This window comes from Cryptomeria japonica, chromosome 9 (assembly GCF_030272615.1).
Source record: "Cryptomeria japonica chromosome 9, Sugi_1.0, whole genome shotgun sequence".
Taxonomy (NCBI): Eukaryota; Viridiplantae; Streptophyta; class Pinopsida; order Cupressales; family Cupressaceae; genus Cryptomeria; species Cryptomeria japonica.
In genome coordinates this window covers 58,878,188-58,950,276 of record NC_081413.1, presented here as the reverse complement: position 1 = coordinate 58,950,276, position 72,089 = coordinate 58,878,188, and the positions used below count along the sequence as shown (strand labels likewise).

Sequence of the window (72,089 nt, the reverse complement as noted above, 5' to 3'; positions counted from 1 at the left end):
TTTCTTGAGGCTCACCATATCATTGCCAAAATTTTGCATAGTCTACTGAATTTGGTGAGTTTCCTCAAAAAAATTTATTAACATCTCCTTTAAATCTTGTATTTTCTTTGAGGTGTTTGAAAAAGCACTATTTTGAGCATAATTTTGAAAACCTAGTGATGGAACAATGGGTATTACAGCTATAGAGGGTACTTGTAAAGGCATTAAAGGCTGAATATCATGAAAAAGAGGCATAGGAGGCCTAGGGGAAATTTTACCAGCTTGTATAAGGCTATTTTCTGCAATAATTTCTATATCATAAGTTGTTGGTAATGTAACCCTACTCATAGACTGAATCATAATAGAAATATCATTGTCTAAAGCTCTCAAATAGTATAAAAATGCATGTTTAGGAGAGGGTTTTACCGTTTTAGGAATTCTATTCCAGGTTTGCTCAAAACAATAATTGAATTTAGTCATCTACTCTTAGGGATCCCTCTAGATAGTGGTCATCAACTCAACCAATGATAGGTGATCTGACTTATCTGCATACTGCTTTGTCAGCTTATCACCCAGATCATCTCAATCACTAACTGAATTAATTAGCAAACCCCTGAACCATTCGAGTGATTTTCCTTTGAATGATGTTGCCAGTAGTCTGAGTGTCATGTTCTCTTGGGTTATATGGTGAACTGTACAGAGAGATGCAACATCTCTTATGTGCTCAATAGGCATGACATGGTCTTCACTAGTGAAATTAGGTAGACTTTTTAGAGGTGCTCCTTGTATAGGATCATGTTGGGTTAGATTCAGAGGGCTAACTCCATTGAAGGGTATAAAAGAATGTGCTCTTGGTATGACCATTGGAAATACTGGAGGGTTTACTAGTGGATTAACTAGTAGATTTTGGGTAACAAATGGTTGAACTAGGGTTGTTGCAAAAAGAGGATTTATGTGGGTGGAAAAATTAGTCTGAGAATTAGGTAGAGGAGAAGAATTAGACAAAAAATCAGAATTTTGGATTTCAAGAAAAACTTCAATTGATGAATCTACTCTAAATTCAACTGCTGAATTTGTTGTTTTCTCTATCTTTTTCGTTATCCTCAACCTTCTTTGTGATGGTGGTAGCTCAATATGCTCAACCAGATCCTCACTCTATCTAGTTTGATACTTTGTCATATGTTGTTAAAACCTTTTCTACACATAAAGCTAGTCACCAAATGCTTAGAAAAATAACCTCAATAGGTTGTACTACCATTGTCAATAACAAAACAACCAGAAAAATCAAGGTTTTTGAGCTGTAATAGCTCAAATGTGCCCCACCGAGCGTGCCAAAAACTGTTGTCATGAAGGATTTGACCTACGATGCTAAGTGTCAAACAAAGCAATCCTGTGAAACATGGAAACACCTTCGAGCTTGTACATTGCTCAAAGTGAAGGTGAATCTCCATTTTATGGATCAACTTCCCTTGAATCCCTCCTAAAAATAAATGACTGATGTGCAAAAGAGAGAAATAATCTAAAAATACTAAAAGTTGCAACTAAACTATGAGGTGATACACCGAAATTATAATGATAATAGCCTAAGAACCCACAAAAATATTCTAGAAAACTTCACCCACACAAAATAATTGTCCTCTTCAACCACATAAATATTTCCTAGAAAGGTTAAGGGAATCATAAACTTGGAATGAAAAATAATTTCACAATCAAATTAGCAATTAATCCTCTGACACAACCTAAAACCTTTGATTATACAAAAAACAAAAAAATACGTGCACATAAAATAGACAGAAATTCAAAGATTTCTGGATCCAAATACAGCAAATCTCTGTCAAATCTACAAATGAACATTTATAATTACCAAGGAATACATATGAAACTTTGTAATATCAAAGGGATGCTTCTAGATAAAACTAAAAAAAGCTAAAGCGCTAAGATACAATGTTTTTTTGCAAAAATATATATTCAAAAAAGAAAGAATCAGATGGAAAAAATGAGGAGAAATGAATATATAGAACCCATGAAGTTCATCTCCATCAAAAACCCTAATAGAAAAAACTGCATGAGAAAAAGGCTTGTGCAAATTTGTCCAAAAAAGCTAAAAAAACTCATGCCAAAATATGTCGAAAATAGCCTCTAATGCTCAAAATAGGACCCCAACTGATGCTGCATGAAATAGAACCCCTGTGCTAAAAATAGAACTGCCAAATCTAATGCCAAAAATAGGTCCACTAATAAAAAAAGGCTCACTATCCAAAATTGCACACCTTTGCCAAATATAGCCACTAAGAAGAAAATACTTCTCCCTCTACATGACTCACTAAACTGCAAAAAAAAAAAGCTTCCCAAAAAAAGAACTTATGCCTCTGAGATTTGTATGCTGAGCACAACCAAATATAGCCTCATAAAAGAAAACCAACTCCATCTCTAACACTTTGCATGTTCCCCTTTTTATATCTTTCAAAAATAACTTTATTTTAACAATTAAAATAAAATAATTTGTTTTATTTTAAAAGCTAAACTAAACTATTTTATTTCCATTTAATATTTAATAGTTAATATTTTATTATAAATTTATTAAGATTTTATAAAATAAATCTTTTAATAAATTTATATAAAAATATAAAATTTACAATTTATAATTTAAAGGAAGATATATGGCCTTTATTAGAATTTAATATATATTAATTAAAGGTTTTATATTTTAAGCTTTAATTAGTATATATTAAATATAATTTATAAAATAAAAGAACTCTAGGTTCTTTTGGCCCTATAAACATGGCCTACAATAATTAAGCCTAGGTTTAATGACATAAGGTCATTACCAGGGTAGTCATTAACACATGCAATTTGTTTCTTTAAATATTAAAACTAAAAATAAAGCCCATTTGAGAAGAGTTAGGGCACGTGAAAAGAAGCTTTTGAAACCCTAAATCTTTTATTTCACTTTTCACTTTTGTTGAATAAGTTCTACATTGATGTCACAGCCACTATACACTCTATGGGAACATAAAGCAGGATCTTCTCATGGCATGTGTTGAACTTGAAGACTTGGTAGCATTTTCCTAAATGATAACAACGCGGTATTTATCTTATTCCCTATTCACCACTGCTTCTTATGCATTTGAGAAATGGAAGTTTTATTTTTCAGCTGCATGTATCTAGGGTTTTTTAGTTTATTTTCTTCATGCATGATTTCCTGAAAGTGTAGATGCATTATTTTCATGCTTTGATGTTTATATTATTTATAATGCTTAGGGTTTTGATAGTTCTCATACCTCTTTGTCCATTTTATGACATTCATGACTGCCCATTTCTATATTCACTGCCCTATTCCACTTCCCTAGTACTGTGAATATTTTTATAGCTTATTCACATCATATGTTATAGGATTTGTCTTTAAAGATTCTAGGTGCTACCATTTGTTGATGTCAGAAATATTCTTAAACTATCACAACCGTATAACCCTTGATATATTGTTCTCTATCATTTCCTATAGATTACATGTGGATTATCTTATTTATATTGCAATATGATCATGCTTTTGGGTTGTCTGTTGAACTTATCTATGGATGACTGTATTCTACCTTATAAATATTGTCTCGGTCTAAATGACTTTGATTTCTGCATTCAAGGTGTCTCAGACCTTCTTTGGAGTAATCTCAAAATGGATATCGATGATATGAACCCTTGGAACTTAATACATTTGGGTTTGTTTTAAGACAAAGATTATATGTGCAAATCTCTGCTCTATCACTTTATATTTTTGTTTTGTTATGAAGCTTTTAAATGGTTGTGACTGAGATTAGTTATTATTTTTCTTAAAATGAACATTTAGACTGTTGTTACCATTTGATATATGACTACCATAGTGCATATTTATGTACTATATATCCACTAGTATACTCCCTCAATGGTTCAAATTATTATCATCATTTTTTCCCTAGAAGTTTATGACCAAACTAATTATGGAGGTCAGTGCTTTTTGACTCTATCATACCGCTCTTTATACTCTGTTTTGGGCTGTCACCACTATTTTGACTGTTAAAGATCATTTATGTGGACTGAATGTGCATAAAGGGCTAGTTATGTGAAAAAGAATAATGTTCTTTATCTTATAAAGCTTACATCTCTTCACTGGAAAAAGTAATATCTTCAATGGACTGCTATAGATGTACTTAGTCTTGAATAGTATTCAGTGCCTTTATTTAGCAATAAAGGTTGAAGTCTACAAATAATCTCCATTGTGTTTGGTGTCTTTGTATTTCTTTCCCATGACCATAAAATAAAGAATTGTGGTTATGGTTTGAAATGCTCCCATGGTTTTGACAGTCACTTCTAACTACGACTTTTCATTGTAGCTTTTTAACATAGGAAAAGGATTGTTCTTATGCTTAAGTTGCTTGATGGTCTTCAAAATAGCATTGAGCCTTTTCACTACTGATGTGATCTCTTTACAAGACTATTGACTCTATTTTGACAGTGACTGTAACCTATTAAGGTTTGATATGACTGTCTTTTACTTTTATGACTCCAATATACTGTCGTAATAATATGGATGCCTCTCATACTATGTATTCATTGTTACTATCATGATCTTTTTTTAAAATATGGGTTGTGCTTTCTATCATTTGGAGCCGTACTTGTGCATCATGAGGCTTAATAGTGATCTCTTTTGATATTTGGAGTGCTCATAAGATTTCCTCTAAATACCAATACACTTGTCTTCATTGTTGGGTTCTCTTTGGATTATTTAAAAAGATCATTGTTATTGTCCTTTCACTTACAAATTGTTTCTTCCTCATCATATTCCTATGCTTTGAATAGATGAAGAATGTAGAGAAACTACAAATTGGGTTTCCGTAAAATTTAATGGGTATTTTTTTTTTTTAGTTTCTAATTTATGTGCAAAATTTGCAGAAATTGGGATTTGGGTTTCTTAGAACTTCGATGAAAAAAATATGATTGTATTTTTTACTGCACTCTTGGGACAACATATTCATTGTGAAATGCTTACTCATTTGGTACTTTGTTGTTATGTGTTTTTTACTTCATGTGGCTGATATAAATATTTGTGACTTCCATTATTGTCTGCAACCTTCTATAACTGATCCACCATTAACTCTATCTCACTTACACTTCTTCATGGTTGCAGATTGTTCTCTAGACTGTGTATGATTATAATCAAGATATTTTAATTTTTTGACCATGGTCTTTAATTATTTGACAGGTATACATAATCTTCCTTATACTCTGTCTGCACTATTTAAAGGTGATCACCTTAAGTTGTGACTACTATTGTGTCCTTCTTAAGATGCTCTATCAATTTATAGTGACTGTGCCTTCAGATATGCACTGCACTTTGGCATTGGATGTAAATAATATCACTATTAATATCATGAACTTAGTTATATTCTTGGATCTTTATATCTCTAACTTTGCATTCTTGGGACAACATAGTCATTGTTTTTTGAAGTTCTGGAGATTATCTCATATGAGACTCTATCTTATGTCATTTTTTGATAATACATATGTTATAGTTCCCCATGCTCCTATGTACTACAAACAACCTTATCATAATGGCATTCCATAGTAGGATTTGTTCTTTTTTTTGAGTTTGACCTTACCCATGGATACCCTATTCTTATTGTCTCATTTGTCAAATGTTTGATTTCTTCTCACTGAAATGATTTCTTCTCACTAAAATATTTATTGCCACCTAATGTCACTGTCAAAAATATTCTGAGACTGTAACAATCCTAGAACCCTTGGTATATTGCTCTCTTTCGTTTGGATTAACCATCAACGTACAGTTCTGAGATTTTAATATATTTGTGAATGACTACTTTTGACATCATAGAGATGACTTTTTTTTCATGTATATACTGTCATAGCATAGTAGACTAGGTATTCTAGATTATTTGATCTTTGATTGTTCTATGGCCATGTGACTGCTGCAACTCCTCTTTGACTGCACTGTGAGGTTTAAGATGCATGTTGTTTTGGTGGTCTCTGACTAGCACCAAACTCTTGTGAATGATCCCTTAGGATGTCAACGAACCCTATGACTGTCTTTTGAAAGTTATTGACTATTTTCAGATTTTGAGTTATGAATGTACTGACCATTATTGATTGCTCCCAAATGTGATAATAATTATATTTACAGTCTAGCTGATAAAGGAATCATAAGCTTGCCTACTAGTACGGTGACTACTATGATTGAATGTCCCATATTTTCCATACTTATAGGTGTAATATTATGACTCATCTCACTGCCCTTAAAGATATTAATGGTGACTTTTTGACATTGCCTTTGTTATGTGACTATCATTAAGGACTTCTCTTTACTCTTATTCGAGACTGCAAGGTGGTACTTAGGAATGAAGATTACTATCTTTATGATTAAGTAATCTAAAAAACTTGACTGTAAATTTATATTATTCCTTTCAACTAGTTCATGACAAACTTATTCTTCTTGAGGTTATGACTATCATAAAATAATTGGATTGTATCCTATCTATAGTGTGTACACAATATTTATTAGTTTCTACATGGTGTCCTTTAAACACTCTCTTTCTCAGTACTGTGAGACTCCTTTATTCCAGAGGTCGAAAGGGCTTCTTTATATTTGAAACTATGAGTTTTCTTACTACTCATTCAAATCTATCTTTAAAAGTTGATCTTGGTACTTCTCTTTTATGTTTGCACTCTTGAAAATGACTGATACATTTTTCTTAACACTCAAAATAGATACCTTTACGTTTCCTCCTTATTTTATACTTTGTTTATTGCACCTGAACACAGGAAAATTTTGTTACTTTGAGACCTCACTAGGGCCATCTGGCCATTTTATCCTGTCAACATGTCTTTACTTGAGCTGTGACGTGTCATTTATAATAGTGATCTTAAGGACTCATTGTTATGATTGATGGGTCACTGTTTGATGAAGATATGCTAACATGTTAGCATGTTGGGCTCAACCCCTGTGGGAGCCTCATTCAACCCCACATGCTTGATATGAAATCTGTATCTACACATGAAACAAACAAGTTACATAAAAATATGGTTCTCGCTGATATCTCATGGCTTCTTTTCTACTTTGATCTGATCTGATTTCTCTGAGTCTGATGTAGCACTATAAGTATATTAAAAATGATAGTGTGTATGTTAGGACAAGGTAAGTAACCCTAAGCTCTTACAGATATTTTCTTCTCTCACATTTCAAGCGATTCTTTGGAGTGGACAATGAAGAACTTGGATTCCAGGAGATGTTGATCAACTATCCAAAGGAACTTATCAACATTTTCAAGCAATGACGGGTTCCTTATCTCTTCTTCACATACCCCTCTTATTTATTATATATTTAAAGTTCTATGTTGGTGTACTTATCTCAGATATTCCAACAGCTTGTGTGGGATCTTGTGAATAGTTTATTCTTTATAAATAAAAATGTATTACATGCAGATATTTTATTAATGTATATTTTTCTTGCTTCAAACATTGCATACTTGGAAATAAGATACTTGTATGGCATACATGTTTATTTTATAAAGATAGCAAACTTGGAAAAATTTTGTGTACCTTTTATCTGCAATACATACAACCTATAATAAGTCACCAAAATTTTAAGTGTGATAAAATTTTGGGAACAGATACATGTCACTAAGTCATCGTGTCTTTCACCTAATGTATTAATTTATATACTGGGTAGAAGAAGTACCACTTGGGTAGTGTTGTCTCACTCATCCTTATGGGCTACCCAGGAGATAGGCCCTCCTACCTAAAATGAAAAGCATAACAATTTATCTTACACACAAGGTCCAATGGAAGGTGATGGGAGAGGATACTTTTGGTATCATCTCTAGGGTTGTAAACATAAAGCGTGTAAAACACACCAAACACTTCAAACAATTTCTTTAACCTCAAATGAAAAAATGACCCTAATTAGACTAAAAATCAAAACACACACTGTGATTACCCCTATAACAAATTATTAGTAGTTTTGATAAATTACCCCCACCTGCAAGCACACTAGTTAGGTAAATTTTAGAAATCCAAATACAAATGTGAAAAAGGGTGCCTTCAACATTATATTTTCTTCTTTTAAAGATAGTTGTGCCACTTGTTAGTCCAAGCAAGGGGTTAGGCCAAAAACCAAATCCGAAAACTCTAAAGTCAAAAACCAAAAAAATAATGAAAATTTAAAAAAATGCGATTATACCAGACATAGATGCACTTTTTGATCACAAATGCGGAAACCCTAAACATACACGCAGAAAGACAGATGTGAACCTACAAAAAACAAATAGAAAAGAGAAACGCGGAAGAAATAAATGTAGACGCGATTTCCTGTCAAAGACACAGAAAAATAAAATGTAGATGTGGAAACAGGATCTCAGACCTGCAAAATACAAAAAAAATTGAAAACACAGAAACAATGAACATATACGCGATTTATGAATAAAAGCATAGAAATATGCAACCTAGACGCGATTCCAAAAATCTGAACCTGTAGAAAAATAACCGAAAGCATAGATGTTGAAACAATCAACCTAGACATGGGATCTAGACTCAGACGCTAAAATAAGTGTCATAGACACACAATAATTTGAAATCATTACTGATCTGACCTGCAACTCGACAAAAAAGAAAAAAACAACCAACAAAAGTTAGAAACAAAGGGACAGGAGTCCCACCAGGCATGCCAAAATATATAGGGTGAAAAGTGATGATGAAAAACTATTGCAAAACCACAAAGATCCAACCACCATAAAGTCTAGTCCCATAATAAAATATTCACCATAGACCAATGAAGATACCTAACCACATGCAAATCAACAAATTGAACAATAATACCATTCACATGCCAATTAGGGTTTCAATCTCCATTGTCTCTTATGTCCATTGATCTTCTTTGATATATTTGCTCTTAGATTTTGTATATGCACAAGAGCTCAACAAAGAATGAATTGTGGTTGTGAAGGCACTTGATTGCAATAAGATTGATTTCATAAAGTATTGATTAGGTAGATGCATTAGGTGTTAGAGAGAGAGAAAGAATCTTCTTATATAAAAGACACATTAGACAATGGAGGGATAAGATTAAGAGGTGAAAGAAATAAATGGTCGGCTAGGATTAAAGGGTAGGTAGAGGAAAATTAAGAGATGAATGACATGTGTCATAGAGGGAAAAGATAAATGAATTAATGAAATAAATAAATATTTATTTAATTAATAGAGGAAGTGAGACCAATTAAATAAATAAAATATTTATTTAATTTAAGAAAGATCATTTAAATAAATTAAAATATTTATTTAAATGAGAAAAGAACTAGAAGAGGATAAATGAATTAATTACATAAATAAGAATTTATTTAATTAATAGACGACAGGATCAAATAAATAAATAAAATATTTATTTAATTAAACAAGACAATTTTAGGTGTCTACAGTACTAACTTATAATTTTAACTTCAAAATTATTCTAATTTAATATTAAATAGATGTCATACCTTATAAATGGCTCAATAAGTATATATTTTCCAAGAGAGTTCCATGTTTTTGGTTAGTGTGTTACATGTAAGGGAGCCATACCCCATAAAATTAACTAGAAAATATAATTGATAAATTGCATACCTAAAAAATAGGGGTTCTTAACAATAACTACTTTTCTCAAACCTTGAAAAATCTTTGTTAACTTTTGGTTATTTCTTGTTTGAGGCCTATTATGTTAGAGGTCTAATTTTATGGTTTTTGTTGTTGGTTGGTTGGTTGTGGATTCGCTATGTGTTTCCTATTGGAATCTCCTTGTAATAAAGGTTTTCGGCTCCCTTGAAAACCTATTTTTTCCTTAATCATAAACAATAACTAATTTGATCAAACCTGTAGTGATATATATTCCAAATACTATTATCATTGTGGTACTTGGTCATTTTGTTTCAATAGAATTATTTAAATGGTATAAGAGACCAAGGGAAAATAAAGAGAGGATGAATATCCTACATCTATACTCAACTATCTAAAAAAATCTCTTCGGCATTGATAGAATAAAATATTATTAAAAAAATCTACAAAAAAGGGTAAATCTCTATCTTACCCTCAACCAAGGCAGACAAATTATTATAAAGACAATGATTTAGATTAAGGACAGAAGACAGCATTTTATAAATATACAGATAAAATTGTACTAATAATATAGGAAAGACAGTGATTTTTCCCTTCTATCATTTAAGAAAATTTTGGGTAAAAATCACAACTTAGAAAGAAGACATGGAGGAAGAGGTTTTTATTCATCCCTATGCGAATAGTTTCTTTCTCATTTAGATTGATTCTCTTAAAGAAAAAGAGAATATGGTTATTAATGGCCCATGGGTTTTCTAGGGTAATTTTACGCCCTGCATTGATAAATTGTACAGATGGGAAATTGCTAAGGGCTAACTAGACCATTTGAAGAATTCTGGAGAAGGGGAATTTTATGTCCTACATTGAGAAATTGCACAGATGGGATCCAAAAGTGACTAAAATATTTTTTAGAGGATGGAATGATGGTAAAATTAATCTATTTGAGAGGATTATGGTGGTGGAAGAGAACTTAATTGTAAAAATCACTGGTCTCCCCACTCAGGGTCTCAAGTTTTACAAAGACAGAAAATACTCTAAATTGGCAGTGAAGAAATTCCCTAAAACCGACAAAGAGAGGAAATTACTAACTATAAAGAAAAATAAATTTTGTTATGATGTGGATATGATCAATCTGATATGGAAGGAGGTATTGAAGGTGATTATGGAATATGTTATGATGGATGGTCAATTCTCGAGGGTTTTTGGACACCACTTTGTTTTGCTAAATCATTTCAGAAACTAGGTTAGGGTTTCCTTCCCCTTATATCTCTTTTCTTCCCTCAATGTAAGTATTTCTGAGCATAAAAATAACCCTACGCTAAATCCTATTCTTCATGAGGGTTTTTTAGTTTTAATCCATGAGCATTTTAAAGCTAAATCTGCCAAGTCCAACTCCCCCCTCATTTCCATCTCAGAGGATGTGGAGTCGGATACCTATAGTTCCAATGATGTTGATTGGAACACGAACATGGAGGATGATTTCTTTGTCCCTTTGCAGAAAAATAAACTCATAGATAAGTCAGTTAATCCCTCTCATGTTGGGAAGGGGAAGGTTAAAGACCTAGAGATTATCCTTCTATCCTTGGAACTAAGGAAGTTAAAAAGAAGTCTAAGGTCACCCTTTGTCAAAGGGTAAATCTCTTGACTCTAACACTCCCTCGCTGGATAATGCTAACCAAATTTCCCAGTCTCTCCTACACTCATTAAATTATTACCCATCCACAAATAGGGACAATTGGCCTTGTTTTTCCCATCACCTGAACCCAAATTATCCCCTTTTGAACTTGGATGAGGACTACCCCAATGATATTTTAGCAATTGCAAGAGATGGGGTGGTGGACACTTTCTGCATCATGAAGTGGGCATTTCATGAGATAAAGAACATCAATATAAAATAGAGGGCTATTAGCAACAAAGTGTAAATGTTGGACACTGGCGGTAAGGGCTATCATGGCAGACATGGTACTAAAGGCAATGCTCACTGGACTGAGGAACAAAAAAAATTAGTTATTAAGTGCCTCACTAGAACTGTTGAAGCTCTAGATACTCTAAAAAAATACTATGAGAATAAGATTGCGGCCTTTGACAAGAAAATTAAAAGCATAAAATATTATCTCCATTCGATCATGTCTCATAGTTATAGTGTTCTCAAGACCACAACTGAGAGTATGAACACCATGGTTATGAATATGGAAAAAGGTTACCAAGTCAGCTTGGTGGTGGAGCTCGACCTTGACAAGGAAAAAGACATTGAAGAGATGTTGAGTCCTAGCAAGATAACTCAAGCTAATATGAAGAGGAAGGCGAAAACACCCCTGCAAGAGATCTAGGATTTCAAGAAAGTTGCTTATAATATCAATCAATTAGAGGCAAATGTTGGTGATACTTTAAAGACTTTGGCTTAATCTTCTTCGATCCTTGTCTGGCTTTTTGCAGGGTTTTTACTAGCATTGGGCTGCCTTGTTCTCTGTTTTTATCCTTTGGTAGCATTTTTCCTTTTTCTCTAATGGTCTTCATCATTTATCTTGGTTATGACCACTTGTAAAGGGTTTTGAGTCCCTTCAAAACTTGTTTTTACCATAATCAAAAACATTTCCTAAAAGGGTGCTTTCAATTTTTTTTATTTTTTCCCCCTTTCTTAGATGATCTTAGTATCATTTGATGCATGGGAATTAGAAGATGTAACTTCTTCCTCTTAACTTCTATGCATTATTTTTTTAGTAGATGATGTATCTCTATGTTTTTCTCAAATTTTCCTATTGTGTTGTCACCACCATTCATTGAGAATACCGTAGACACAAAATATATAATTGATTAGTTGCATTATTCTTTCTCCTATGATATTTGTGAATCCTTTGAAGTGTCTTATAAATCAAGAGAAGAGAAAGTCTTTGGTTTCGTATTGGCCAAGAAAAAACCCTAAGAGATATTTGATTCCTAAGCATAGACTAGAATAAAAAAATCGTAGGACTCAAACCCAATCCACTAGGTGGGTATAACAAACATGGCATGATTTCTTCCATCATGAGATTTTTTTTTGAACATTTAAGGGTAGAATGGCTTGTTGAGAAGCAGTTCCTAAATAAATAAAAAAAATTTCATAATCAATTGGTTGCTCTAGAATTTCTTTCCCACTTTTAAAATAATATCAATAAGAAAACTTTGGGAAAGATCCATTTCAATGCCTAAATATGCATAAGTGGAGCTTGCATAATTAAATATTCCCTATGAATTACAATAATACTTAGACCATTTTGAATAGGTTGCAAAGTCTCTAATTCTTGGAATTGAAATGAGAGGTTAGGTAAACAAACCTAGATGTACACAAAAGAAAAATTCTACGTGAGGATCAAGAGATGGAAATCAAAGTTTCATGCATAGGAAATTCCCCTAGAAAATACATGGGCCATTAATAATCACCTTATATTTTTCTTTGAGAGAATCAATCTAAATGAGAAAGAAACCATTCACATAGGGATAAATAAAAAACCTCTTCCTCCATGTCTTCTTTCTAAGTTGTGATTTTCACCCAAAAGTTTCTTACATGATAGAATGAAAAAATCATTGTGTCTTTCCTATGCTATTACTACGATTTGATTTGTATATTTATAAAATTTGTCTTCTCTCCTTAATCTAAATCATTGTCTTTCTAATAATTTGTCTGCCTTGGTTGAGGGTAAGATAGAGATTTACCCTTTTTTTAGATTTTTTTTATATTATTTTATTCTATCAATGATAGAGAGGTTTGTTAGATAGTTGAGTATAGATATAGGATATTCATCCTCTCTTGATTTTCCCTTGGTATCTTATAACATTTAAATAATTCTATTGATTTAATGCTTGTTTGGGTAATATTTCCCTATCTTAGTCAATTCTTTAGGATGGACATAGCCTTTAAGAATATAATCAAATCTCATTTGCATACATTTTTGTGAAATAGATCTATCAAAAGATTTACTTGTAATATTATTTTACAAGTTAATGATCAATATTAGTATCACTTGGTTGATATGAAGGTATACCTTTTACCTATGTAGGCATTCCTTTGCTATTGGGAACTTGGATTCTTTTTATTCTCATGCTTCATCTAATATTTCTTCTTCAAATTAGTAGAAAAATGATCTGAACTATCTTAAGACATTTCTTGATGATTTAATTATTGATTTTAGGGACTTGGAAACACTCTCATCCATTCCAAAATATTATCCCTTTGGAACTAGAGATTTCGGATCATTGATTTAATATTCTTGAATCTCAACAACTTATTTTTTATGTTCCTATTCTACCTTTATTTTCTAATGAATATATTGTTAGCAAATGCTGCTCATATTACATTATTTTGTATCCACATCTAGTTATGAGTTAGCTACTGTAGTGGTTATGTTGTTGGCACAACTGCATTTCCCTTGATGCAACTACATATTTCCTTTATAAGCATGTATTATGTTCATCGAAATGTAATGAAAATATTTACCTTTCCCTTTCATATGGTATTAAAGTTACGTGATGTAGAAAATGAATAATGTCTTTATTGAGGCCGAGGACGAATTGATATTTTTATTAATCAAATAGGTGTGTTGGACCTATGATGAGGCGCATATCACTAGACTCATAGGTGTGAAGGTGGCATTCTGATCTTGATGTCCAAGGCAACTAGGTTTTGTGCAATAACCATCTATCTCCAACATTTTGGTATGCTCACAAATACCATTCACTTTCGTCCTATGCTTCTTCCTTGAATATCCAAAAGAGACGCTCTCAGGGGATTTGCATTCAATAGAATAAATGGACATGTGCTTGAATGTGTGATTTGAATCCGTTCCTATACCTCGGATCATATTTTTTTGTCATTAACTTCAGTGTATCAAAATATATTGGCATGAAAGATTCTTATCTAGAAAGAGATTGTCTAATTTAATGCAAATTTTTGTGCTTTGGTCCTCTTTTCATTTATTTGACAAATTCCATGATTCTCTTTAGGTGGAGGCAGTAGTTAAGTCTAGGCGATTTTAAGATTAATCATTCCATTATTGACAAGCCTTTGAAAAATAGCTTTCTCCGTCGCTTAAGTTGTGTTTGGTGACATTTAAAATCTATAGTTTAAGAGATGAAGATATATGGGTGTTGGAATAATGCATTGGGTGTTGTGACAAAATTTGGAAAGAAGGGAGCATAAGAATAAGGTAGTTGTTGGTGGTTGCACAAGTATCAAAAGTTGCAGCCTAGTTCGTTGCGTTGGTTATTTTAATCTTTTTTGTTCTATATTCCATTTTGGTTTATTTTACTACTAATTTAGTTGTGGCTGCACAGCTATTGTTATTTTTTTATTTTTCTTTCTTTCTACTGTAGCCTCCATTTGATGGTGTCGGGGTCTTTAGAAGAGAGAAAACTTATGTGGATGAGTCATTGGTACTAGGTGGTTAATAAATTATATGGTCTTGAGTTGTATCTCAAGGTATTCTATTTACTGAATGGGATGAAGACACCACACTATTTTTTTTTCAATGTTTGTGGTATTGAGGTTGATTAAAAACTACAAGATGAATTAGATGAATGATTCCACCGTTTTAATATTTGTGGTATTGAGGTATATTAGATTATTGAACCTAAGGAACATGTTATTTGGGCATTATTGGGTGTTGAACTTTTCTATTTGTACAGACTATCAAAGATATATTTGTTACACTTGTGAAAAGATCAGTAAGGTGGTGACAAATTTATCATGAATGCGATAATTTTTTCCATGTGAGAACCAATAGAAACATCACATAGCATAGACTAGTTAAAATAACAACTTCTTCCTTGAATATTTTCAAACTCTTTTATCAAGTAAAATTCAAATCACTTTATAGATCACTCATTTACTTAGATATTCTCTTTACTATATGCATGTTATTTTTATCAATTGACGACTGAAATAGACCACCACATTCTAAGAGGAACAATATCTAAAATGTACTTTAGGGAGGTCGAGATTGAGGATTATTATATTTTAAATGTATAATGATTTATGAGACACAAAAAATGCTATCTCTTTAGGAACTTAGTGCATTTTTCAAAAAAATCTTCAATATAAAGATTTTAGATGCGCTTCAATATGAAGAAATAAACAAGTTCAATTGCTAATCGCTATACATAAATACCTTAAAAAGGAGACATGAAGCATAAGGTCTAAAAATGTAAGAAGAATATATTATAACATATATATTCTAATAAAAATATATATTTTTTAAAAATACAACTAGCATGACCTTAAATTCTCAATTTTCAAATATATGTATAGACTTTAGCATCAAAGCTACTATTTTTATTCTTAATTATAAATACTTAAAAAAAAAAATGATTTTCAAATGCAATTGCAATTTTACATTCACATGTTTCCCTATATTAACAATATATGTTATATTAAAAGCCCTTGAGAAGTATTGTATTGAACAATAATTGAATCAGACTGGTTATAAATTCTACTTCCAATGTGGAAGAGACTCATAACTCCGAAAAGAGCAACAACCGCCTCTAATACAATTACTAAATTAGAGATGAGTAGCGAAGGGGATTCAGAAATGGAAACACCAGTGGGAGATCTGGGAGAGTATACCAGCTTCGCAACCATGCGTTTCACTATTTCTTTAATCAATAAGTCGGAATTCTTGTTGACTAGAGCTGGATCTCTTCGTGGCAATTTGAAAGGCGGATTGTTATTTTGTGGAAGCCCATCCACTAAGTGGAGATAAACTTCTAAATTGTGAAAGCTAGAAGGATTATAAGTTTTCTTCAGCACTTGTGAGTTGCTGCTATCCAAAGTAATCTCGATTCCCAAATGAACATATGTCCATGGAAACCAATACATAATCCTCGCAAGCCAACACATTTTCTCATTCACGAAAACTCCAGGAACTGTAGGAACCAAATCCTTTTTGTTTACCAGCCGCAACACTTTGACTCCAATCTCCTCAACGTGTTGAGCAAATGATAAGTTTCCCACAAGTGGAGAGGCAAAGGCAAAGACCGTGACAGGTATTGACCTAATGTAATTTTCATTCATCACCATCTGTTTTATGTCATATGCACTTATGGTCGCCAGCGTAGCTCCCAAGCTGTGTCCAGTGAACTTTATAATCACATCTTCATCTTTGAAATTATTCAATAACCTTTTTATTTCAGCCACAACAATCTCTCTTGCGCTGAGCCTAGATCTTCCGGATCCTTCGTCTATTGAGGTATAACATGTTAAAAAACCCTTCTCTATCCGAACATCAGGTTTGAAAGTAGCTTCGATGTTGGATTCTCCATCCACGCAACAACTATGTCACGCCTACCCAATCTTTTTTATCTCATTTGGGTCTTTGCAAACAGCAATATATCCCATCCATTTTTCGTGGAAATAGGATTCCGGTATTGGCGTATATATATTCGGTGACTTGATAACCACGCCCACATTTCACAGATTCCAATCTCTGTCCGAGTGAGCTTTTGGAGCGCTTGCAACTCCCATAGTATTGAGAAGACCGAGTATTATCATATGCGTCGTAGCAGTGCTGTGCAAAATCACATATCTGGGTATCTCTGCTTTAAGGAGCGGATGAATGGGATCGAGAAAGCCCTCCCATTTATTTGCACCCTGGATATCTTGCCACATATCCCCAATTTGCAGTTGGTCTCTGCATATTCCACCCTCATTCAGTTCTTCACTTTTAAGAGAGCCATTCCCAAGACCTAATTCAGAATTTGCCATAGATTATTAGATCTGATACTTTTATATGTAATTGAGTTTACAGAGATCTCAACTCTTGAGACGGTGGTCAATAGACGTTTAGATTAGCTCATACAAACGCAGAATGGTGTGAAGTATATATATTGAGTATTTTGAATATTAAAACCTACCATTCTTAAACATACTCTTCAACGTACAGCTGGATTCAAACCTTCCGTTCTCAATGCATATAAACATCCATCTCGCTGACCTTTCATGTTTTTAAGAGACTACGCACACGTCTTTAAAAGTATAACCGTGAATGTTTCTACACTATTTTCCAAACGATATAAAACTAGAACATTTTATTTAAAAAATATAATAGACAAATAGATTAAAACAATCTAATAGATGATTGACCTTCAAAGCTATTATATTTAATATTAAACAAATGGGGTTGTAAGGGTAATTTTTGTATATTAATTAGAAATTTTGTTTGATGGTCATTGGGTAAGTCTTTGTTATTAGTACTTGACGTTAGGCTACTACTATTGCAATCGTTGCACCCAATTTTCATTAACTCTATTATTCAATTGTTTTTCCACCAATCTATGAATTTTTTCCGCAATTTTCATTAACTCGATATTATTCAATTATTTTTCCACCAATCTATGAATTTTTCCAGTCTTTATTTTTTGATTTTTAAATAGTTAGATGCATGATTTTCAAGTTTTCAAATTACAGAAAGTGTTTTTCTTCAATCTAATTGGCTCAAATAATTTGCTTCTTATTACCGAATTTTTAGGATCCACTTTCTACATGAGTTTTTTTTTGGCAAATTGTTAGGTCATTAAAATAATATTTAGTATGTTTTAGTTTTGTTTTCAAATCTGTATATAAATCTTAAATTTTTTAGAACTTAATTTTAATTATCTTCATACAATTATAATATAAAAATTTCATAAATTTGATATATCTTACTACCATGACAAATATTTTTTTTTATTATTATTGAAACTATAAAACTAATTATTATACTAATCGAATGTTAATTTAAACAATGGATTCTCTAATACACAATAAGATTACACAGATTTATAGATAATATAGTTAAGATTAAATGAACTAACTTAAAAAATAAATTAAAACTAATTCAAGTTACATAATCTATACATAATATTTTCCCTATCACTAATGCTCATTGAACCTAAACCTTATACTAAATCAAATTGACATGGAACCCTAAAACAATACAAAATTAAATGCTAACTTTAAACATAATTTAAAACCAAGTGAGTTTAAATACTAACTCTTAATGCAATTTAAGACTAAACCAAACTAAATACTAAAATTAAAATAACCCTAACCCTAATGCTAAACAAAATTGAATCCCAATGTTAAATATAAGTAAACACTAGACCAAATTTTACAGCAACTCTAAACATAATTAAACACTATACAAAATTGAATCCCAATGTTAAATATAATTAAACACTAAACTTAAATAAAGAAAGCAAAATATAAAGAGGCTTTCATTTTTTTATTATTAAACATAAATAAAATATTTTTATTAAATTAAAAAATGAAAGCCTCCATAGCTCTCTCTTTATATATATTTATAATACTAATTGAAAGTTAATTTTAAAAATGGATTCTCTAATACTCAATAAGATTAAACATATTTACACATATTATAGTTAACATTAAATGAACTAACTTAAAATTATTATTCAATTATAATTATATTTAGGGTTGGGATTATAATTCAATTAGTTTAGTGTTAGGGTTTAATTAGGAGTAGGGTTAAATTAGGGTTAGGACTGTGATTCAATTAGTGTTTAGTTAAAGTTATAAAAGAAATTTTTGAGTTAGGGTTAAGTTATGATTATAGTTCAAACATAATTAGGGGAAGGGTTTAATTAGGGTAAGGGTTAGGTATAAAGTTAAATTTGAGTAAGAATTAAGGATCAAATAGTCTTCTAGGAAAAACTTTTGATTTGTAGTTAGGGTTAAATTATGGTTATGATTCAAAGAGGTTAGGAGTACAATTCAATAAATGAAATTTCATATAGTAAAATAATATTTAGAATGTGTCCAAGGGGTTGAGCTTAACTGGTTAAAACACTGGGTTCTCACTGTGGAGATCCAAGTTCAATTCCCATTAGGGACATCTAAAGTGGAATTCTAAGTTGTGACTCCTGGCCTTCCATAGGATGGGGAAGGTCTTGGGTCAATCTAATCAAACATTATAATAATAATAATAATAATAATTCAAAATATTGCGGCTACGGCAGTGACTACTAACAGTTCTGCATGCACATAATAAACAACACAATCCTATACATAGCCTATTCTACGATGTGTCCAAGAGAAAAGAGTATACATAGATAATGTTCATGTTCGAACAAAAAGAACCAAACAACATCTCAACACTCATGAAGATGATTCTAATAGGGCTCCATCCAAGTTGTCCACCCCAAAAGGGCCTTCCATCCTTATTGTCTTCCTTCCCTCATGCGTTTGAGTCAATATCTAGATTTGTTCCATTGTTGGGTTTCTGAATCTTAGCACCAAGATTCTCCATTGCAATGGCAAAAGAGGTATGGTGTCCTGCAACTCGCGTCCATTCAAATCCATTATTTGGCTCATATTTAAACAAAGTAGCATGACCATCCTTGAGAAACCACATAAATTTGTTCTTCTTTATCCTCATAGTTATAGAGATCTGCAAAATAGTGTAATTAAGAGTGAGTCCACAAAATTACTCAGTAAGGGCCCTAATTTTACCTTGGAATTTATCTTAATTTCTAATTTCCCAAATGTACCATAAGATATTAGTAGAAAGAATATGTCAAAATAGATTAGTATCTTTTTTCAAACTATGGATGCAACCAGTAAGATCTTCCATAATATTAACCTGGTTAGGAATAAAAATACCAAATACCAACCAGATTTCTTTAGCACTAATGCACTCAAAGAAGAAGTGTCTAATAGATTCAGGCACTCTACATATATTGCACATGTCAATATTGGATTGATCTTTCCTAAAAGGAAGCCTGTTAATTAACATCAACCATTTAAAAAAAATTCTTAAGAGCAATATGACTACTCCATAATCTTGTGAATACTTTTTGCCATAGCTTTAAAGATAAATTTGCATACCACAAATTATTAGTATGATTGATAATAGACTCATCATAAGAGAGAGTATTATAAATAATGATAAATTTAACATTAGAAATAAGGATATCATTATTTCACTTATAAACAGTAAATCTGTTATTATCCACATTACAAGTTTTAGGCAACTGAAGAACATCACAAGCATTTTTAACCATATTGTAAGTTCTTTTTTGGGAAGCCGAAAGATAATACTTAGAACCAAGTGCTTCCCAACTCATAAGCATATCAATATAAATAATATCTTTAAAGCAACAAATACCTTTGTTAGCCCATGTTCACACAAAACAACCTTGTGTAAGCGCAAGAGGTTTGGAAGAGTGGAAAAGGTTCCACCAGATCGATCTCTCTCCATGAATGTGATCAATTTTGTTGGCCCTAGTGTTGGTGATGAATGGTCTAACTATTTCCCATGCTCTTCAGATAGATTTAAAGACACACAAACTGTGTACTAAGACTAGGAAACCTCTAGCCACCAGGTCACAAAAGGGTAAAAGATTTCCAATATTTAGCCCCCTCAGGTACAACCCTCATAATATTTCTTCTGAGTAAGACTTTCCATGGTTCACTATCTTCAAATGCCTGAAAGATCCATTTTGCAGCAAGTGCAATTCCTTGGAGTCTCGGATCATTTAGTCTGAGCCCTCCCAATCTCTTCTCAATATGACACCAACCCCATTTAACTAAATGTACCTTATTGTTTCATTTCCAAACAGACCATAAGAACTTCTTTATAACTTTCTAGATTTCAAGGATCTGATAGTTACAAAAAATCTAGACAGATGACTAGTAAATGTTGTATGAGGATAGAATCTTTTGACAAAATTGCATTCTACCAGCAAGCGACATATATCTATTGTTCCACTTATTTAATTTATCTTCTACTTTACCTCTAACCCATATCCATATTTCCTTGAAAGAAGGGGAGATAGAGAAGGGTATACCCAGGCATCTGACAATCTTGTTAGGAACCCCCCAAACTGGATCCCAAATTGTTGTAACCAATCCGAAGGGTCCTCTCTCCAGCAAGGTGGATTTAGTTTTAGATATTTTGGCCCCTGAAATCTCACCGAGGAACTTGATTTTCCTTTCAATGTCTTCCATGTCCTGCTTGGTGAGTTCTACAAATAATGCACTATCATCTACAAACTGAATATTAACCAAATCTGACCCATCAGGAAGCACAATACCTTTGATTTTATGGGAAATGGTGTAGTCTCTCAATATGTAGTATAATTAATTAGAGGAAATGGCAAACAAGGTTGGGGAAAGGGGTCATCCTTGCCTGATGGACCTTCCAAGTTCAATAACCTTAGTGAGTGAGCCATTAACCTCCAACATGTGTGGAAGCATCTTTGAGAAGAACCTTCACAAATTGACATAATTTTATAGAAAATTTGAAAGCATCTAACATCATCAATATAAAATCCCATTCAACCCTATCATTAGCTTTCTCAAAATATAAGAGGAACATGGCAACATTTTTTTGGAAGCATTAGCCCAGTCCATCGCTTCCCAACTGGGTATTAGGTTTCCCAGAATGAATCTTCCCTTAATGTCACATGTTTGAGTAGGATAGATAAACTTAGGCAACATATTTATAATTTAAGAGCAATAACTTTTGCCAAGATCTTATATGACACATTGAGAAGCGTAATAGGTCTCTAGTTTTTTATAAGTGTCTTATCCCCCTCTTTGGGTAACAACTTGATAATCCATTTATTGTTGATGTCCCCTATTTATCGTTTCTCAAGAGCCTCAAAATAAAACTCATGGAGATCTTGGCTAATCCATTCCTCATTAGCTTTATAAAACTCAATAGGAAATCCATCTGGTCCTGGTGTTTTGTCATTATTAAGGACTCTAATGACATTTTTCACTTCCTCCATAGATATAGCTTGTTTCAAGGAATGAGAGTCTTAATCAGTTATTCTACTGGGAATAAGTGTTCTGCATCTTTCTCTAGCTCTTTGCGAATTTGGAGAGTCTTCAGAGGAGAAGAGCTCCTTGTAGAATAGGGAAAAGGACTCTTTATTATCTTCTACCTCAACTACCTCCTTGTTATCAACCCATAGTCTATTAATTTTTTCTTTGTTCTTCTTCTATCTAAGAAAATTAAAAGAGAACTTAGACCCTTTGTCACCAAATTGCATCCACTTACTTTGGGTCCTAATCATTGCACCTCTAATCTTAACCTGTTGGTGCCTCCTCAAAAAATCCCTAACCTATGCAACTATGTTGGATAACTCAAGGTTACTAGGATTGCTCTGAATATCCTCTTCAATCCAGTGCAACTCATTAGCAAGTGCTCTTTCCTGAAATCTACTATCCTTAGTTCTTTTTTGCCCAATAGTCTGAAGAAATTTTTGCCAACTCTTAACATTTTTATTCCATCTGCTGATATGAGATTCCATGTTCTTATTTCTTTTATTGAGAAACATAATAATCTTAATGGCATCCAACACATCCTAATCCTTAAGGAAATCGGTGTTGAGGATGAATTTGTCTCAACCTTTCCCCTTCTAGGTCTATGTGTCTCCAAGCCTAATGAGAGAAACAACAGGGTGATGATCAGAGAGGGAAACCGACGACACTGTTACTGCATTGCCCTGGTCTATTAGCCATTTGGAGGAATTGATTATGTGTTGCATTGATGTTTTGTCATTGATGTCAACACTAGCTATTTTGGCTACTTTACTGGTATCCTTTTGGTCTCGGTAGCTTGTTGTTGGCATTTTTGATGATTATGTTGTGATTGTCATTGGTGGACACACACTTGTATTGGGATCATTTTTGTATGTATAAGTTAAATCTCAACTGGTACATGTTCCAACTGGTATGATGCATTATAGTCCTTACTATTGGTGTTTTGCAGAAAGTTATTACCGATCTGAAGCGGTATGTTGACCCCAAGCAGTTCGAGGATCTCAAGCAGAATGAAGGATCAAAGCGACGGAACACATATTTCCTAGTCTTCATTTTGTCAAACCGGCAACCGGTATTTTGTATGAACTAGTAATACTCTGTGATGAGTTACCAACCGGCATTTTGTGATGAGTTACCATCCACCGATTGTTTGACGGTGCCGACACTTTAGCAATGCTTTTTGTGTCATGTTACAAGATATGTCTAGATACATTGAACCTAGGAAATTATATTGTAATCCTATTAGACCAACACGAAATCAAATTCCTTTATAAGGACATCATGTCTAGGGTTGTAAGTAGTTGTTGTGATAGTTGATGTTGTTGCTAGGGTTTAAGGTGGTTGAGGAGTTAGAGAGAGTATGAATGTGTAGAAGACTGAAGTAATGCTAGAATGCATTAGTAATGAGCTATCAAGGATCTAATCAAGCAATTTGTGCTATTTGCTAGATCACTCACTTGTTGATTACTCACATCCTCGACAAGTCTGTAGCCCTTAACCGAGTAGGCCCAAAAGCCCCTTGTAAATCCTCTAACAAAGTTGTTCACATCTGTGGATCTAAAATCCTCTAGCAAGGTAGTCTTTAATCGGACTTATCTCCTAACAGAGATTGAGATTCCTAATACGATCTATTCTGGTAAAGAACATTGTAAGACCTTAACTGGTCTGACCTTAACTAGTCTGGTTCTTATTCTGCAGATAGTTACTTGTGAGTTCCATCTCACCGTGGTTTTTCCCATTTGGGTTTCCACGTCAAAATATCTTGTGTTATGGTGTTTGTGCTTCTGTGGGTGAATGTATTATTTGCTATTTGGTTTGCATGTATGTTAATCGGTCTGTCTGCTAAACTGTTTTACTGGTTTACTATTTGTCTAGCAAAGTGTTTAAGTGTAAAGATTTCTGGCATACTAATTCACCCCCCCTCTTAGTATTAATCAATTGGTATAAGAGCCTACCTTTCTATAAGTTTAACCACTTGGAAAGAGATATGGGGGAATACACATTGAGGGAACTTACTCATTGGCTCACTCAATCTGAGCAAGCCTATGATGATCTTATGGTCAAATATAAGGCATCTCAAGCAAAAAGGAGAGAACATGCTGAAAAGTTTATTGAGCTATCTAAAAATAGTTCCTCTAATGAAGCGGACATGGAAGCCCTGATTCAAGAAGTAGAAAAGCTAAATGAATCCAATTCCAACTTGAGAAAAGAATTGGAAGGACTAACTATTTGAATGTGTCAAGAGCTTGAGAACCGGAGGAAAGATGAAGATCTTGTCAAAGACAAGGATCATGAAAACTCCAAGCTGAAGCAAGAGATCAGTGCCCTAACTGGTCAACTCCATGCAAGCAAAGTGGAAAAGGAAGACATACAAGGAGAACTGAACATTGCCATCTCTGAGAATGAAAACCTGATGGAAACAAATGCTGCTATTTCCAAAAAGCTCTCTGAGTCAAAGGAAATACTTGCTAAGTTCAACAAGAGTAGTGTCAAGCTAGAGCAAAAGCTTGAATCTGCCAAAACTGTCAAGAATACTGATGGACTTGGTTATTTTGGTCATGAGGAAGGTGAGACCTCTGGTACAAATGCTAGAGCATCAAAGAATCAACCGACATCAAAGGATAAAGGTAAGCAAAAGTTTAAACCTGTTTGCTTTAACTGTCTTAAAGAAGGACATACTGCCAATGTGTGTAGGAGTAAGGCTTACAATAATTTTCCTTATTTTCTAAATGATAAGCCTAGATCCTATATATTCAATGGTAGTGGTTATGCATGCAACAAGTTTGGGCATAGTGCATCTGAATGCAGGTCTGTTACGAATAACACTGGAAGATATCCTCAGAGGACCGAAGGAGTTGGTCTAGAACCTTTTGTGAACTGGAATCACAACCGGTTTAATGCCTTCAATCATCAGTCAAGAAGCGGTGGCTATCAAGCGGAAACTAGATGGAGAGAAAACTATATGGTCTGTCATGGTCATGGTCACACTGCTGCAACATGTAGGAGGAAGAACGGCAACATGAATAATAGACCTTGGAGAGCACCTGGATTGGTCTGCTATCATTGCAACAAACTAGGTCACATTGCTAGATTTTGTAGATCAAGAAAGAACATATCTGATGATATACCGATCACTCTGGAAGGAAAGATTGATGTTGACACTGTTCAAGCAGATATGAACAAAACCTAGAAGAAGAAAGCAGCGGTGTTACAAGAAGAATCAGTTTCTACACCTAGTGTGGAAATATCAGAACCGACAAACTAAGCATCAGAAAAGCTTAGGGGGAGCAAACGGCAAAATGTTTCAAACCCCTAGTTTACACCGATAAAAGACCTTAACCGGTATGCGATACCTGTCATTTAACGGAAGATCGCAAATGGTAAAAGGCAAATTAGGGTTTATGCCCTAATGGTGGAGCATTAATTACGGTAGGTGAGGAATATGTTTAAAAGGAATTTTCAAATCATTTCTCACTATCATTTTTTTGAAGCGAAGAAGGTTTTCAGTGCAGAGCGATGAAAAAGTGATTTGTGTTGCGATTCAAAGAAATTTTAGACACCTTGAAGGAGATTCAAAAGCAAATTGCAAATGATCAAGAGAAGAACTCAAACCAGTGATTCAGCAACCGACGAAGTGGAAGGCGAAGTGGAATTTGCAATGCCCTAAATTCTCAACTTTCGAAAGGTATTTCTCGAGCTTTCTATTTTGTCATGGCTTCCGCCTTGCATGATAGGTCTAGTGCAACTGTCGATTCTATGGATTTTATTAAAAGAAAATCAAAATATAATGCTTTGTCACAAGTACCATCTGGGGTTATAGTACAAGAAGGGATTTCAGATTATATAGACTACAAAATCAAAGACCTAGGGTCTCTTGTGATCCATTTTTAGCTAGGTCTGTTATGTGGGAAGGATAAGAAGATCAAACCGGAGTATAACATTTTGGAGAAGAAGAAACTTCACAATGCGGTTTACTTCCTAGAGGATTTCATAGATGATCATATTAGAATCATTCTGAGCAGAGTTCATGGTGACAAGATGTACCTAGAGAGAACGCATGATATCACTCCACAAGCTATTCATGTCGTCACCAGTTTCTGCAATACAGGGGAAGTGCCAGCCCTAAGGAAGGTCAGCAAGACGGAAATGTCCAAGCTCACCAGTTCAGTGAGTGACTCACGAGGAATGACTGTTAATTCCATCAAGGATGACCTCGTGAAATATGCATGTATGGTGATTGGATACCGGACGTTCTCAGCCAGCAGAATTAACTCTATATCTACTACAGCAGTAAATGCCGCTTACCGGATGATCAAGGAAGATGCATCATTCAACCTCTGCACTAGTATGCAAAGGCAACTCCTGTTGAATCTGAAATCAATCAAACAGGATAATGCATTGAAGTTCAAGTTTGGTCAGCTACTGGTCGGATTATTCTTTTATTTCCAAGGATACTTCCCAGGAGTGGGAGACATTCAGTGGTCTGTGGACTAATCGGTTACCAAGCAGATCAAAGAAAGTCTGCAAGCAGTCGAAACAGGCTACCTTGATGTTCTGAACAAGTACTTTGATGAGTTCAGAAGAAAGATGAGCCTAAGGATGAGGAAATTCGACGACATAGTCAAGAAGTATGAAGATGATATTTGCTTTATCATCAAAGTTGATCAATGCATAATGGAGGTTGTTGAGCCCAGACAGGAAGAGGTAGAGCCTATGGGCTATGAGGTGATGTGTGATATACTAGATGGGTATGCCTCTACCCTAATTGGCTCACCCCTAGATCCCAAGGCAAAGAGAACCGGCACCTATCTGGAAAGGGTTGCACCAGTTGAAGAACCTCCTGAAAGGAAAGGAAAGGCAATGCCTTCGGCATCGGCACCGGTTACTACAGCAAGTCCCAAAGTGACCAAGCGGTCACCTGCAAAGAAGAAACCAGTAGCAACACCTGCCAAAGTCTTCGAGAGAAAGAGGAAGACAAGGAATGCCTCACCGGACTCAGAAGAAACTATGTCTGAGGAAAAACCTAAGAAGACAAGGCAAGCAAAGAAAAAGACAAAGAATAAACCAAAATCATTGGCACTGGTAAATATTGACATCTCCTCCTATAAACCTTTGACACATTGTCAAAGAACTATCAAAAATATTAGGACAAAAGTGTTGAATGATTTGATTGATTGTTTTGATGATTTCAATGATGATGAAAAAGAAGCAGTTGAAAAAGAAATCATTAAGTATTTATGTGTTAATGACCAGTCACCCTCAAAAATTAGATCTGAGACACCGGATTCTTTGTATAAATCCCTAGATAATAAATGGCACATTGCCATAGAGAAAGAATAGGAATCAGAGAGAAAGTTTTTGCTCAATACTTTCCTGACCTGTCAAATTCAGAGTTATTTGATGTCATCAACCAAAATAAAGGACTCTTCTTCACCAGAAGAAAAAGACTCTGATTGTTGGAAGAAAGAATTGATGATGTTGAAAAAGACACTCATCTGCATATGACAACAACGGTTCATACGCATAAAGTGCTTCAAGATAACAAGAAGGCTGAACAAGAACCGATAGTGACAAAACCGGATGAAGTGTTTGATGATGAAGGAAATCCGATTGTTGAACCTATCGACACTATTGGTGTCGATGCTCTGGATGGAGAGGATGTTGCTCAGGGTACACCATCGGAAGCAATAGGACAGGAGAAGTAGGCAAAACAGGAAGTAAAGCAAAAGGAAACTGAGGACAAAAAGGAGGAAGCAAAGAAGCAAGCAGAGAAGAAGAAGAAGGATGAAGAGGAGAAGAAGAAGAAGGATGAAGAGAAGAAGAAGAAGGATGAAGAGGAGAAGAAGAAGAAGGATGAAGAGGAGAAGAAGAAGAAGAAGAAGGATGAAGAGGAGAAGAAGAAAAAGGAAGAGGACAACAAGAAGAAGGAAAAAGATGATGAGAAACAGAAATAGGAAGAAAAGAGAAAAGATGAAGAGAAGAAGAGAAGAAAAGAAAAGAAGAGGAAGAAGAGAAAAAGAAACAAGAAGATACAAGGAAGAAGAAAGAGGAAGAGTATGAGAAGAAGAGAAAGGAAGAGGAGAAGTGGAAGGAAGAAGAAAAGAAGAAGGAAGAGGAAGATAAGGCAAAGGAGAAGAGGAAGGAAGCAGAGAAGAAGAAGGCAGAGAAAGAAAAGGAAGTAGAACCGGCAAAGAGCACACAGATGGAGACTCCTAAGGCAACCGGTAGTCAAGCCAAACCGGCTGACCTCACCAGTCCCATTGACCTCCAGTCTGCAAGTGAAATGGAGCTACTGCAGAGAATCAAGGTTGGTCAAGAATGCCTTGAAGTGATACGGAGGAAAAAGGATCAAGATGTGATCCAAGCGGCGGTGGACACTCTTACTGGTTTGTTACTCGGCACAACCCTCCCCAGCACTGACTCATCATTGGCCCAATTGAAGCTCCTATGCACAGTAGTGGATGATCAAGTGCAGAGCTTAGAGGAGGTAGCAAAGGCAAATGCCAAGAAAGAGAATCAAAAGGCTCTCAACATTGCCCTGGTGAAGAAGCTTAATGAGCTCCGGTCTGAACTGCAAAAAGCACAGAAGGATATAAGGAATGCTCTAGATGAGGGGAATCTTCTACTCAGCAAGATTTGCCAACCCCATCTATTCTATGATGATGTGATTGCACAGAAGCAAAAGCTTCAATCTGAATTACAGTCATATATGAGCACCTTCAAGCCGCCATATGACTTCTTTACAACTTATGGGAAAACTGTTCACCGGTATCATATCCAGTCTACTAAAATAGAGCATGAGATTAGCACCCGGTCACAAGATTTGCAGGAGCTACAACTGGTTCTATTCCCACATCTGCAAATACTTCGAAGTGCTATCTTAATCTGGATGCCTTAGCGGTGACACAGGAGATGAGCACAATATACGCCATGGAAGAATAGGTCTCCCAGATGCAGATAGAGAAAGAAGTAGTCACCTCCCTACTTGAGTCCTGGTCTTTATCTATGAAACAATTCCTGCGGGACTTTAAATCTATTTTTGACAAGTTTTATTCTTTACTGTCATAAACACTTATTATTTTACTAATGACACGGGTGTTAGTCTGTAATATTATTTTTTGTCATTGTTGGCAAAGAGGGAGAAGTATAAATTTTGAAGGTTTTGATGTATACTTTTATGTTATTTCTATTAAGAAGTAGTACACATTGTATTTTCTGTAAATGGGATAGTGTATATGCTCAGGGGGAGTAATTTTGATTCTGGTGTATTTTTGTTGTAAAACACTTAGATGTCAAAATTTCCCAAGTGTTTCCATCAATGCCAAAGGGGGAGATTGTTGTCATTTTTTATGATTATGTTGTGATTGTCATTGATGGACACACACTTGTATTGAGATCATTTTTGTATGTATAAGTTAAAGCTCAACCGGCACATGTTCCAACTGGTATGATGCATTATAGTCCTTAGACTATTGGTGTTTTTCAGAAAGTGATTACCGATCTGAAGTGGTATGTTGACCCCAAGCGGTTTGAGGATCTCAAGCGGTACGAAGGATCAAAGCGGCGGAACACATATTTCCCAGTCTTCATTTTGTCAAACCGGTAACCAGTATTTTGTATGAACCAGTAATACTCTGTGATGAGTTACCAACCGGTATTTTGTGATGAGTTACCATCCACCGATTGTTTGACGGTGTCGACACTTTAGCGGTGCTTTTTGTGTCATGTTACAGGATACGTCTAGATACATTGAACCTAGGAAATTATATTGTAATCCTATTGGACCGACATGAAATCAGATTCCTTTATAGTGACATCATGTCTAGGGTTTTAAGTAGTTGTTGCGATAGTTGATGTTGTTGCTAGGGTTTAAGGTGGTTGAGGAGTTAGAGAGAGTATGAATGTGTAGAAGACTGAAGTAATGCTGGAATGCATTAGGAACGAGCTATCAAGGATCTAATCAAGCAATCTGTGCTATTTGCTAGATCACTCACTTGTTTATTACTCACATCCTCGACAAGTTTGTAGCCCTTAACCGGGTAGGCCCAAAAGCCTCTTGTAAATCCTCTAACAAAGTGGTTCACATCTATGGAACTACAATCCTCTAGCAAGGTAGTCTTTAATCGGACTTATCTCCTAATAGAGATTGAGATTCCTAATAGGATCTGTTCTGGTAAAGAACATTGTATGACCTTAACCGGTCTAACCTTAACTGGTCTGGTTCCTATTTTGCAGATAGTTACTTGTGAGTTCCATCTCATCGTGGTTTTTCCCATTTGAGTTTCCATGTCAAAATCTCTTGTGTTATGGTGTTTGTGCTTCTGTGGGTGATTGCATTATTTTCTATTTGGTTTGCATGTATGTTAACCGATCTATCTGCTAAACTGTTTTACCGGTTTACTGTTTGTCTAGCAAAGTGTTTAAGTGCAAAGATTTTTGGCATACTAATTCACCCCCCCTCTTAGTATTCATCACTTGTTTGGTTTCTGGTTGGATTAGATCATGATTGAATCTAGTATACTTCAATATGTTTTGGCTTATGGAATTGGCTTAGATATGGTATTCATGCTAGTCAGATTCATGTTAAGTCAATTGATTTTGATTTGGTGATCAGATGCTATCCCATATGCTGGTAAGCTTGGTTTGTTGATCCGGTGAAGGTTTCACCAGCAGAGATTTGTTGAAGATATTTTGATATTATGCATAAGTGGTGTCGATGCGGCTTCTAAGAGAGATTTAGGATATTGATGGTGATCATATTTGTGACTTGGCTGATTGGGATCATTGCTTTAGCGTGTGTGGACCTAAATTGGGTCAGGTTCTATCTAGGTTATGGACCGACTTAATGTAATGTGTTGTTTGGTCTTCTTGATGTATTTCTGGGATGTCTTATTGGTTGGATATTTTTTGTTTGATCTTAGGCCTACATGTTTTGTAATTATGTAACTATTTTATTATCTGGTGGCCAACCTTATTGTTTATGGTCGAGGGTCTAGGATGTCTATATATGATGTAAGATCTCATTGTAGATCATATGAAAGGATACTATGAGAATGGTATGCAAGCGAATAATGTAATAATCACTCATGCAGAAGATTTGGTGATCGAGTTGGATTTGTGTAAGAGGATTAAGTCCTCCAGTATTGAGCATAACCAAAACTGTACTAAAGCATAGGAGATGCTATCATTGCAGTTCATTCTTCCTTCCAGATTGTACTTTGGATTTTTATGTAGTCAGTGAGACTCCTTTTGTAATGAGCAGTGTGCTCTAGGCTATTGGCCTTCCTGCAAGTGCAGGCCCCTAAATTTGTAATCACATACTTACTGCAGAAGTATTATCTGATAATGGGTAGGCTTCTCACCGTCATTTTTCCCTTTACCGGGTTTTCCACATACAAATCTTGGTGGCATGTGGATGGTATTTATTCTCTAATTATTGTTTGTGCTTAATTGGTATATCTCCTATTTCTATAATTGGTTTATGTATTCCAGTATTGAAATTTGGGGTTCTGGTATTAAAGTTTTAATTGCTTAAGGTTCTGGTAATCTGGTGACAACTGATTCACCCCCCCCCCCCCCCCCCCTCAGTTTTCTTTCAGTTATTTGAACTATCTAACATGGTCATCCGGTGTAAAGGAGAAATGATCTTCATCTGCATAAAATTTATCCAACCTACAATATATTATGTGTTTTCCTTTCTAGTAATTGCACCAAGTGTACCATATCCCTCTCGTAGATTGCTTATTACCAAGTAAGGGGTCAAAGAGCTTCTTGCAGTTCTTTATCCTTTCCCAATGCAGTTTCTCAGCCCCTTTCCACTTCATAGAAACACCTTCAAACTTTTCCTCATGTTTTTCAATCATTTTGAAGTCTCCCCCAATAATCCAAGGAATGTCAGAAAGAGAGGCAATCTAGTCCCATAGTTCAGTCCTCTCTCTATAATCATTGGCTGCATAAATTGAGCAAACACCTATGATAGAATTATTCAAGCTGAATGAATCCCAAATTTCTCTATTAAATGGAGAATGTCCCTGACTAATAATGTGATCTTTCTACTTACGGTTGATGAGTAGCCCAACTCCCCCTCTCCTTTTATCGTGATCCGAGCAGATCTTAATAGAGCCTCTCCAGATGAAATCAAGATTGACCTCCAAAGTAAATTTAATTGCCTTCAATTCTTGTAGCATCACAAAATCTAAATCTCTATGTTGGTTAAGAAACCTCTTAACAATCTACTTCTTGTCTAGTGACTCTAGTCCTCTAATATTCCATGAAATGCACTTCATCATATCTAGGATATTTGTTGTAACTCTTTGGCAGTCTTAAAACTGCTGAAGGATTTGGGGAGTTCTTTTTTCTCTTCTACTTAATTTCCTTCTATTGGAAGATCCTTTATTTTTGGACCATAAGGGTCTACCTCTCATTCTTTTCGGTTTATGATCAGTTTTCTCACTATAAACCATCTCATCACCTTCTTTGATAGAGTCTTCATCATACTGGGAGTCATCCCCAAAGTTTGAATCCTTGTTGGGACTAGGTTGATTGGGGTCCACCTCATCCCCTATACAGGGTCCATATGTGTTTAAACTATCACTATTTCCTATTACATCAAAACCATCTACTGATGACTCACTAGGGTTGGGATCACATCTATTAGGGTCAGCAACAATGACCTCTATAGCGCAATTATCTGCAATCTCAACAAACTTCTTAGGGGAAAGGGCTATAGACGACTCAGTAGTGAATTTTGTAAGAGGGAGGGCTCCCTCGGCTAATCCAGGGTCACTAGACAGAGAGATCTCATATGATGCATCTATATCTGCAGAGTCCCTATAAGCAGTAGGCTTGATGAGTGCCCCACTAGAGCTTCCTCCCTTACCTGATTCATCATTATTTTTGTCTCCCCCTTTAAAATTCTTAACCCAAGATTCGACAAGGGAATAATTTGCATTCGTACTTGAGAATATCCTCTCGGGGGACATCTCCTATGCATCATCTTCCATAGAAGAAGAAGAATTGTTTGCCCCAATAGTATTATCTTTACTATGCTCATTTCTATTGGGGATAGTCACTCTAATTTTTTCGAGTGCCAACTGCTCTGCATTTTTCATTATCCACCACCTCCATTTTATCAATAATCGATGGTTCTCCTCTCGGATTGTTCTCCATGAAGATGCATTAATATTTGCACACACCTGCATAGATAAGGACGGATAAGCAATGAGGCAAGCAAGAAGGGAAATAAATGAAGCTCAAAGAATAAAATAAATCAAAAGAAAATCAAACTCGTGTGGAGGAAGATTGCCACCTCCTCCATAGTCGAGGGGTCGACCCCTCAAAAAAACTTTTACCCCAGTCACGTCAGCATTGCAGAGCATTCCTCTCAAATATCCCTATAACTAGGGTTTTTGTGCAGGCCGTTGGTTATCAGAACAATATCAAGTTTCAGATTGGTCTCCAACATCTCGGGCTTTAAAATCCGTCAGAATACTAGATTGGGGTTTTTCATTTTCCAGTCGTTCAAAGACGGCTCCGAAGTTCAAACCCTCGACCTTGTTGACCATAATCTGTACGAGATGGAAATGGAAGAAAGTAAGGGCTTTGTCGTTTCTCTTGGTGATCTCTTTCTAGGACGATTCCCTTACTGCTCTGTGCACACGTTTTAGGACTTCATTCAGAAAATTTGTTCTGATATCAGACGATGGCCCGACCAATGGCTCTCATTTCTATGAGAGAGGTTTTATTAATCTCACATCAATAAAATAATATTATCAATAATATAGTATATTATAATAAAAAATTTATATAATAATATTCTATTATAACTATAATAAATTGATAACAATATAATAATGAAAATATAATATTAATATTGTGGAAATGTTTTGATTCAACTACTTGATGAATAATGAAATTTTTTGTCTTATAAATCTAAAAAAAAATGATTTGATATATGTTAAGGGTAACTAACATGACAAATGAGTTTTGCCTTGATTATTAAAACTAGGTGAAAATATTTTGATACAAATTAATTAATTCATTAATTGTGAAAATATTGGTAGTTAGCATTACAAGGTAACTACCATGACAAGTCAGTGAAGGGATAATATTAATTTAATAATAAAGAATATATTATCTAGCATTATTGATATTATATTATTGAATAATAATTCAATAAAAATGTATATTCTAATATTCAACTAAGATTACACATATTTACAAATATTATTGTTAAGATTGAATGATCTAACTTAAAAAATGCAAAGATTATCAAATACATTCATTATAATTAAATAATTTTTGTTCTATTATGACAAAGGTTTGAATTATCAATACATTACAATTGTGAAATACCCTTTCAAGATAGGTGTGAAAATTTGATGTCTATAACATAATATTTCTTAAAATAAAATAAATTAGAATATGTGAAATTAAAGGATATCAACAATTCCATCTTAATTTAGTGATAACTATGAATATTCTTAATACTATTTATTGCTTGCATAAATTTATAAAATTAATAGATTTACTAAGCCTCTCATTTATTTACTACATTTATATGTTTTAGTTTGATTGGATTCTTAGATTAAACCCATTCATTCATTATAATTAATACAATATAAATTATTAATCTCTTCTATTTGGTAATTGTTTGAAAAAAAAAATTGGATTACTATTATAAATATGCACGACAAGTACTCGCCACTACATGGCACTTGTTTTGGATGAAATTGTGTTTGATTGATTTTCTAATTGATTATTTTAATTAGTATATCTTTCTGTTATGAAAATATTAAACCCAGAGAGGCTTGAAACTTTACATATCCACAACAAAAGGCGACAAAACCAACAGCTTGCGAGCAATGAGAACCCATGAACAAAAATCCTACTGCCTAAAAAAGGAATCCAGCAGTAACCACTAACACTAGCAAAGGGGTTGTTGGGCTTCCTTTTGGTGATTGATCTGGTTGTGGTGGGTCAAGTTCTTTTCCCATCTTTTGTTCCCATTCTTGATATCTACAGAGGGAGTGGCGGTCTTGGTTTCTTGACTGCTTGTGTGGATTTATGGCTGGCTTTGCCTCTGAGTGTCATTTTTTCTTTGGGGATGGTGTGTGGTTCCTTGATTCTCTTGGCTTTTCTGGGTTCTTTATCAGAAAAGGTTTTTTCGAGGCAAATCATCTAGTTTTTCGGTGTTCTTTGGATGATGAGTTTCTCTCCTATTGAGTTGGAGAGGCTTTTTCTGTGTAGAATGAAGATAGGTCTTTCTTGGCTTTTGGTTTGCCTTCCTCCCAGTTTTATAGACGTGACCCAGTTTCCTTTTGAGGTGGATATTTGGAGTGGAGGGGTGGTTCGAGTTCTGCTTGCAACGAATGGACTTCATTGGCTATTGGCTTGCTTCCTTCCTTATCCTTTTGAGGTGGATATCTCTTCTATTGAGGCAAGGAGAAGGAGTGAAGGAGTTCTTTTACTTTTGTCTATAGTGTTGCTGGTGGAGTTGGTCTTTTTTCTCTCTCTTTCATTCTCTCACAAATTGGTCTAGGTTCCTTGTCGGTTCCCAATTTCCCTCTCTATTTTATGGGTTGTGGGAGCCCTTGAAAACCCTCATGCTCTCTTTTGGGAAAGGTTTTGGTTGCCTTTCTTTTTTTGTTGTGCCCTGATGGTTCTATTTAGTTGTCATTCTTTGATCTGGGTTGCTAGTGGGTGTGGAAACCTTTGGTTTTCCACTATTTTTGGTTGTGGAAGCTTTGTTTTTTCCACTGGTTGGCAGGTGGTCCTTGGGCCCAGCCTATTCTTTAGTTTTTGGATAAGGGTTGTTTCGCCTGCTCCTAGTTGTGGGAGATTTGTTAGTCGCATTGGCATGTGCTAGATGCTAGCAATTTTCAAGGGCCTAGGATAGTCAGTTGTTGTTTTTTTTAAGGATAGGTTTTGTTGTGGGAAGCATGAAGACTTTGTTTAAGGTCAAGGGAGCTTGGGAAAACCCTTCTCTACTGGTTCTAGGAGCCATTTTAAAACCCAAGATGATGGTTAGGGGAGCCTTTCAAAACCCAAGTCTGATGGTTAAGGGTGTTTGTCCCTTGAGTTTGTCTTAGGGACTAATTTTTTCAGTCCCGCTTTTGACTGGCTGTTGGTTTTTTGATGACCAATACTTTTAGCAACGATGTATTGGGGGTTCTAGATCCTGTCAAAATCTAAGGGTTTTGGGTCCCTTCAAAACCCGTGGGGTTTTAGGTCCCTTCAAAACTTGTTGTAAGGGGTTTTAGGTCCCCTCAAAACCTATTTATCCTTATCAAAAACACTAGCAAACCTAAAAACTAGAACCAGACACCACACACAGCAAGGAAAAGAAACAAACAAACAAAAACACTAATTTATTTTATCTCATACACTTTAGGTGCTCAGAAGGATTTAGATATCATTTGGTAATTTTTATTTCTAAAATTTTGGTTAAAGGCTTTTCTTTGACTAATTTCCTAATTCAATTGATAAATTGACACTTTGTTGATGATTATTTCTCACCATCTTAGAGAATTATGGTAACATGAAAATAATCCTTTGCATAACTAAATATATTTTTTTAAATCACTAGGTTCTAATGTTTAATGGAAACAAAATAAATATAATGGAAATTCATTTTCTCTTTAAGTATGGAGCTATATTGATCATCAAGATATTTTTAGGTTCTTGACCTCATTAATTTTATTTTCAAAGAATTCAAGTTCTCTTTATGGTAGGTGGTTATCTAGAAAAATAAATTAAAATGACATACTTAATTAGCAGGTCTCTTTTTCTATTAAAAAAAAATAGAAGTTTATGTAAATAATTTGGCAACTACTCATTTTTTCTACTCCACCTACTATGTTCATTCTAAAAATTTGTAGGGAAATTTTTAATACTTTCTCTAAGAATGATTTATGTTTCTATCAAGTGAATTAGTATTTTTTTTATCTCCCTAACAATCTTAGAGGGTTAAGCTTATTCAACAATAAGTTTTACCCTTGTATACATAGTGGAGATCTTATGAAATCGAGAAGGCGTATAAAATATTGATGTATCACTACACCTCAAAAATTACTATGTAAAATATTAGAACCTAGGAATGGATGCATGTCAAAAAAATTCTAAACATAGTTGAACTTTCTCATATCTTACAGTGATATTGTATAAACCCAACCTCTATATTGGAGGATCTATAATTCAAGTAGACTCTACCCTTATAAAATACTTTTCTAATTATATCCCATAATTTAATCATGCTTAAATATCCCTAAAATTCCTAGAAAACTCTATGTTTTGAAGCCGCATGACTCATCTTCTAAAATTTAATAGGTTATGAAAGTTTCAAAACTCCAAGGCTCTCTGAACCAATATTCTACCTTACCTTCTCCACTTTTCCCTTGTCTGTTAGGTCACTATTCTTTATCTCACAACATACCATTCACCCAATATGAAAAATTTGATCTAATCATTGATAAATTTGTGTGATTATGGATTCTATCATTTTGTTAGACTTGTTATGTTTTTCATGTTAGTTGTTGAAGCTTCCAAGTTTATTGTTTCTTTAGAATATTTCCCATCATTAAATTGTCATACTTGATCACCATTTGCATCACTCCTATTTCTACTCAGTCTTTGAACTTCCATAATTTTGATTTGATAAATTTGGGATAGGTCCCAAACTATTACGTAATAACCAATAGGTAGAAGAGAAAGATGTTAGAAGCATTGAGATGATCAAAACTGAAAAAGACAAACACCTTTTCGAGAACAAAAATCTTTTGACTAGAACAACTAACCAATAAGAGACAATTATGTCACCTTGAACGGAACTTGCAATTTTTCTATAGGAACCTTCAAATTTGAAAGAGTAAAAAAAAAAAATTGAATTATATTAAAAAATAGAACATTAAACATAGAAATTTCAAAAATTCTAATTTTATTGTGACTATAACTTTTATACATATTGTAGTGTTCTAGTTGATTCTTATAGTCCCAGTTGGATTATATTTGTCTTGAAGCTTGCATGTAACCGGTTAACTACCAGATGTTCTTTGATGATAATATGAAGATTGCATGATGATTTTCAGAAGCTCTATGGCTTGAATATGATCTGTTTATATGAATTCGCTATGTTTTCTTGTTGTTTGTGTTGTGTCTCTCTCGTTGCATAAGCCGGTTGACTCTTATGAAAATTTTTACCGGTTATGGCTACATCAGAAGCTCAAATTGGGGGCTCAAATGGACGAATTTTGACAAACCCAAATGCATGATAGTAGTACTTAAAGAAATATTTCCAATTATTATTATTTTAATATATAAAGTGTTTATTGTTATTTTTTTTGTTTAGACTAACTAAACATAGGTTTCATACCAAACATCAACTTTTGAGTTCAACGGTTATGGAAAAATAGGAAACAAGTGGAAAAAAATTCTGAAAAATATATGTGCACTAGGTATTGAAGTCCTCTTTCAAACAAAAAAAATATTGAATTTGGATACATACACAACAAGTTATGATCAACCAAATGAACATATGTCAAAATTACAGTTAAGTTAACTTCAAAACTTTAGAATCTACACGCAAAATATCACAAATCACTTGTTCACATCATCTACAAATTCCTTATGGTTTAGCAGTAATAAGTATATGAATGTGAGGTTTTTTCTGAAAATAAAAATTGAAATGAAAAGTGTAACCCACTATTGTCAATTCACCCCATATTATTCACATTTTTTGAGTAAATATATTTAAACTATTATAATTATATTAAATATAAATTATCTAACATTTAATAATTATCAAAGTTATATTCACTAATCACAAAATAGTATATTAAAGAAAACATATAATTCATAAAATCTTATACATATTTCACTCAATAATATTAAAAACTAATAATAACTTTCAAATAAAATATGAATATTATAAACTTTAGTTTTAAATTAAAGAAAATAAATTATTTATTTCACAATTTGAACTTATTTTAAATATTAATACCATGCTAAATTGTGTTGAAATTCACTCATACCATTTGAACTTTTCCCTCATTAAAGAAACGTACATGAAATTTTATAGTGCGTGGGGATACAAGGAACCTATAAACATGTGACGATAACGAAAAATGTCAATTTATAATACTCCAGAAGGTCAATCCGCGTGTGGTGGGAACATTCTTTTCTATAACAGTTAAAATAGGCGTCAACTCCACAAAATAATAAACATGAGAGCAGTTTGAATCTCTTAATTTATATACATTTGTAAATGTAATACTACAGGAGATCAACTCCTATCGTTAGCTCACGTGTGCAGGGCAAACAGAACCCAAAATAGGAGTCAAAATATGTAGCTTGTTCATTCATCCTGTATTACTTTCTTTAAACAGATTTTGAACAATTTGTTAAAATATTCATTAATCTATATAATCAATCAACATTGTTAGCTCTTCAAAAGGCTCATTTCACATGTGCTCAATAATGCTATCAAGCATAACTATGAATGATTTATTTGATTTTCATATTCAATATAGAAACTTAAATCAAATTAAATATAGAAAGTTTTCATTGTATTTGTATGAATTATTCGTGGTAAAGAGTACTTGATTTAATGAGAAAGTTCATGTTGTAGGCATCTATATGATGCTGAATTCAAATCTTTAAAAAAAGAAAAAAATACTTACAATTAAAAGGGGGCTGCATTTTTAATCTTATAGTTATGCAAGGAGTTAAATTCTTTATTAATTCTATTAAGATTTGTGACATAGAACAAAATACTGCTATAATAGTGAAGAAAATATTCGATTTATTGAAAAGTATTAACTATACAAAATAAGCTCTATTTTTTAATGGAGAAACTTGTCAATCTAAAAATAAATAAATTAGACCTATATTATATTAAAAAAAAGTTTCAGCTCATACAATACATAAGAACCTAAACCCAAAACAACCAAGCAGCATAAGCACCAAAAAGAGAGTGCTTATAATTTAAGAAGCATTAATAATACAAAATTAAAGCTTTCTGGAGTAAGAATGGATAAGGTTGCAACAACTATCAACCTAAAGGAAACTATTGTGAAAGAAGGGAAAATCATAATCAAAAAGTCTTTTTAGAAGGAAATGCATACAACCATTGGCAATGCAAAGTGGTAGTGATTGAATAGCACAATGGAGGATATGTGTCACTAAAGGAGAGGTTGGTATCGATTAAACATGATCATCTTTAGTCTCCCCATTAATGCTTAATGAGCCAGCCAACATTCGTCATTTATCATATTTTTTTAAAAGCTTCTTTTGTAAATGTTTCGGTTAACTGTTTCAGTAAGGATATCGGCAAGTTGATAATTGGTTTTGAAAATTTTAATTCAACCAGTCTCCGAGTCACAAGATTTCTCACAAAATGATATCAAGTATCATTTTATTTTTTCTATTACAAAAGACTAGATTTTTGGTGATGGCGATTGTTGAATTATTGTCATAGTATATAACAGTTAGCATTATTTGTTTTTGGTTTAAATATATCATAATTTTGCTCAAGAATATTGCTTGACAAGAAGTTGATGTTGCCTCAATATACTCAGCTTCAGTTGAAGATAATTTTCTAATTCGAGTTATGCATGAGTATGCATGTGGCTATTTCTATTTTGAGCCACCCTTCAATGAATACAAGACCTCTATTTATTGAGGGAATTGTAATGCTTTATTTGTCACTGACTTTTCGATTAGTTGATCCTTGATCATGTGATCAAGAGGCTTTTTGTGTATTCAATTTGAATTAATAAAGATTCATGTGTGTTAACAATTTTTGTTATTGCTACAAAGAAATTTATGGGTCTCTTTTATTTTCTTCAATTGCTATCATGTTTCCTAGGTTAAATTGTTGAAGAGAATTAGGTCATTAGTTTGAAGCTTCTGCTTGAAAAATATCAATGGTTTTGTTTGCAGGTTAGTGCAACAAAAAAAATAAATAAATAAAGGTGGTGAAGTTATAGTTATTATGAACACAACTTAAAGTTAGAAGATTGATGCTATAGTGATGGCATAAAGCAATTTAATAAAGAGATAAATGTTCCATTATAAACCAAAAGAGATCTATATGAATAATTCCCAAAGGGAAGCCACCCACATTGAAAGGGTGAAGTATTTCCAAAGCCATTGAAGGAGTTGTGGACAAGAGATAAAGGATATCACTGCCACTATTAAAAAGGGGATCCAAGCCTTAGGATAAGCTTGAAGGAGTTAGAAACTCATTACTATTGGATAAAGAAGGAAATTTACAGTCTTGATGATAACAAGTGAAGTCGATCTTCAAAGGATGAGATCAAAGATTCCAAAAGGAATAAGTCGCAGAACTGGATTGAAGCCACTTGTGAAAAATGTGAAGCCCTCAAGTTGTGAGGAAGTCAAATTAAAGCTTAAAAAGGCCATGATGTTTTGTTAAAAATCATTGGAGCCCTCTATAAGAGAAGAGGAAGCATGGACCCTTGAAGGAGTCCAAAACATAATTTGTGAAAGAGAGATCACCACATAATGCAGTGTGGTAGGAGATAATCCCATTAAAGTTAGAAGAATAAATAATGGGTTTTGAGTCAAATCCACTAGTATAAAGGGGAAATTGTTGGAGTAGCAATTTTTCCCACATTATAGAAATTAGAAAGAACTGTAGTCTTGCCAAGTTTATATAGAAACTCTAAAAATATAATTTTCTAATTTGAGTTATGCATGAGTATGCATGTGGCTATTTATATTTTGAGTCATCATTTAATGAATACAAGACCTCTATTTATTTAGGCAATTGTAATGCTTTATTTGTCTCTGATCTTTCGAGAGGCTTTTTGTGTCTGGGTATCTTTTATTTTCATAATTTTTGTGATCTATAGAACCAACCCAATCACTATCTATATACCCAATTAAACCAAAACCATCTATAGGTACATATAAAATGCCAAAATTAGTTGTACCCCAAACATACCTTAAAACCATTTTTAATGAACAAAAATTAACCTTACGTGGATTTTGCAAAAACCTTGAAAGAAAACTAATGAAATATGCTATCTTGTTTAGTATTTATTAAATACATAAAGGTTCCAACCAAACTAAACTAATGTTGCATATAATTTTTTAGAACCATGATCGTTGATCAATTTTTCAGTCATGTTCAAAGGTATGTTCATGGGTTTGAAATTTTTCATCTTGTACTTATCAAGTAAACTATTAGCATCTTTAGTTTGTAAAATGACTATATCACCATTTATTTGTCTTACCTATATCCAAATAAAATAATGCATCAAGTCCAAATTAGTCATTTCAAACACATTTTTTCTACCATGTTTGAATTCTTCCATTAACTCTTCATCATTTCCTATAAAAATCAAATCATCAATATATGTACAAAATTTATGTCACTTATACATTAAAATTTCACATATAATGTGAGCTCACTTTCATTTATTTAAAAATAAATAAATTAAAACAACTATCTATCCTACTCTACCATGCTCTAGGTTCCTATTTGACTTCATAAAGTGCATTTTTCAACTGATAAACCTTTTGTTCTTGTCCAGCAATCTGATAACCAAGTGGTTATTCTACAAACACTTCCTCATTTATATAACCATTTAAAAAGGTTGTTTTAACATCAAAATAATAAACTTTCCACTAATATTGGTTAGTTAACTTGAAATATTCTTACAGTGTCTAATCTAGCTCAACAAGAGAATATGTTTCAGTATAGTCAATACATGGTTGTTGAGAAAAAAAATTGCCACTATTATTTCTTTATGTCTTTCAATGGATCCATCATATTTGAATCTAATTTTTTAGATCCACTTCAACGGAAAGACATATTTTTAAATGGAAGATCAAAAAACTCTCATGTTTCATTTTTCTCAATTGAAGAAATTTCTTCATTCATGGATTTAATCCACAATTTTTTTTTGTTGCATCCTCAAATCGCCTTGGTTCAACTTGAACATAAGATAAAAATATAAATTTACATTTGAATCATGAATAGTAGTTCCTTCATAATTTTTCTTAAGACTTTTTACCTTTCTTGGAGGAGGACTCGAGCTAGAGGGACTAGATGGAATAGGTTGTGAGCTTGGTGAAGGAAATGCAATAGGAATTGTGTTACTAACTAGATCAAGAGAATAATTTGGAACACCTAGTTCCAAATCAATAATTGCTTACTTTTCCTTGTTCAAAATTTAATTCCAATGCTTTCAACAAATATAACATCTCTACTAATAATTAGTGTAGACACCTAAAAGTTGCACAATGAATTAAGTTAATTTTATAGTTGAGGGCATGTTTTATAGTTGAGGGTAAGATATAGATTTACCCTTTTTTATGTGTTTTTTATAATATTTTGTTCTATCAATGATAGAGAGGTTGTGTTTTATAGTTGACTGTAGATGTGGTATATTCATCATCTCTTGATTTTCCCTTGGTCTCTTATACCATTTGAATGATTCTATTGATGTAATTCTTGTTTGGGTTATATTCCCTTATCTACCCTTACAATTCTATAGTAATTCATCCTATTAGACCACTAGTAATGTTCTTGATCAATTATTTAGGGTGAACATAGTCTTTAAGAATAGTAATCCTATCTCATTTGCATGTGTCTTAGTGAAATTGATCTATCAAAATATTTACTAGTGATGTTGTTTTACTAGTTAATGATTATGGTCTAAGATGGTATTTGTTTGTGATTTAATTATGAGCGTGTATGATGTTCACCAAAATATAATGAAAACATTTACCTTACCCTTTCATATGGTATCCAAGCTACTTGAAGTAGAAAATGTGGAAAAAAAGTTTAGGTTATACATTTTCATCGTCCAACCAACGTATCGCCTGTGTGGATCTAATATGAATCACGTCTTTATTGAGGCTGAGGAGGAATTGATATTTTTATTAATCAGTTAGGCATGTTGGACGTATGATGAGCAGTATATGACTAGACTTATAGGTGTAAAGATGGCATTCTCATCTTGATTTCCGAGGCAAAATTTTTATGTTGCAACTAGGTTTTGTGCAATCACCATCTATCTCCAACTTTTTGGTACACAAATACCATTCACTTTCTTCCCGTTCTTCTTCCTTGGACATCCAAAAGACTAGACGCGTTCAAGGGATTTGCATTCAATATAATAAATGGATGTTCTTGAACGTGTGATAGGAATCTGTTCCTACACCTCAGATCATATCTTTTTTCATTAACTTCGGTGTATCAAAATATATTGGCAGGAAAGGTTCCTATATAGAAAGAGATTGTCTAATTTAATGCATATTTTTGTGCTTTGTTCCTCTTTTCATAGATTTCACAAATTGCATGATGCTCTTTAGGTGGAGGAATTAGTTAAATCCAGGCGATTTCAACATTAACTCTTCCATTATTGACAAGCCTTTGAAAAATAGATTTTTCCATGTTACAACTTGTGTTTTGTTACATTTAAAATCTGCAATTTAAGATATTAAGATATATGGGTATTGGACTAATACATTAGGTGTTGAGGAAAAATTTGGAAAGAAGGGAGCATAACAATAAGGTAGTTACAGGTGGTTGCAAAAGTATCAAAAGTTGCAGCCTTGTTTGTTTTGTTGGTAATTTAAGGCTTTTTTGTTCTATTACATTTTGGTTTATTGTATGACTACTAATTTAGTTGTGGCTGCAAAGTTATTGGTGTTGTGATTTTGTTTTTCTTTCTTTCTACTATGGCCTCCATTTGATGGTGTAGATAATGGGGGATTAAGTTAAGCTTGCAAAGAGTAAAGAGTAGCAGAATGGAGATACATGTTCAGAAGGGGAGTAGATTGTATGAGGGGTCTTTAGAAAAGTGAAAAAATATGTGGATGAGCAATGGGGACGAGGTTGTCAAGAAACTATATGACCTTTAGCCTATCCCATGGTAACCCATTTATCAAATGTGATGAAGGCAGTACACCATTTATTTTTTAATGTTTGTGGTATGGTTGATTAGAAACTGAAAGATGAATTAGATGAGTGAAACCAATTTTTTTAATATTTGTGGTATTAAGGTTGATTAGAAACTACAAGATGAATTAGATGAGTGAATTAAAATAATTAAAGCTATTATTGAGCCTAAGGACCATGTTATTTGTGCATTATTAAGTGGTGTTGAACTTTTTTATTATTGCAAACTATCCAAGATGTATTTGTTACACTTGTGAAAAAATCACTATGTTGGTGACAAATTCATCATGACTGAAATAATTTTTCAACATATAAGAACCAATAGAAACATCACATAGAATAGACTAATTAATTACAACTTATTTTTTCCAAAGCTTTCATGTTGTTGTCTCATGTCATCTAATACACCTTTTAGCATCAAATTGCATATTTCTATTTCAAAATATTTTCAAAGTTTTTTATTAAGTTAAATTCAAATATTTTTATAGATGAGTGAAATAGACCACCACATTCTAAGAGAGGAACAATATCTAAACTTTACTTTAACTAGGTGGAGATTGAGGATCACTATATTTTAAAAGTATAATGATTTATGAGACACAAAAAAAGCTATCTCTGTAAGGACTTGTGCAATTGTTAATATAAGAACTAGCACCACCCTTCTTTTTTTTTTTCAATTATAATGGGTCAAAACATATATTTGAATCTCTATACATAAAGAACTAATAAAGAAGACATAAGATCTAAAAATGTAAGAATAATATAATATAACATATATATTCTAACCAAAAAATTACAACTAGCATGACTTTAAATTATCAATTTTAAAATATATATAGACTTTACCATCAAACCTATTATTTTTATTATTATTTATAAATACTTAAACAAATCAATTTCAAATCCAATTGCCATTCACATGTTTCACAATATTAACAATTTATGTTACATTCAAATCCCTTGAGAAGTATTGTATTGAACAATAATTGAATTTGACTGGTTCTAGATTCTACTTCCAACGTGGAAGAAACTCACAACTCCGAAAAGAGCAACAACCACCTCTAATACAATTACTAAATTAGAGATGAGTAGCGAAGGGGATTCAGGAATGGAAACAGCACTGGGAGATCTGGGAGAGTATACAAGCTTCCCATCTATGCGTTTCACTATTTCTTTATTTCTCCGTGTCCACCAGTAAGAAGGAATTTGAAGCTCTCTAATCAATAAGTCGGAATTCTTGTTGACCAGAGCTGGATCTCTTCGTGGCAATTTGAAAGGCAGATTGTTATTCTGTGGAAGCCCATCTACTAAGTGGAGATAAACTTCTAAATTGTGAAAGCTAGAAGGATTATAAGTTTGCTTCAGCACTTGTGATTTGCTGCTATCCAAAGTAATCTCGATTCCCACATGAACATATGTCCATGGACACCAATGCAGAATTCTGGTAAGCCAACCCATTTTCTCATTCACGATAATCCCAGGAACTTTAGGAACCAAATCCTTTTTATTCACCAGCCGTAGCACTTTGACTCCAATCTCGTCAACGTGTTGAGCAAATGATAAGTTTCCCACACGTGGAGAGGCAAAGGCAAACACCGTGACAGGTATTGACCGAATGTAATTTTCATTCATCACCATCTGTTTTATGTCATATGCACTTATGGTTGCCAGCGCAGCTCCCAAGCTGTGTCCAGTGAACGTTATACTTACATCATCTTTGAAAATATTCAATAACCTTTTTATTTCAGCCACAACAATCTCTCTTGCACTGAGCCTAGATCTTCCGGATCCTTCATCTACTGAGGTATAACATGTTAAAAATCCCTTCTCTATCCGAACATCAGGTTTGAAAGTAGATTGGATGTTGGATTTTGTACTGGCCGATAGAACAGCAGGAACTAATATGTCTTTGAGATTTTGCATCCATTCATGGGGTGTTTCCGTGCCTCTCCACGCAACAACTATATCACGCCTACCCAATCTTTTTATCTCATTTGGGTCTGTGCAAACAGCAATAAATCCCATCCAAGCGCCGGTATCCCTCCATTTCTCGCGGAAATACGATTTTAGGGTTCCAGTATTGGCGTATATATATTCGGTGACTTGATAACCACGCCCACATTTCACAGAACCCAATCTCTGTCCTAGTGAGCTTTTGGAGCGCTTAGAATTCCCATAGTATTGGGAAGACCGAGTATTATCAAATGTGTCGTAGCAGTGCTGTGCAAAATCACCATATCTGAGTATCTCTGCTTTGAGAAGCGGATGAATTGGATCAAGCAAGCCCTTCCAGTTATTTGCACCCTGGATGTCTCGCCACATATCACCAATTTGCAATATCGCATCCTCATTCAGTTCTTCACTTTCTGGATAGCCATTACCAAGACCTAATGCGTAATTTGCCATAGATTATTATAACTATGACACTTGTCTATTTGCAACACAAGTTTTATTCGAATTGAACTTACAGAGATTCGAAGCGCTACCAAGCAAAATGAAATTTGAACTGCTGAGACGTTGATCAGTTGGCGTTTAGATTATGTGATGTAAACGCAGAATGGAGTGCAGTATATATATTGTGTATTCTGAATATTAAAAGCTACCATTCTTAAATAGACTCTTCAACGTACAGCTGGGTGAAATAGTGGGTGCGATTCAAACCTTCCGTTCTCAACACATATAGTCATCCATCTCGCTGACCTAATCATCCATCTCAAGTTGCTAAAGAGACTGTGCACGCGTTTTGGCCGAGCATTACTGTTTTAAACAGTATAAGCGTGAACTTTTTCTCCACTAATTCCCAACTAATATAAAATAAACAAACTGGCTAAAACAATTTACAGTAGCTATAGATTATTGATCTTAAAACGCTACTAGAAGTATTGCAAAACAAAAAAAAAAAAAAAAATTTAATAGTAGGCATTACATGATTAAACGAATTAATTGGACTAATTAATAACTACTTGTCTTTAATGTATTCCAATCTATTGGTTTGATCACACGTAATGTTTTGTAAGGTAACATTTCTGTAGATTCGGTATGGTATGACTGCCGATTTTAAGAGGCCATTCCAAAATATGCGTCCAGTCAACATAATTTTGTATAGGAAGCTGCTCAGTGGTTATAGATAATGTTTTATATTTAATTAAGAGATTGTGTTTCATGGTTTTTAGGTAAGTCTGTTTTTTAATTATTCTGAATCAAATTGTATTTTGATTGAGATGCTCTTAATTATTTTTTATTGGTTACAATATACAAATGAAAAAACTCAATTTGTAGAATTTAACATCTTCATCTAAACTAACTCCTAAATTCTAATACCTTGATAAATAATTTATAATGTCTTTTACAATATGTTTCTATCATTAAATTTTAAATGAAATAATGCATTTATTATGCTAGCAACATTCTATAATGGTAGCAAGTTATAGAGTCTCACATGATGATGATGTATATAAAAATTTTAGACACTAGAATTATTCACCTAATTATCATCATATTATCTATTAATTATTAATCATTAATTTAATATCTACTAATCATTTCTTGATAATCACATTTAGCATCATTTATCTTCTCATTAATTAATTATAAATTATTAATTTATTTATCTATTTAATTAAATGTGAGCTAATTATCTATTTTAAATAAAGATTTTATTTTTGTCTCACCAAAATTAACTCTATCTTCTCTTATTAGTTAACTTCATCTTGTTTCAAAATCTTATTCTTCTTCCATCAATTACTTCATATTTTAGAAAAACGTTATTTCTCAATTAGCGTTAAGTCCACCTTTGAATGGAAATTTATTCTTGTCGTTGATCTATTTATTAAATCAAATACTTTATTTTTCTCCCCTCATGAGTTCAACCTAGAAATAATTTATTTGACTCCACAACATATTTAGTTAACTTTGTTCCCCAATCTTATCCTCAACTTTCATCTTATATTATTTTGAAAGTCTATAAATATCCTCAGTTCTTCATTTTCATCAATCAAACTTAATTAAAATTATCTCTATCAAAATAAATATCAATTAAATATAATATAATGCTACCAAAGTGAATCCACATTCCTTAAGAAGAAAGTCACTACAACAAGCTCAATCTCCAATAACATGTGGGTTTATGAAGGGGATTACTGAAAAGTTTAACAAGTTGGATGTGTTGGGGAAAGATGTGGAAAATATCAAACAAGCTATTGGTTTTTTGTTATATCATGATACCCTTGGTATATCAGTGAGAACTCATCATATACAAGTTCAATGGACCAATTATCCCCTATTGATCAAATGTCCAAGTTAGAAAATAAAAAAATATGCCTAAGTGTTCTTTTGTCAAAAATCGCATTTTAGGCTTCCACCTTTCATCTTTCCATTATACTCAACACATCTCGGAGGCCCCCTCCTTGCTTTTCCATTCCTTTTTTCCTAAGTATTTTACACTTCGTGAATTAGGTGTTTCTTGTAACATTTTTCTTCTTTAAGGAAAAGGTGACGTAAGACCATGAAGCCTAAATTTAGATTCCTTTTCCTTCACCTTTTCCCTTTCATTGGACATCTAGAATCGAAGGTTAAGTTAAACTTTTCATTTGGAAAAGTTAAACATAACTTCCTACTTTTAATGCCCAATGTCCCACCACTTTATTTTCCCTTTCCTTCTGGGCATTAAGGGATGGGGGTAACCTTGACCATTTCCATTTTGGAACAATTCAAGGCAATACCCAAAACCCAATATCTATTAGTTTGTCCATCTTCCCTTTTGGTCATCAGGAGTCATGGATGCACATTGAACCTTTTACTTCGGAAGAGGTTAAGGTGATCCTTGAATCTTGATGCCCATTCTTCTTCCATCCATTCACCAAGCCTTTTCATGGTTGAGGTTCAGTATTCCCCTCCAACCTTTCTAATTGTGGGAGGTTCATAGATTAATCCCAATGCCCAACCAAGATTCCCTCCTATTTTGCTTTCACCCTCTCAACCTTTGAACTTTAGGGGTCCCCTTCTTTGTTGGCACTTTGTAGTGATGCTTCCTTAGGCATAATTATCTATCCTCAATTACCATCACTACTCTATTGGTATTTTGGTATGGTTTTGCTATTGATGTCAACACCTACTAAACACTTATCAACTCTAGCACTTTGGAGAATCAGCAACATTCACCGGCAAGCAAGTGATTTATGCACAATCACTGGTATCTAGTACATCGGCAAGATATAATGATCACTGGCACTTGGAAGGTCATGGAAAACACTTGGTTATGTCGAAGACATCGTGTGGACACCTTGTCTTAGAGTTTTGTTAATTGGTATATTCGTATTTGCATATTTGTTGTTACCGACAAATAGGTCCAGGTTACATCGGCGGGTTTATCTTTTCCAGATCAACATGGCATGCTATGGAGATGACTTATTGTTGTTGTAGATGCATTGAGCTGACATGTTGAATTGGTTATTGCATCGTGTATTAACTGATTTGTAAATTAATTTTATTGTATTATCCTTTAGAGCCAACCTACTAAAATTGATCTTAGGGTATGGTATAAATGTAAGATCTTATTTGTAAGATCGAATGTGAAAATGAGAAAAAGGAATGTGTGAAGGTATATGTGAGAATAAGTAGAGCTATACACGCAGACATCATTTGAAGGTTGAAGGAGGGTTTTTGTGAAGATAATCAGAACTACACCGATACTGAATCCAGCATATGAAGATGCTATTTTGAGTAGTACATTTTTATTGGATTTAACCATCCAATTGTAGTCAGTGTGACTCCCATTTTGTGATTGAGCAGTGAGCTCTAGGCGCTTGGCCTTTCTGCATGTGCAGACCCTATTTGTATACACTTATTATCTGCAGTAGTATCATCTGATTGTGGGTAAGGTTTCCCACCGTGGTTTTTCCCTTTACAGGGTTTCCACGTACAAATATTGATGTTATGTGTTGTGGATGACTTTGTCTTTTTGTTTCATGCATTAATCCTTACCGGTATTGCAATTAACTGTTAAAACTATCTACCGACATATTAGACTAGTTTACCGATATTAAGCTTTAAGTTGGTTTAATTTTTTTTGGTTTGAATTTATTAGACAACTGATTCACCTCCCCTCTCAGTTGTCTCCAGGACCTAACAATTGGTATTAGAGCTTAGTCCTCTTTTGCAGAAGTTTAACAGCTTGAGGAGATCCAATGCCTACTAACTATTTCAAAAAGGACAGTCCTAAACTTGATGGAACCAACTATGGCATATGGAAGATCAGAATGGAGACACATCTAAATTGCATTGGAAAGAACATCTGGGATGTTACAAAGAATGGTTATACTGCTCCTACTCAGAGTTAGCCCAATCCACCTAACTTGACTAAAGATGAAGAAAATGATTGCAAAGCAAGAGAAGCACTTTTGAGTGCATTATCTGATCAACAAATCATGGGACTATTAGATAGGTCTACTGCTAAAGCTATTTGGGATCATTTTGAAACACTGAATGAAGGAGATTCCACAGTCAAAATTGCAAAACTTGAAAGTTTCCGGGTCAAGTATGAACATCTAAAAATGGAAGAAGATGAAAATTTTTTTGCTTTTATGGAAAGAGTAAATGAGATTGTTTTGGGTATTAAATGTTGTGGAGGAACCTTAAGTGAGGATGAAATTGTTTCAAAATTTTTAAGAGGATTTCCACTGGCATATAAAATGAAAGTGACTGCTATAAATGAGTTAAGAACAATGCCTAATACATCAGTAACTAGGGATACATTGATTGGAAAACTTTCAGCTTTTGAAATTGAAGAATTTGATCCTGTTGCTACTATAAAGACAAATTTAGCCTTTAAAGCATCAACATCATTTGCACCATCATTTGACAAATCTGATTGGAAAGCCTTTTATGCAAAAGAACTTGAAGAAAGCAGAAAAGAAAATGAAGAACTTGAAGAACTTGAAGCACTATTTGCAAGGAAAATGCCTAAAGGTCCAGTTGGAAGTAAGTATGAAGGTAAAGCACCCTTTAAATGTTTTAACTGCAATAAGATTGGTCATATGGCTTCAAGATGCCCCGATAGACATGCTAGACTAAGAGAAGAAGCTAGAAGAACATACAAACCTAACCTTGAATATCAAAGATACAGATTTAAGAAGATTAAAGACAAATCTTGTTGCATTGCTGATGAAGGAGTGACTGATGATTCTGATGAGGATCCGGCAGACAATGGATGGGTTTTTGTTACTATAACAGAAGATCAACCGGCACCTACTACTCAACCGGTAGAACAGGCCTTGGCAGCTAAAGTTGAAGTAAAAGATGAGTGGATCATTGATTCAGGATGCTCACATCATATGACAGGAGATAAAGGTAAATTCTTGAACTTTCAAGAATACAATGGAGGCTTAGTAAGATTTGGAGATGATAAAGCTTGTTTGATCAAAGGTAAGGGTACAATATCTCTTGATGGTAAACATAACACTGACAATGTTTACTATGTTGAAGGTTTAAAGAATAATCTTTTGAGTGTTGGTCAATTAGTTGAGAAAGGATTTCAGCTACAATTCAAAAATGAAAAATGAAAAATCATAAATAGAACTAGTTTGGAAATTGCAACCGGTAATCAGACTAGAGGTAATATCTTTCATTTGAATAAGAGTGAAAAGACATGCTTGATTGCACATATTGATGAAAGTTGGCTATGACATAAGAGACTCTGTCATGTAAACTTTGATAGAACAGTAGGAACTAATATGTCTTTGAGATTTTGCATGCATTCATGGAGTGTTTCCGTGCCTCTCCACGCAACAACTATATCACGCCTACCCAATCTTTTTATCTCATTTGGGTCTGTGCAAACAGCAATAAATCCCATCCAAGCGCCGGTATCCCTCCATTTCTCGCGGAAATACGATTTTACGGTTCCAGTATTGCCGTATATGTATTCGGCGACTTGATAACCACGCCTACATTTCACAGAACCCAATCTCTGTCCTAGTGAGCTTTTGGAGCGTTTAGAATTACCATAGTATTGGGAAGACCGAGTATTATCAAATGTGTCGTAGCAGTGCTGTGCAAAATCACCATATCTGAGTATCTCTGCTTTAAGAAGCGGATGAATTGGATCAAGCAAGCCCTTCCAGTTATTTGCACCCTGGATGTCTCGCCACATATCACCAATTTGCAATATCGCATCCTCATTCAGTTCTTCACTTTCTGGATAGCCATTACCAAGACCTAATGCGTAATTTGCCATAGATTATTATAACTATGACACTTGTCTATTTGCAACACAAGTTTTATTCGAATTGAGCTTACAGAGATTCGAAGCGCTACCAAGCAAAATGAAATTTGAACTGCTGAGACGTTGATCAGTTGGCGTTTAGATTATGTGATGTAAACGCAGAATGGAGTGCAGTATATATATTGTGTATTCTGAATATTAAAAGCTACCATTCTTAAATAGACTCTTCAACGTACAGCTGGGTGAAATAGTGGGTGCGATTCAAACCTTCCGTTCTCAACACATATAGTCATCCATCTCGCTGACCTAATCATCCATCTCAAGTTGCTAAAGAGACTGTTTACGCGTTTTGGCCGAACATTACTGTTTTAAACAGTATAAGCGTGAACTTTTTCTCCACTAATTCCCAACTGATATAAAATAAACAAACTGGTTAAAACGATTTACAGTAGCTATAGATTATTGATCTTAAAACGCTACTAGAAGTATTGCAAAACAAAAAAAAAAAACAATTTAATATTAGGCATTACATGATTAAACGAATTAATTGGACTAATTAATAACTACTTTTCTTTAATGTATTCCAATCGATTGGTTTGATCACGCGTAATGTTTTTCAAGGTAACATTTCTGTAGATTCGGTATGGTATGACTGCTGATTTTAAGAGGCCATTCCAAAATATGCGTCCAGTCCACATAATTTGTTATAGGGAAGCTGCTCAGTGGTTGTAGGATAATGTTTTATATTTAATTAGAGATTGTGTTTCATGGTTTTTAGGTAAGTCTGTATTCTGAATCAAATTGTATTTGATTGATTTTTTATTGGTTATTGTGATCAGTATATGTTTATACCGATTTCGGAGAAAATACATTGATTTATTTGAAAATCATTTAAGATGATTAAGAGCATATTTATTTAGTACATCTCAAGTTTAATTCTATATAAGAAATAAAATTGCACATTACAATATACAAATTATTTTAGATTCATCATGTGGTGATATTTAATTTTTCCTTCTTGTTATTGAATGGATATATGTAGGAGTTTGATTTAAAAGAATTCAACCATAATAATTCAATAGGCTTTCTAATTTTTTTCCTAAATACCCCTTGCTCTTATGGGACCTTATGCAGGCTTAGACAAAAATCATTAAAGTGATTAAATTCTAAAATATTTTACTTTAGATCTAAATATATTAATTTTGGTATGTACATTATATAAGATCTACACATACAAAGATTAAGTATGCATTCTATAAATCTAAATGAAAAAAGTCAATTTGTAGAATTTAACATCTTCATCTAAACTAAATCCTAAATTCTAATACCTTGATAAATAATTTATAATGTCTTTTACAATATGTTTCTATCATTAAATTTTTAATGAAATAATGCATTTATTATGCTAGGAGACACTCTATAATGGTAGCAAGGTATAGAGTCTCACATGATGATCATGTATATAAAAATTTTAGACACTAGAATTATTCACCTAATTATCATCATATTATCTATTAATTATTAATCATTAATTTAATATCTACTAATCATTTCTTGATAATCACATTTAACATCATTTATCTTATCATTAATTAATTATCAATTATCAATTTATTTATCTATTTAATTAAATGTGAGCTAATTATCTATTTTAAATAAAGATTTTATTTTTGTCTCACCAAAGTTAACTCTATCTTCTCTGATCAGTTAACTTCATCTTGTTTCAAAATCTTATTCTTCTTCCATCAATTACTTCATATTTTAGAAAAACATTATTTATCAATTAGCATTAAGTCCACCTTTGAATGGAAATTTATTCTTGTCGTTGATCTATTTATTAAATCAAATAATTTATTTTTCTCCCCTCGTGAATTCAAACTAGAAATAATTTATTTGACTCAACAACATATTTAGTTAACTTTTTTCCCGAATCTTATCCTCAACTTCCATCTTATATTATTTTCAAAGTCTATAAATATCCTCAGTTCTTCATTTTCATCAGTCAATCTTAATTAAAATTATCTCTATCAAAATAAATATCAATTAAATATAATATAATGCTACCTAAGTGAATCTACATTCCTTAAGCAGAAAGTCACTACCACAAGCTCAATCTCCAATTACATGTGGGTTTATGAAGGGGATTACTGAAAAGTTTAACAAGTTGAATGTGTTGGGGAAAGATGTGGAAAGTATCAAACAAGCTATTGGTTTTTTGTTATATCATGATACCATTGGTACATTAGTGAGAACTCATCATATACAAGTTCAATGGACCAATTATCTCCTATTGATCAAATGCCCAAGTTAGAAAATTGAAAAATATGCCTAAGTGTTCTTTTGTCAAGGATCGCATTTCAAGCTTCCACCTTTCATCTTTCCATTATACTCAACAATCTCGGAGGCCCCCTCCATGCTTTTCCATTTCTTTTTTCCTAGTTTTTTTACACTTTGTGAATTAGGTGTTTCTTGTAACGTTTTTCTTCTTTAAGGAAAAGGTGACCTAAAGACCATGAAGCCTAAATTTAGGTTCCTTTTCCTTCACCTTTTCCCTTTCATTGGACATCTAGAATCAAAGGTTAAGTTAAAATTTTCATTTGGAAACGTTAGACCTATCTTCCTACTTTTAATGCCCAATGTCCCGCCATTTTATTTGCCCTTTCCTTTTGGGCATCAAGGGATGGGGGTAACCTTGACCATTTCCTTTTTGGAACAATTCAAGGCAATACCCAAAACTAAATACCTATTAATTTGTCCATCTTCCCTTTTGGTCATCAGGAGTCATGGATGTACATTGAACTTTTCACTTCAGATGAGGTTAAGGCCATCCTTGAATCTTGATGCCCATTCTTCTTCCATCCATTTAGAAAGCCTTTTCATGGTTGAGGTTTAGTCTTCCCCTCTAACCTTTCTAATTGTGGGAGGTTCATAGATTAATCCCAATGCTCAACCATGATTCCCTACTACTTCGCTTTCACCCTCTCAACCTTTGAACTTTAGGGTCCCCTTCTTTGGTAGCACTTTGTAGTGATGCTTCCTTAGGAATAATTATCTATCCTCAATTCCCATCACTAATCCAATTTGGGATGGTCAACACTCATCACCTTAAATACTCCACAAAATCTTTCAAATTACTCATTTTAATTTGTGGAGCTACAAGGGTGCATTTAATGTTTTTTATAGTGCCATCAAATGGGGGTTCAATCCAAGATTATTTATTACTACTTGATGGCCTCCATGTCAAATCTACATGCCTAGACTATTGATTTCTAGGTGATGTTCCTTCTATATGTATTATTGTTAATAAAATTCCCTTGTCAAGGCATGGAGAGGGATTTCAACATGCATTCTTAGTCAGATCTGGCCACCCTTATCCCTCATCTTCTTTCTATTTCACTACATATGCAATTTGGAATGGAACCTAGGGTTTCTCCTCCTTCACATAGGTTTCTTCTCTATGATAAAATAATTATTATAGGTTGTTAAGCCTCAGTGTAATGGGTTATCTCCCAGCTATTTTCAATTATCTTTCTGCTCTATCACTTCTCTTATAGATTTGTAAAGTTTTCTTTCATATTTTTAATTGTAAGTCCAATTTTCACCTTAAAATGAATTTAAATGATCTTTATTTCCTTCCTTTGACTTGTGTATGTTGTGCTTGAATTCCTACCTTCATTTTGATTATGCATTACATTACCTTTCTTACCCATATGTTGTGTTATATTCATTTCTAAAGGTTTCTTGTCAAAAATATTCTTTTCTTTCAGTATTATTAAACCCTAACCTCCATATTCATGTTCAAGGGTCAACATGAACCAAAAATTATGCATCCTCGTGGTGTTTTAGTTTATCAATTGTGTCATTTTGAGGTAGGGAGAGAGATATTTTTCATCTTCGTGTATCACATCCCTTTCATTTCTACATTTTCCTTCTCCGTTTTCCTCTTTCAAAGATATTAGAATAGGTTTAAAAGTAGTAGTTGAAATGTTGGATTGGTTCCACACTTACATCTTGATCAGAAAGGAGTTCAACCTTCTCTAGGGATTAGACCTCCATGCGCAAGGCCCCACACTTTGGAGTCCTTTTCATTGTTTCATTAGAATGTTAGATCTAATCCAGCAAGGTGCAATTACATGTAACAATAGTTTCTATCATGCCTAATGGGATTGATTCAAAATGATTTTCAAATATTCATGCTACGAAGGTGGTGTTGCACTTAATATTTTGACCTTGAAGAAGCTTTCTCTTTCAAGCACTTGGCAACTTTGCTTACAAATTTGGTCTCTTTTTCTATACTTTCCATTGATTTAATGTCCAAAATTTAAATTAAGGTATCTTATAGAGGTAATTTTTTGTATTTAGAGCTTTCATCTTCAAATTTTAGAAGAGTAAGAGGCCTATCTTCATTGTCACCAATTAAGAGAATCAAATTTGTAATCAATCCAACCCTTAAATCTCAATCTACTCCTCCATTAAATAGACCATTGCAATCTAGAACTCCCACTACTCAATTGAATAGACAATTATTCCACATGCTTTTCCTTATAAATTATGTTTATATTACCTTAAATTAAGGTAGTTCCCTCATTATAGCACAAAGAAATGATATACTAGTGGTTGCATTAAAAAGCATACCATATTTCATTAGTGAGACAACCATTACTCCCATAGAGAAAATTCAAGTTATTGCTAACATTTTCTTCATTCATAATGTTACCAAGGATTTTTTTGCTGTTATACTCTTAGCCACATCCTTAAAATGAAAAGCCTTGTGGTGGTAAAGAAGGTTGTAGCCTAATTACATTCACAAATGGGATGAGATAGAGTAGAAGTCATGTGAGCAATTTGAGGATAAAAGAGATCACCAATCACTTGTTGAACAATTAACTAAAATATAGAGGGCACCACAAGAATTCATGGGAGAATTCAATTTCATATTTCAAAATACATAGGATAGAAACCCTACTCTAATGAAGCCATCTCTCGATCATGCCTTCTTGTACTATCTATGAAAACTCAATAATGATTTAGTTGTTATAATACAACCAATAGGTGGAGTTACTCTATAAAATGCATATTAAATTTCCATAAAGAAAAAGAAATCTTAATTCAAGCTTGGAAAATATATCAAAGGCCATCAATGCCTCTATTTTTTAAAGCTCCTACTCAGCAATCCATTTTGGCTCCTATATGAATTGTATCCATAAGTCATCCATCCACATATCTTCATCCTCAAATGACCTATATGTAAGGTTAATACTATTTTAGAACATTTGAAATGAATTGGTTACAATAAAAATTTATAAAGCTCAAAATAGTAGGCCTTCCCAAACTTTTCAAATGAACCACACACACTAACACATATTCCAATGTTAGAAACAAATGAAACATGTACATGAATAAAGAAAGCACACAACTAGTCAACACAAACACATTTTCCAATGAATAAAATACAATGTATATCTATACACACCATGGTGAGACCCATATCAATATCGAAACTCAACTACCAAAGCATATCTAGACCAAAAAGACATAATGTAGATATGATACACTACCATAATTAGTGAGAAACCAAACCAACTGACAACACAAAACTCAGAACACCATAACTTCACTTGACAATCAAACCATGAATAGAAAATTGAACTAGAAATTTTCAAAAGCCAAATGAACATATCCTCCAAGACACAACACTAAAAACCACATATCAGAGAACCACCATAAATTCTTTAAACTAGTTCTAATAGACTCCTCACTGTCAGTAACAAAAACAACCAACTCTGCTATCTGATAAATAGAGGACCTGTAAAATTGATAGTATAATGTACATAGATCATAAGTATCATATCCATAATCACACTCCATAGTAATCACATACCGGAGGAATGAAAATCATTCTTCCATTGAGACATTAAATACTCTTTCCTACATAAATAGCATTCCTGCATATTGAAACTTCCACTACACTAACCTTCTAGGAAACACCTCAAACTTGCTCAATATCACTACTAGACCACACAACAAAATTAGAACATTCACCTCTAGACCATTTGCAACATTCACACTCCGCACAATGACATCAATAACAACACCAAACAAGTTGACATCAATGACAACATAACTGAACATAACTCAAGTTTCCAACAAAAACAACATCCTTCCATTCTCTAAGATGCTCCTCCCTATTCAATCCATTTTTTAGTCTAGATAATAAAATTTGTGCTCCAAAACTTCTTAAAATCCTTGTAGTTATCTTTTTGGTTAGATTGGAATAAATAAAATAAACATTTAGTTGGCTAGATTTAGTCAACAGGAATTTTTTTCTTTTTTTGATAGGTAATGGGTCGAAGCCGATAAGGTGTACATACCCTACCCCCTTGTGGGAGTTGAACTTGTGACCTCTCTTTCAAGAGCGCATGTTCTCCACCATTAGGTCAACTCAGGTTGTACATCAATAGGAATTATTATCCATAGGGCAGTTTGCACAAAAAAACTTTTGGCTTTATAAGCTAATGCATACGAATGTACAAAAAATATTTGATTGGAATCCCCATTTAATATATTATTCTATATTTTTATTGTTGTCTTGCAATGGTGTATGTTGTGCAATTTAGTCACTATATTTTACATTTATAAAGACAATTTTGTGTTTTATAATATCATCCATTTGAATCCCAATCAAATCATTATTTCATTTATTATTGTTCAAAAGTAGTTTGATTTATTTTTTAATGTTATTTTATCACTATTTTAATATTAAATCCTCTCCACTCATCATCCCCTATGCCCAATCAAATCCCTTGATCCTCCTTGAATCTTGTAGCTCATCCTAATATTCAATCTCCCATTAACATTTGGCATCATCTCCTTGCTTTAGACATCACAAGAAATCTTAGTCATTGATCCTCCTAGGAATCCATCTCTCCAACAAATAATATATAAATATATCACCGTTTTAGCCATTTTATCATTTATCCAAGAATGCAAATTTATCTAGCAGAATTTATGTGAGCACACATATCAACTTAATCAATTGAGAAAAACCACTTCATAATGTAACAAGGAATCTAACATTGAATATTTGATTTATTCTATGTTTTAGTTAGATTTATTTAGCCTAATCTAGGTTTTTTAATGTGTTGTTCAGTTTAATGATTTTAAATTGTTTTCATAGGAACATATTCATGCACATAAATTTAATTATTCCTATTATATCTTTAGCTTTGAATGATTAGATGACTGTTGCTAAAGTATTTGGTTGTCAAATGATAACTCCACATTGTTCCTCAAAATATGTACTACCATTAGATGAGCCCTCTAAAGGGGCTTCTCATCCCTCTTCTCCTAAGTTTATTAATTTTGATGTCAAATATTCATGGATAGTTATATAAAGGATGAGGAAAGGTCTTTAAAGTTGGTCCCTCAATCTTACTACAATCCTATAGGTGTGAAAGTGCATAAGATTGGATCAAGAATTGTTTAGGCTTGATCTTTTTCATTTCTTATTGTCTTGTGAAAATTATTTTTGATTAAGGTAAATAGGTTTTACAGGGACAAAAAACCCAAAAGTTTTACAAAATCCAGAGAATAAGCATCAAAGACCAAAACCAATAGCAAAAGCTAAACCAACTTGGGCCAAGCCCACAAAAAATCCTAATACACTAAAAAGACAAAGACCAAAAGAAACAGAGACCTACTGATAAGAATGCAATAGATATGCATTCTTCTGAATAACATTCCTATTGATAGCCTCCAACTCGTCCATGTTAAATCTATAGTTGTCTTGCTCTTGGTTCTCCCTGGTATGGGTACACGGACTAGTCATAGTATGGTGATGATAAATCTAACCACCTACACCCTTCACTTTCTTTTTCTGCTTGGAGTCCGAAGGAGTCACACTAGCAATGGGATCAACCCTTTAATTTGCAATCATATTATTAACCCTCATCAATCCTTCTGAATTATTATTCATGGCGGCCTTGCTGATCTCAACCAGATTTTTCAAACTTCCTTTGATTTATTCCACACTCACCTCCAAATTCTATATTCTTCTTTCATGATTCGATTTCATCTTGTCCATGTCCTCACTAACTTTCTGAGTCAACTAGAGGATTTTCTCTATTTTACGGGGTCTAGGGTTATCTGTAAAAGTATCCACAATACCCTTTAGACCCTCTTTTAACACTTTAATCTCCATGCCCATCTTCTGGAGACAATCCAACTGACTGTTGGCCGCAAAGGAAATGCAATTATCCAAATTTGGGTCAATGACAACCCTCCCCTATTTCCCAAGATCAATGTCTATGGGGAATTTGATCTTAATCTCTGTTCACTATCTATATTACCCCCCCCGCCTTCCAAATTTGGGCTTCTTTGATTTGGGAGAGACAAAGTCAGTGGACTTGATCCCCAATTTTTTTTTATTTACTAGTGGCCCACCTAGGGTGCTTGTTGCGCCTACTACTACCTATCCCAAGGGTAATATTCTAAATGGGGCCCTAACCACTAGGTGGACAATACTCAGGATCGTCAGACAAGTCTTAATCCTACTAGTCCTTCGCAAGCCCGCTATCCTCCCCTTCCAAATCTATGTCAGAAACCACCCGAACCTCTAGTTTGGAAGAAGAAACATGGGTTTTCATAACAGAGGATGGCTTGACCTCATGAGCCTTGGCATAATCCATAATAATTCGAATAAGGCCCTCATGGAGGACCGGATTATCCACATTCTCAGCGTGTTTCTCTAAACTATGCCTTAAAGAAGATAAAAGATAAAACAGAATGGAAATTTTCCTATCATGCCTGAAGTGATTCAAAATGATAAATTGGTAGGAAAAAATGCTCACATACCAACCATCAAGAGTGACGTATCTCATGATAACCTCAGCCACATCGGCCTAAGGCATCTGAAGATCCTTCTAGTTGTAGCCACCATCAACCATCTTATGAATCCTATTTTGCTCCTTCTATTTGTCGAAGAAAGTGGAGATAGCTTCTTCAGCAGATTTTTGTTCTCTATAAAACTTCCTTCCCTCTGTCTTCATACCAATAATTTCGGCAATAAAATCTTCATCAATCTTAAATTCAGTGCCATAGACCTTAAGGATACCATTATCCCAATTGCTCACAAAATCTTCAGTGGTATACGATGAATTCCCCTTCAACCTTTCCATATATGGTACCAGGCCTCCATCCAGAATATCATGCCAAAGCTTAGTATTCCTTTTCCAGTTTTCAAAAGAGGTGGGTTCCATCCTATACTTGTCGTCCCCAATGAAATGTACAATTCTGAAAGAACAAGAAAATGCACCCATAACACACAACAACAAGCCTAACTAGAAACAAGTGAAGCCTCTATAATAGAAAAAATTGGGAGGCGTGAAAAACTTCCACCAAGAAAAATTATCCCAATGCTATTTTGTCATTATGAATTGGTAATGAGTGGTCAATTAATTCGGCGTCCTTTCTAGTTAGCTTGCATAGGTTTCTCAGGAAAATTTACATTTATGTCCACCATTTAACCTCCACATAATCCACCCCAAGATTTGCCATATAATTGGTGGGGGCATTTCCTTCTCGATACGTGTCAAAAGCTTTAAAGTCATCCAAATTGGTAATCATGAGATGACAATCTTTGATCAAATGCTTGATTGTCCAACTTGGCTTCTTGTGTCTATTAATGCATTTGATTATGTTCTTCGAATCACTCTCCAACAAAACATGGTTAATCCCTTCTCTAACCACCATCTGCAAACCAAAGCAAGCCACGTAAGCCTCACAATAGTGGTTTTTATGGGTGCCACTTCCCAAGGGGAGCGCCATCGATATCTTGTGAAAAAACTTTAATATACTTCGTATTTCTAATATTTTTCTTTCTTTAACAAGGTTTAGACCCCATCAAAAATTCATCTTACATTAATAAATAATAATATAGGCTTACAATACATGAAGAGATAAAAAAGATAAAGGAACGAAAAAAGAAAATGAAATATCTAAACATATCATAGGATGTCTCCTTGACATGTAATATTTTCACTACCTTTTGTAAACTAGTAAATACTTTTCTAGACTTGTGGAAAACTCACTAGGGTAGTGAAAAAATCGTCATTGAAACACTTTTTTAACATGTGAGAATCAATAGAAAGATTGAATATAGAATAAAATAATTAATTCATAACTTCTTCCTTTTTCCAAACCTTTCATGTTGATACATAATATCGTCTAATACACTCTTTACCATCAAAATGCATATTTCCTATTTTAAAACCTCTTCAAATATTTTTTATGAAGTAAATTCTAATCACTTTTGAAATCACTCGTTCACTTATATTTTCTCTTTGTAACATGCATGCTATTTTAATATGTGGAAGCCCATCCAATAAGTGGAGATAAACCTATAAATTGTGAAACCTAGAAGGATTATAAGTTTTCTTCAGCACTTCTGAGTTCCTTCTATCCAAAGTAATCTCAATTCCCACATGAACATATGTCCATGGAAACCAATAAAGAATTCTGGCAAGCCAACCCATTTTCTCATTCACGAAAAACTCGAGGAACTTTAGGAACCAAATCCTTTTTGTTTACCATCCGCAATACTTTGAATCAAATTTCCTCAACGTGTTGGGCAAATGATAAGTTTCCCACAGGTGGAGAGGCAAAGGCAAAGACAGTGACATGTATTGACCTCCTATAATTTTCATTCATCAACATTTGTTTTACATCATATACACTTATAGTTGCCAGCAGAGTTCCCAAGCTATGTCCTATGAATGTTAGACTCACATCTTCATCTTTGAAATTATTCAATAACCTTTTTATTTCAGCCACAACAATCTCTCTTGCGCTGAGACTAGATCTTTCAATGCCTCATCTATTGTGGCATAACATATTAAAAATCCCTTCTCTATCCGAACATTAGGTTTGAAAGTCGATTGGATGTTGGATTCTCTAGTACACAATAAAGCAGCAGGAACTAATATGTCTTTGAGATTTTTCATCCATTCATGGGGTGTTTCCGTTCCTCTCCATGCAACAACTATATCACGCCTGCCCAATCTTTTTATCTCATTTGGGTCTGTGCAAACAGCAATAAATCCCATTCAAATAGAATAGGATTTTAGGGTTCCAGTATTAGCGTATATATACTCGGTGACTTGATGACCACACCCACATTTCACAGATTCCAATCTTTGTCCAAGTGACCTTTTGGAGTGCTTACAATTTCTATAGTATTGAAAATCTTGGGATGTGAAGTCCGACTCTTTATTTCATCTTCTCCATCTTTGTTCCTTTGTCTTCTCTTGAAGGCTATTGTATATAAATGAGGGCAAAGCTCTGTGTATGTAAGCTGCATTAATAATAAAGATCTTTGCTCTTCTTTCTGGTGAATGTAGCCAAATTGGTGAACCACTGGGGAGAGAAAGTTATAAGGGTAGGGGATTGAGAACAATGCTTCCATGTGTTGTTGATGGTTGCAGGGCATCTATGTAGCTGGAAGGCAAGGACTGTGTAGTTTCAGAATTGGGCGTTACATATGGACCTGATTCGCGTATAGGTTGTAAGGTGTTGGCGAAAAAGCAAGAGAGTTTAACTCTCATGTTAGTTATGGATGTTATTTTTTAAAGACTTTTGATGTATTTGGACAAGACATACTGTAGAAGAGTTTCTAGGAGGTGAGGCCTCGAGCAGAGGTCCTAGGAGGAGCTTCTCTGATGCTTCTCCTGATAAAATAGTGGATGGTGGACAGTTTTGTTGGCTGTGTTGGCAGTAAAACCTCCCCTTCTACAGACGACATCAAAGGGATCCTCAGATTTTACAAAAAAGTATGTGAAAGAGAATTGTTAAGCCATCTGGAGCAGCTAGATGGGCAAGGGTGAAGTAGAATTGGCAAAGTCGGATGCAACAGAGAGGAATTAGCGGAGACGCTGCGATGGGAAGCTCAAGGGGCACTACCACCCTCAATCCCCATAATAGAAGCGGATGTTATGGATGCCACGTCCAAGCTAGTTATGTTGTTGAGGTCAAAGAACTATATTTAAGAAGAGAATAAACCCGTTAAGGATAGAAATAGAGAGAAGATGATGAAGATTTCAGGATATGGATCGATTTGGCTACTCTAGTTGTTGCCATTTGTTGCAATTGCAAATGCAAGTTCTCTTGAAGATGGATCTCTGCAAACATACATAGTCTATACATCTGATTCCCAGATGCCATCATCTTTTGGTAATCCTGAGCGATGGTATTCATCTCTGGTCGATTCCTTCCACGGTCTTGCGGAAGATCAAGATGGGTCTCAGAGCATTCTGTATAACTACAACCAGGTCTTCCATGGATTTGCAACGAATCTCACTCGGGCCCAAGCAAAGGCCCTGGAAAAAATTAGATGGGATTTTAGCGATGAATCCAGAGATGACATCCCAGCTTCTTCGACTATGGAATGAAGCCTGTGCCGATGCATTGGAAGGGAGTCTATGAATCCGAGACAAATTCCAGTGCCTCTCACTGTAATAAAAAACTGGTGGGTGCGAGATTTTTTAGTAGAGGATACGAGGCTTTAAGTGGTCCGATCAATGAGACTGTTGAGTACAGATCTCCACGAGATTAGGCCAGTCATGGAACCCACACGACAACCACAGCTGCGGGAATTTTTGTGCAAAATGCCATCTTTTTTGGGCTTGTGAGTGGCACACCCTCAGGAATGGCGCTCACAACAAGAATTAAGCTTTATAAGGTCTGTTGGGCTCATGGGTGTGTGAGCTTTGATATTCTGGTCCCCATGGACAAAGCTGTTGAAGATGGAGTCGACATAATGTCTCTATCACTGGGAGGGAAATAGACTGTGGGGTATGAATCAGATTCTGTTGCAGTGGGTGCTTTAACAGCAATGCAAAAGGGGACGTCTGTATCATGCTCTGCGGGAAATTCAGGCCCAGATCAATTGAGTGTGGAAAACATGACTTCCTAGAATACCATAGTCGATGCAAGCACTCTGGACAGAGATTTCCGAGGCTTTGTAGTCCTCGGCAACAGGACTCGTTTCAGTGGGGTGTCACTCTACGCAAGCAGAATGTTACCCAAAGGAAAACTCTTCCCTCTTGTGTATATAATCAATTTGACTGATAGCAGTAATATGTGCCATGATGGTACCTTGGATCCCAACCTGGTAAAAGGAAAGATTGTGATATGCGACAGAGGAACAAACTCTCAGGTCGCGAAAGGTTTTGTGGTGAAATCTGCAGGGGGCGTGGGTTACGAGGTGCTAAATTAAGGAGAGGTTGTATGAAGGCCCAAGGTGTGAATTATGTAAAAGAAAGAAAAACTCTGAGTGTGACGAAAGAAAGAGACAATGGACTGTATGCAGGAAAAGAACAAAGAGTTTATGCTCATTGGAGCATGTGTCTTTATTTGTGAAGATGTAAGATGAAGTTGTCATATTGTGTTCTCAAGTGAACAAGTAATGCAGATGTGTAGTGGCAGTTTTGATATTGGTCTTGTTAGTTCTCTTAGTATCGAGTACATTGGCGGATTGAAAAATGTAGGTGATTTTAAAAACTAAGAGGCTTGGGTGAGGCTGGAGTTCCCTTGGGATTAGAGAACATTGTTTGAGACGGTATCTCTTTAGAGGTTTCAGCAAGAAGACTGAGGAGCCTACACCTAATGATGGACGCGAGTTCAATCTAGACCTAGAGGAGATTATTCTTGGAGAGAGTCATTGTGACTTGGTGTATCCTGGAGGAGCATTCTTAGTCCCCACTCTTGGTCTACTAGGCATATTTATCTCCTTGTAGGAGATGGTTCCTAGTTTTGGAATGATATTGAGTTTGATCTTCCTTGATTACAGAAGCTTACATCCATGTTGATTGGGTGTTGTTAATGCTTTCATTTGGGGAGGTAAAGGAGATCATACTTGGCATAGCTGAGAACTTGGTGGTGTTGGTAGAAAGATGATATATGGTTTGCATGGATGTTTCTTCCTATAGATTTTTGAAGTCATCTATTGTTGTTGTACTTTATTGTTTTTAATAGCAATATATGGTCTTTTCATGAGGACTTGGAGGATGTCAATTGATATTTGGCAGCAAGTTGGTTGCAGGTTGCTGATCATTGTGTTTTGATTGCCACACCTTTTATGTTAGTGTTGATTGGTAGATTTGAGTTATTGGTTAGCATTGCTCATGCACATGTGGATTGCTATGTAAGCGTCTTCTACTTTTTTGCACATCAACGGTTTTTGGTGTGTTTTGTTGGAAGATTGTATTACACAAAATTGTTGTATGGGTTGGATATGTTGGCATGATTTTATTTGATGTTGTATGGCTAGTTGGATGTGATTAGCAATTAGCTATGGTTGCTATTCCAGCTATGTTGATTTATTCTCAGCCTGTTTATTACCATGGGATTTGGTGATTGCACTTGGATATTGGTTGAGAATGGAAAGTAGGGTATATATTTCAAGTGGGAGGTTGTTCAGATGTGAAGTTGCAGCGTAAGTCAAACTTCAAGTGGGAGATTGTTGGGATGTGAAGTCTGACTCTTCATTTCATCTTCCCCATCTTTGTCCCTTCGTCTTCTCTTGAAGGCTATTGTATATAAATGAGGGCAAAGCCTTGTATATGTAAGTTGCAATAATAACAAAGATCTTTGCTCTGCTTTCTGGTGGATGTAGACAAATTGGTGAACCATGTTAAATATTGTATTTGTGTTTTATTTGTGTGATCCCAATTTATCTAATTTGTTTAATAGAGAAGACCGAGTATTATCAAATGTGTTGTAGCACTGCTGTGCAAAATCACCATATCTGAGTATCCCTGCTTTGAGGAGCGGATGAATGGGATCAAGAAAGCCATTCAAATTGTTTGCACCGTGGATGTCTTGCCACATATCCCCAATTTGTAGTTGGCTTTTGTATATCCCATGCTCATTCAGTTCAGTTTTTGGATAGCCATTACCAAGACCTAATGCAGAATTCGCCATAGATTATTATAACTATGGCACTTTTCTATTTGCAATACAAACCTTGTTCGAATTGAGCTTATAGAGATTTGAAGCACTACCAAGAAAAATGAAATTTGAACTGTTGAGGCGTTGATCAAGTAACACTTGGATTTGGCGATACAAACGCAAAATGGAGTATAGTATATATATTCAATATTTTGAATTTAAAACCTACCATTCAAATAGAGCCTTCAACGTACAGCTGGGTGAAATTGTGGGGGTATTAAAACCTTCCGTTCTCAATACATATAATCATCCATCTCAAGTTGTTAAAGAAATTGCCCGCATGTTTTGGGCTACCATTAAACAATATAAGCGTGAAATTTTCTCCACTAATTTCCAATTAAATAAACCAAAACAATTTATAGTAGCTATGAACGATTGACCTTAAAAAGCTACTAGAAGCATTCCAAAACAAAAAAATCCAATTGATTGGTTTGTCGAGGTAACATTTCTGTAGATTCGGTATAGGATGACTGGTGATTCCAAGAGGCCTTTCCAAGAAATGCGGCAAGTGTACTTAATTTTTTAAGTAAGTTTAATAGAAACTAAAAGTTATAGGAAGGCTGCTCAGTGGTTGTATTATAAGAATAATGTTTTATATTTAATTAGAGATTGTGTTTCATAGTTTTTATTTTTGGATAAGTCTGTTTTTTAAAATTAGATTTGATTGATTTTTTATTGGTTATTGTGATTCGTATATGTATTTTTTATTTGTATGTTAGAGCATATTTATTTAGTACATCTTAAGTTTAATTTTGCATTAGAAATAAAAATGAATGCTATAAAATGCAAATTATTTTAGATTCATCATAAGCTTGTTTGTTAAATTTAATCTTTCCTTCTTGTTATTGAATGGATCTATCTAGGAGTTTGATTCAAGAGAACTCAACCATAATAATTCAATAGATTTTCTATATTTTTTTGTAAATACCACTTGCTCGTATGGGACCCTTATGCACACACACATAAATAATTGAAGCAATAAAATTCTAGAATATTTTACTTTAGATCTAAAAAAAATTAATTTAGGTATGAGCATTATCTAAGATATACACTTGCAAAGATTATGTACACGCTCTATAAGCCCAAATGAAAAAAATTAATTTGTAGATTTTAACATCTTCCTCTAAACTAGATCCTAAATTCTAATACCTTGATAAATAAATTTATAATGTCTTTTACAAGTTGTTTCTATCATTAAATTTAAAATAAAATATTACGTTTATTATGCTAATAGATATTCTATAATGGTACCAAGGTATAGAGTCTCACATGATTACCATATATATTAAAATTCTAGACTCTAAAATTATTCACCTATTTAATGAATTCTAATTATCATCCTATTATCTGTTAATTACTAGCCATTTATTAATAATCACATTCATCACCATTTATTATATCATTAATTAATTATCAACTATTAATTTGTTTATCTATTTAATTAAAAGTGACCTAATTATCCATTTCAAATAAAGATTTTACTTTTGTCTCATCAATTAACTATGTCTTCTCTTATTGATTAACTTCATTTTGTTTCAAAATATTATTCTTCTTTCAGGGATCACCTGTTGGTGTAACGGTGAAATGCTTGCATTGTTTATGGTGCAACCAAGGTTCAAATCCCCGCCTGGACCAAAGTGGTATGTGAATATACCAGTTTGATCCCACATTGGTAGGAGGACTCTATGGCGGTTGATCTTGGTGGATGTATGGTTTGACTAACTATGGTAATAACAACTAAGGATGAGGCCCCTCAAAAATGTGGTCTCACTGGTTCAAGCTCTAGTCAAAAGTAATTATCGACCAAATATATATGTATATTATTCTTCTTTCATTAAAAGAAATATTTCTCAATCATTAGTAAACAATTGATTTGACTCCACAACATATTTAGTTAACTCTCATCCCTATTTCATTCAATTGTGTAGTTTTCGAGTCAAAATTATTGACCCATGATTCATGAGTAGTGGTTCACAAGAACCCATCTCTCATGCGATTGAATGGTAAGACTTAACACTCATTACATCTAGGTGATTCTCACAGAGGTGATGCATTGAGCCTTCCAAGGAGATCATCCATCCCAGTACTACAAATTGAGTGCACTTAACCATGTAGTTTCCTCCAAGGTTAAGCCCTCCTAGTTTGTAAACCCATTTGCAAAACCTTCAGCATGTGTTGTGCCGTATGAACCATTCATTATAGAGCCCGTTTAACTCATCAAATGATAAGTAGGAGATATTTTCCACAATAAATCAAATTACGATATTGCTATTAGGGTTCAACTATGTAGTTTTTGAGTCAAAATCATTGACCCATGTATAATGGTACTAAAGTGACCCTACAAAGGGAAGATCTATGTGTTGATTTGGTGTTTCCTAAATGAGAATTGAGTAGTGAAGGAGTTTTGAGTTAAAGTATTGAAAAGGGTTGATGTGATCAACCCTTGCAATGTTTCATCCTTTGTTCATGATTAATGTAATAGGGGGCAATGTTAGAAAATATTATATTTGTAATTAAGTTTTTAGCTTTGATTAAGTAAATCGGGAAAAGGAATGAACCCTTACATAGTATACCATTAATAGAAAGAAGGGGTCTTACAAGATATGAGATATCCCATCGTTATGAACCAAAAATAATAAAAAAGAAACTAGAACAAGATAGAAACCAAAAAATAAATTGAAATCCAAAACACAACCCACAAGAGACACAAAGAGATTGTCTTATAGACTTAGGGATTTTACAACCAACCACTGCTAATTAAGAACACTTATATTCTCTGTAAAAAGGGGTCTTTTAATTTTAGTAATCTCCTTGGTAGTATTAACATCTGGGGGACCAACATTGTCATTACCCTTTTTACTTGATAGCTCCAAAGCACCAGCAGGGACCTTTTATTCTTGGCATGTTTCCTACCAACTCCTCATGTAGAACCTACATTGGGGCTAATGTCTTGTGCATCATCTCCTTACAAAAATAAAATGTTGTGTAATTTTATCTTTAGTTCATCCTATGTAGCCTAAAGAATAAAGACAGATCTTTCCATATTCTTCCCTTCCTCCTCCAAGGCCACATTCATTTATGTGTCTTTCACCTCAACTTACAAGGAGTCTCATTCTTTGAGTTTGTCAGCAACATCATTAGCCTCATCCCACACCCTCTCATCTTTGTCCTTAGAGGACTAATCCCTAATCCTCGCCTTTGCCCTAACCAAAGCCTGTAGTCTATTGATTTTCTTTTTTTCAATGTTAAGTTGAGCCAACAACCAATGAATGATCTCATTTTATTTATTATAGGAAATGTAAATCTCGTTAACTTTATCAGCAATCTCCACCATATCATTCTCTCCATGAGAAGAAATAAGGGAATTACAAGGGGATACCTAGGCTGATGGAGAGAGGTTAGGAGCATACCCTATCACATTAGGGTGTGAATCATTAGGGTTCCATTTAGAGGACATGGAATAAAAGGAAGATGAATCATTTGAAATGACTCTGTAATCCATAATAGCAGTAACTTCCTTCCCCTTCTAGGAT

The 72,089-nt window shown here is 34.0% G+C and overlaps 1 protein-coding gene across 1 annotated transcript; it reads right to left on the bottom strand.

The window, feature by feature from the left end:
• Positions 1-46,334: 46,334 nt before the first annotated feature.
• Positions 46,335-47,738, bottom strand: LOC131033510 (phospholipase A1-Igamma3, chloroplastic-like). Its single transcript, XM_057964740.2, has one exon. The coding sequence runs from the start codon at positions 47,736-47,738 to the stop codon at positions 46,335-46,337; it is 1,404 nt and encodes a 467-aa protein (XP_057820723.2).
• Between the last annotated feature and the right edge of the window lie 24,351 nt (positions 47,739-72,089).

Bases quoted from the DNA above. Each gene is read 5' to 3' on its own strand.
- LOC131033510 (XM_057964740.2), bottom strand. From the start codon at position 47,738: ATGGCAAATTACGCATTAGGTCTTGGTAATGGCTATCCAGAAAGTGAA.